The following is a 72,089-nucleotide window of genomic DNA, read 5'->3' as shown; positions in this document are numbered from 1 at the left end:
GATATTGAGCCCGAGGGACTGTAACTGTTTTGATATTGAGCCCGAGGGGCTGGCACTGTTCTGATATTGAGCCCGAGGGGCTGGTTCTGTTGATATTATGCCCGAGGGGCAATTTGTTGTACATGTTTTGCTCGAGGGGCTGTTTATATTTCTATCATTTTTGTTACTCACTTGTAAACTACTTGCTTTACTTGTTGGAAAAAAGGGGTTTTCACTTGATTTCTCACTGCTTTACTGTTTAAAGTGATTTTTCTGCTTCAGTATGGAATACTTTGTGTTTTTGCGTGATTTCTTGCCTTCAGTCTTTATTTATTATTATTACTCACTGAGTCGGAGTACTCACATTACTCCCTGCACCTTGTGTGCAGATTCAGGTATGTTTTGGCTGATCGGAGGCAGAGTCATCAGGGTTTAGCAAGGTAGCTGCCGGCGTTCGCAGCACTGCTTTTCTCTCTCCTCATTTCATTAGTCTGTATTTGTACACTCCAGGCTTTCAGTTGTATTTATACCCTAGTAGATGCTCGTGACTTGTGACACCCCGGTTAGGGCTGTGTCGGGTTGTGCTTCCGTTAATTATATCATTAAATCATATTTAAACTGTTTATTAATGTTTAACTATTTTTGAAAAGGCGATATGGGTTTGTTGGCTGGCCTTGTCTTCACGAGAGGCGCCATCACGACCGGAGCGGGGTTTGGGTCGTGACAGCAGGATTGACAAAGATTATCATGCACAAATGCACAATACTGAACAAGTTGAAACATAAGAGGTCCAAATTATGCTAAGTATACATTCTAGTGTCATAAGACAGACATGTTAACCCTCATCAGGAAACAAGACAACATTTAGACATGATAGGGAACACACATTGTGACAAGCCAAGTGATCACTGAAGGAACATGGAATCAAGTGAGCCAAAGACATACTGAGGGACATATTAGCAGAGAAGCAAGATCATAGTCGATAGAAAAGGTCTTAACACAGATTAGAACACATTACATATGCAAGACCATCATTACAGAGATTCAGAACAGAGTGGGAAAGTAAACTTATATCAAATAGCAAAGGCGAAATACATAAACTGGACCTTTAAGTTGTCCACAACGATCACATGAACACCTCAACTGACCCCATTATCAATTAGACACCTCTTCTCCTATTGAAGTGCGACCTCGTAGACACTCGAGTCCAAAAGATCACAAGCGTGAAATACAATCGCGCTGACGTGGAAAAAAAAGGCCCAAGTTATACCAAGGATTCATCCTAATATCATGAAACAAAACAATTCAAACATGGTAGGAAAAACAAGTTGAGATAACTGTTCTAAAATCTCAAGCAATCACTAAAGGGGTATAGGATCAAGTGAGTATGTTGAATGATACAATAGCAGAGAAACAAGTCATAGTTAACAATGAAAATCCTAACTCAGGTTATGACAGATGTGAGGCATTCATTACAAAGTGTGATCATCACTTGTTTCTAAATTGAATTCTGCACTCCGAGGCCTTAAAACCTCTTTTAGCATCACCTCGATTTGCGTGCGTAGTCCTGGCGCATAGCCGAAAAGTTTATATGTGAAAATTTGTGGAAAATAATAAATTTTGACTACAAATGAGTTAATTTGACTTCGGTCAATGTTTTGGGTAAATGGACCCGGACCCATAATTTAAGGCTATATTGTGGGACGGGCCCGGGGCCTAAACGGGCCCAACGGGCTGGGCCAAACGGGCCCGGGTCAAACATTCCCAATGGGTGGAACCGGCCCACTGTGGTCCTAAGCCCACATGGTACCGGGCTAAATGGGCCGGGCCTAACGGGCTTTTTTATTCCGGGCTATTTTTTTTTAATTTTTTTTATCTAAGGCAATTTCTTGTAAACTATATATGTATATACTAATATAAATTGCTTATATATAGCTATATAAATATATATAGTATATATAGTATGTATAGTATGTATATATAAGGGTGTATTGTGTGTATATATATATATATATAGTGCCTTATATGTATTAGATATAAATATGTATTATATATATATATATATATATATATATATATATATATATATATATATATAATTATAGTTTATATGTATTAGAGATATATATAGTGCCGTATATATTAGTATATATAGTATGTATTGCCTTATATATATATATATATATATATATATAGTTTATATGTATAAGATATATAATATATATACTATATCAAATTTAAACACAAAATAAATTGCAAAGAAATATTCAAGGGAATATCTTATAATTTTTATTATTACGACATTAACAAAGAATGACAATATCTTTCTTAGTCTTCCTCCCCCCAATGGAATGAGCACAACAAGGTACTAATACCACCATTAAAAGGAAAAAAACTAAGGAAGATGTGCCAAAATACAAGTTACATATTAGTCTATGTATTATCTCTAACAAATCTCATAAATCGTTCAAGGTCCGGAGGAATTTCCGTTGGTGGTGGTGGAAAAGAAGCTTGTTCATCACCGCCTCCGGACGAAGCAGCATCCTGCGCAAGTTCCGCTAGCATTTCTTCATAAGCTTCATCTATCTCCGGTTGTGATTCTGCAAGTCCAAAATTTCTTCTTTCCGAACGGATCAAATATCTGAAGAGTACTGATTTTTCCAAGCTCTCCCTCATAGACGCTCTATGATTACTGATTTGAAGTCTCGCTTGACTGAAAGCGCTCTCCGATGCCACTGTTGAAGCATGAACACTTAAAATATCTCGAGTCATCCTTGAAAGAATCATATAGTGTTTTTGTTTGTCCTTCCACCATTCCAAAACATCGAAGGAGCCGTCGGGATTCTCTGATTCAAGTCCCTGCGACAAATAAACTTGAAGCTCATTTAGTTGTGAACTATCATCAAAATTATCACCTTGAAAACCCCTAAACTCCGTCCAAGAACTAAGGGCTTTTAGGCCCGCAGTACTTTTAGATGATTGCGAACTAGACGAAGTAGGAGTTGGAACATTTGGTCTAGCATGATCTAAGGCAAGTTGATAAGCATTATAAATTGTTTGATCATTTATTTTAACTGAGGCTTTTGCATCTCCAAGTGTAGCAAATTCCTCAGCTGAAAATGATAAAGCGTTATAAATTTTTGAATACCAAAAGTGATGACCGCCTAATTTCATTGTAGGATTTAACAATGCACCAACACCAAAAATAAGGGGGGATAGGGAAAAAATATTTTTTAAACTTAGCTTTCATAGAATTAATAGCTTCTTGATAAATTACTCCACCCTCTGAAAATTGAGTAAATAAATCTACAAGTGCTGCAATATAAACTAAACAGTTAGAAATAGCAGGATAATATTGGCCAGATAATTCATTTGTAGCAACATGAAATTGTTCTAAAAAGTTTACAAGCATTTTAACATTACTCCAATCTTGATTTGTAAGGTGCTCATCATCATCATCATCATCATTACCATCACCATCACCTACACGAGCATCATACGTTGCGCTTGTTGGGTTCCTATATTCATATGCAACAACTAAACTTTCATACATGTAATTCCATCTAGTCGGACAAGGTTTAGGAACCTTTCTTTCTCTGAGGCCAAATTCATCACATTTTTTAAAATAGTCTCTAAGTCTACTTCTACGGTTTGAATAAAAAAGCAAATTAAGAGCCATTTTAACCTTTTTAGTTTCTGCATTTAAAACATTCATACCAGCACCGACGATTAAATGGTAAATATGACAAATACATCTAACATGAAAAATATTACTAAATGCAGGATTTAGTGTAGTTGTAAGCAAGCCTATAGCGTTAGTGTTACTAGAAGCATTATCCATTGAAACCGACATAATTTTATCTCTAATGCAAAAATATCTACAAATATCTGCAACTGTGTTAGCAATAAACTTACCTGTGTGGCGTGAATTAATTATTCTATAAGCAATAATGCGCTTTTGCATTATCCACTCCTCATCTATCCAATGACTTGTAACAGTTAGATAATCACAGTCATTACCACTTCTACCAATATCAGTAGTAATAGCAATGCGACAATCTATATGAGTAAATAAATAGCGCAAATATTGTTCATATTCATGTTTATATTTATAAATATCGCTCTTTACGGTTGCGCGAGGCCATCCTTTATAAGTAGGATTAAAAACTCTTCTAATATAATGCACAAAATGAGGGTTAGAAGGAAAACTATAGGGTAAGCACATAACAGTAACCATTTTTGCCAATTCTTCACGATCTTTATTTGGATCATAATATAAAATGCCACCAGTAACGGTGTTAATTCCCGATTGAACTAGATTTGAACATGTACTAGGGTTAACCGTAGTATCTACACTTGTCCCCTCTTGCGCAGCTTTCATTTGAAAATATCTAGCCTTATCTCTAGGGTGTATCTTTATGTGTCTAGTCAAACTACCAGTACGGCTACGGTCTCCAGTAAATTTATAAACCAACAAAGACCCACAAGTTTTACACTTAGCCTTATTTTGTTCTCTTAGTTGAGTAAAAAAGTGCCAAACAAGAGATATTTCGGGCCGTTTAGAAGTGTGTCTATTAAAAGTAGGGGTTACTACAGGAGGGTCTGGCGGGGCATCATGGGTTATTAACAGGACTAGTAGGTGTATCATCTAAATCCGGTTGCGTTTTATCTAAATCATCATTTTCCTCATCATTTTCAAAGATAGTTTGATTAGGATAAAGAACATTCATAACTTCTTCATTTAATTGTTGACCTGGTGCAACATCATGGCAAAATTGACTATCGAAATATTGAAAACAAGGGTTATCACTATCAAGAATAATATATGGAGGAGGATGGGTAACAGGTTTGGGTCGGGGAGCCGGGGGAAGGGTAGTAGTTTGGCGACTAGATTCACCAATTTTAGATTTTCCCTTACCCTTACCACCAAAAATTTTTTTCAAAGAAAAGTTCATATTAATTATAATTATACTAAATAAAACAAACAAAACTATAATATTAAAACTTAAGAGTTGGAACGACTTTACCAAATTGACGAACAACTTGTTGAAAATTGAATATCGTTGAAGACTTGAATACTTCAATTCACCAACTTCACAATTTTTCATGAAATTGCAATAATAAAGTAAGCAATTATAGAAGAAAATTAGAGAGAGATTGATGAATTTGTGAGTAAAAATGAAAGAACGAGGGGTTATTTATAGTTGAGAATTGGGAAAAGTGTAATTATAAAACGTTTGGGGTTAAAACAAAGTTTGGGGGCCAAATGACTATTTTTTAAACTCCCAAACGGTTGGAAATTGAAGACCAACGGCTAGATTTTAAAAATCTGACCGTTGGTCATTTTTTTAATTTTTTTTTTAAAAATAGTCGTTGGGGCCCGTTAGGCCCGGTTGAACCGGCCCAGCCCCGCCTGCCGGTCCCGGGCTTAACGGTCCTGGGTTCACGGGCTATTTGGGTTGGACCGGCCCGCTACGGGCTTATGCACCATTAGAGACCGGCCTGTTTGGCCCGCGGTCCCGGGCTGGTCCTGGGCTATGCCCGGCCCACAATACACCCTTACCGTGATTTGACGGTCTCGGAGGGTCCGTAGGAAAATATGGGACTTGGGCGTATGCCCGGAATCGAATTCCGAGGTCCCAAGCCCGAGAAATAAATTTTTAAAGGAAATTATTTTCTGAAATTGTTTAAAGGAATTTGAAATAAATTTTGATTAGAACATGTTGGTATCGGACCCGTATTTTAGTTCCGATGCCCGGTACTGGTCTTATATGTGATATAAGATAACTCTGTGAAGTTTGGTAAGAAACGGAAACCTTTTGACGTGATTCGAACCGTAAATGCAAAGTTTGATGCTTTAAGAAGTTTTGAAATATTTCATCGATTTTGAGGTTTAATTCGTTGTTATTGAGGTTATTTTGGCAATTTGATCGCACGGATAAGTTCGTATGATGTTATTGAGTTAGTACGTATGTTTGGTTTTGAGCCCCGAGGGCTCGAGTGTGTTTCAGATGTGTTTCAGAAGGTTTTTGGAACTCAAAAAGTTGCAGGTTTTTGTTGCTCAGTGCCCAGGGATTTTACTCTTCCCGTTCGCGTGGTCCCTCTCGCGAACGCGTAATGCAAATCTCCCAAGTGCCAGATTTCTTCTTCGCGAATGCGAAGCTTGAGACGTGAACGCGAGGCTGAGGGGGGAATACCCTTCACGAACGTGTCCATGCACTCGCGAACGCGTAAGGTTAAAGGCCTGGGGAGGGGTCACCATTTTGTGCATCGCGAACGTGGACACTGGCCCGCGAAGGCGAGCCATCTTCCGCGAACACGATGGGCTTCTCGCGAACGCGATGACCAATTTCGCCCAGTTATTTTAAAAGTCCAGAAATAGTAGCCATTACAGGATTTCTTCCAAACTTCATAACTTCTTCATCTAAACTCCAAATTGGGCGATATTTTAAAGGGGATTCCACCACCAATTCATAGGTATGTAATCTTAGACTCATTTTCTTCAATTTTCATTAACACCCATTAGATTTCTAGGCTTAAAACATGTTCTTAAGGGTAGAAAATTCGGGATTTGGGTAGAGTTAGGGCTTTTTGATTATTTGTGAGGTCTTTGGGGTCGAATTTTGGAACTAATTATATATTCGGGCTCATGGGTGAATGGGTGATCGGGTTTTGGTCCGAACCTCGTGTTTTGACCAAGCGGCCCCGAGGTCAATTTTTGACTTTTTGGGAAGAATGATTAGAAAGCTATAATTAAGCGTGGGAATTGGATTGTTTAGCGTTTATTGATGTTATTAAGTCGATTATGTCTAGATACAATTGATTTAGAGCCGAATTCGAAAGGAAAACAGTGTTTGAGGCTTGAGTTGGCCATGGAAGTTCGAGGTAAGTGTCTGGTCTAACCTTAGCTTGAGGGATTAGGAATTATGTCTATGTGCTATGTGTTAATTGTGGAGTACGACGTATAGGCATGGTGACGAGTATCTATACATCAGTGTCAAGCATGCCCATGGGTCTTGTATTATAAATTGTTACGACTCTGTCGTGGTTTATTGTGCCTCACATGTTATTCTCATCATTGTTCCTTATCGGGATGCTTGTCTGATATTATTGTTCCCTTGCCGGGATATTTTTGAGATGTTATTGTTCCCTTGTCGGGATATTGTTGAGATATTATTGTTCCCTTGCCGGGATAGTGTTGAGATATCATTGTTCCCTTGCTAGGATGTTTGTTTGATATTATTGTTCTCTTGCCGGGATTCCTTGCGATTATTGTTGGCTTGTAAATGGGAGCGTGTGGTATTCCTACCACAAGATATAATGAAATGGGAGTGGGTGGTATGCCTACCATAAGGTATAATGAAATGGGAGCGGGTAGTACGCCTACCACATGATATAATGAAATAGGAACATGATATAATGAAATCGGAGCGAGTGGTACGCCTACCATAAGATATAATGAAATGGGAACAGGTGGTACGCCTACCACAAGATATAATGTAATGGGAGCGGGTGGTACGCCTACCATAAGATACATGAAATGGGAGCAGGTGGCACGCCTGCCACGAGATACAGGAAATGGGATCGGGTTGCACGCCTGCAACAAGATGTGAAAATAAAGTGAAATCTGCCTTTGCATTCCTTATTCTTGTTAGTGGTTAGATTTTGAATCCTTTATAATCCTCTTGATATTTTTTTTACCTGTTATTCCCCAATGCATGTTTCCCCCTCCCATCTTTACTTGTTTATTGCTGTATTTTCTTTCCCGCTATATATATTTGAACTGCACAGGTTTATCTGGAGTCTGGTCCTAGCCTCGTCACTACCTCGCCGGGGTTAGGCCAGGCACTTACCAGCACATGTGGTCGGTTGTGCTGATGCTACACTCTGCACTCTGTGCAGATACCGGAGCAACATTGGGACAGTAGCACTTGGGGAGCCAGCCTTCCGTCCATCCAGGGATCCCGAGGTAGTTCTGCAGGCGTCTGTGGACCCGACATTCTCTTCTATCCAATTATATGTTCTGGTTTCACTTGTTTCCGAGACAGACTGTATTTCCTTTTTTTAGACATTTGTATGTAGTACTCATAGACAGTCCATGAATATTGTGACACCAAATTCCGGGTAGAGGAGTATATTGGCATTGTAGTGCTGATTTTGATCACTTGTAGCTGTTTAAGTCTTCCGCTTATTCTATTATCGTTATTCTTTAAATTTTTGATTACTTGTTAATTCAAGTTGATAAAAGGATTAAAATGATAGAGTTAGAATTTCTATGTTTCGTGGCTTGCCTAGCTTCTACGAGTAGGCGCCATCATGACTCCCGAGGGTGGGAAATCCGGATCGTGACAAGTTGGTATCAGAGCTCTTGGTTACATAGGTCTCACAATTCACGGACAAGCTTAGTAAAGTCTGAGGGATCTGTACAGAGACGTTTGTATTTATCCCCCAGAAGCTACAGAGTTAGGAAAACATCACATTTGTTCTTTCTTGTCGTGCGATTTTGTTTCTCAATACTAATTGAATTTCTACTCTGTTCTTTGGCAGATGGCGAGAACACGCGTTTCCTTATCCACCACTTAGCAGCCCGAGCCCCCAGCAGCAGCTCCCATGAGGGGCAGAGGGCGAGGCCGAGGCCGTGCTAGAGGGGTCAAGGTAGGGGCAGAGCTCAGCCCCAAGTAGCAGCACCAGTGGCGGAGCCTCAGGTTGACTTTGATGATGAGGTTTCGGCCCCAGTAGTTCTGGTAGGCCCAGATCAGGTCCCAGAGGGGTTTATTTCCACCTTAGTTCTTCATGATGCTCTGGTCCGTCTAGTGGGCCTTATGGAGAGTGTCACCCGGGAAGGCTTGCTTCTTGTCGCACCAGCTGTCTCTCAGGCTAGAGGAGGAGCCCAAACTCCTGCTACTCGCACTCCGGAGCAGGTAGTTCCCCAGATTCAGACTCTAGCGGTTCAACCAGTTTGAGTAGTACAGTCGGGTGTGGTAGATCAGACCGGTGATGGAGCAACTGTCTGTCGATGCTTTGTGGAGGCTGGATAGGTCCACCAAGTTCTTCACTACCACTTTCAGCGGTGCATCTACCGAGGATCCCTAGGACTATCTAGACAGGTTCCATGAGGTTCTCAGGAACATGGGGATCGTTGAGACCAATGGGGTTAATTTTGCTACATTTTGCTTGTCTGGATCCGCCCAGACTTGGTGGAGAGATTATTGTGTGGCTAGACCAGCCGGATCGCCAGCCTTGACTTGGGAGCAGTTTACACAACTATTTCTGGAGAAGTTTCTCCCCATTACTCATATAGAGGCCTATCGGAGGCAGTTTGAGCGTCTCCGGCAGGGTTCTATAACTGTTACCCAGTATGAGACCAGATTCATCGACTTGGCTCGTCATGCTCTTGTCATACTTCCCACCAAGAGAGAGAGGGTGATGAGGTTTATTGATGGTCTTATTCAGCCGATTCGTCTTCAAATGGCTAGGGAAACTGGGAGTGAGATATCTTTCCAGGAGGCGGAGAATGTGGCCAGGAGAGTGGAGATGGTTCTGTCACAGGGAGGTGGTCATGGGTCGGACAAGATTCCCCATCATTCAGGCAGATTTAGTGGTACCTCGTCTGGAGGTAGGGATTGGTATGGTAGAGGCCCTCCTCCTAGGCCTTTTCAGTCAGCACTTCAGGTTTCTCACAGTGCTTCAGGTGGTCGTGGTCCTCAGATGCAGTATTCTGATCATCAGTCCTACAGTGCACCCCCTTTTCAGAGTTTCCAGGGTCGTCAACACCAGCAGCCGAGGGCTTGTTTTACTTGTGGTGACACAAGGAACATTGCTAGGTATTGCCCTCGAACTTCAAGCAGTTCTCCACATCAGGGTTCCCGTGCTATGGTTCAGGCACCAGGTGTTCCACAGGCCGCCCAGCCAGCCAGAGGTGGGGGTAGAGGTGCTAGAGGTAGAGGTAGAGGTACTAGAGGTAGAGCTCAGACCTCTAAAGGTGGAGGCCAGCCAACAGCAGGCCGTTCCAGAGATGTAGTTCAGGGTGGTGGGGCCCAGCTCCGATGTTATGCTCTCCCAGCCAGGCCTGAGGCTGAGGCTTCAAATGCAATTATTATAGGTACGGTTCTGGTTTGTGATCGAGATGCTTCAGTGTTATTTGATTCAGGGTCTATGTACTCGTATGTGTCATCCTATTTTACACCGTATCTGGTTATGCCTAGTGATTCCTTGAGTGATCCTGTTTATGTGTCTACACTGATGGGTGATTTTATTATGGTAGATCGAGTCCATCATTCATGTATAGTTGTGATTGGGGGTCTTGAGACTCGTGTAGATTTGTTGCTTCTGGACATGGTTGATTTCGATGTTATATTGGGAATGTACTGGTTATCACCTTACCACGCTATCTTGGACTATCATGCAAAGACTGTGACCTTAGCTTTACCAGGTTTGCCTCGTTTAGAGTGGAGAGGGACTCCTGGTCATTCCACCCGTAGTGTTATCTCTTATGTGAAGGCTCGGCGCATGGTCGAGAAAGGGTGTTTGGCCTATTTGGCATATGTTCGTGATTCTAGTGTTGTGGTTCCTTCTATTGATTCTGTGCCCGTTGTTCATGAGTTTCCTGAGGTATTCCCTTCAGACCTGCTGAGTATGCCACCTGATAGGGATATTGATTTTTGCATTGATTTGGCTCCGGGCACTCAGCCCATTTCTACCCCGCCGTATCGTATGGCCCCGCCTGTGTTGAAAGGTTTGAAGGAGCAATTGCAAGGCTTGCTTGAGAAGGGTTTCATTAGGCCGAGTGTTTCGCCTTAGGGTGCGCCGGTGTTGTTTGTTAAGAAGAAGGACAGATCGATGATAATGTGTATTGATTACCGGCAATTGAACAAGGTTACAATCAAGAATAAGTACCCATTGCCGAGGATTGATGATTTGTTCGATCAGCTTCAGGGTGCCAATGTATTTTCGAAGATCGACTTGAGATCTGGCTACCATCAGTCGAGGATTAGGGCATCTGATGTCCCTAAGATAGCTTTCCGCACTCGGTACGGGCACTATGAGTTCTTAGTGATGTTATTCGGGTTGACAAATGCCCCAGCAGCTTTTATGGATTTGATAAACCGAGTGTTCAGGCCTTATTTGGACTCATTCATGATAGTCTTCATTGATTATATTTTGATTTATTCCCGCAACTGGGAGGAGCACGAGCAGCATCTTAGAGTGGTTCTTCAGACCTTGAGGGATAATTAGGTATATGCTAAATTCTCGAAGTGCGAGTTCTGGTTGAGTTCAGTTGCATTTCTGGGTCATGTGGTATCAACAGAGGGTATTCAGCTTGATCCGGAGAAGATTGAGGCAGTCAAGAACTGGCCTAGACCAGCACCAGCTACAGAAATTCAGAGTTTCTTAGGATTGGCAGGCTACTATCATCGGTTCGTGGAGGGGTTTTCATCTATCGCAGCCCCAATGACCAGGTTGACCTAGAACGGTTCCCAGTTCAGATGGTCGAGCGAGTGTGAGGCGAGCTTTCAGAAGCTCAAGACAGCTCTAACTACGGCACCGATGTTGGTTTTGCCCATAGGTTTAGGGCCTTATACAGTTTATCGTGATACATCTCGTATTGGACTTGGTGCACTATTGTTGCAGGGTGACAAGGTCATTGCCTATGCTTCACGGCAGTTGAAGATTCATGAGAAGAACTATCCGGTTCATGATTTGGAGTTGGCAACCATTGTTCATGCGTTGAAGATTTGGAGGCATTATCTGTATGGCGTGGCATGTGTGGTGTTCACAAATCACAAGAGTCAGCAAAAGGAGTTGAATTTGAGGCAGATGAGGTGGTTGGAGTTGTTGAAAGATTATGATATCACTATCTTATATCATCCGGGAAAGACTAATGTAGTGGCTGATGCTTTGAGTAGGAAGTCGGCCAGTATGGGCAGTCTTGCTTATATTCCGGTCGGTGAGAGATCGCTTGCTTTGGATGTTCATGCTTTGGCTAATCAGTTCGTGAGGTTGGATGTTTCTAAGCCCAGCCGTGTGTTAGCTTGCACAGTCGCTCGTTCTTCATTATTGGAGCGTATCCGAGATTGGCAGTATGATGATCCCCATTTGTGTGTCCTTAGAGACACGGTGCAGCGCGGAGGTGCCAAGTAGGTTACCTTAGATGATGTTGATGGAGTTTTGAGATTGCAGGGTCGAGTTTGTGTACCTAATGTGGATGGGCTCCGAGAGTTAATTTTAGAGGAGGCCCATAGCTCCCGGTACTCTATTCATCCGGGCGTCGCGAAGATGTATCAGGATTTGCGGCAGCATTATTGGGGGCAGAGAATGAAGAAGGATATCGTTGCATATGTGGCTCGGTGTTTGAATTGTCAGCAGGTTAAGTATGAGCATCAGAGGCCTGGTGGTTTGTTTCAGAGGATTGAGCTTCCCGAGTGGAAGTGGGATCAGGTCACTATGGATTTCGTTGTTGGACTCCCACAGACTCAGAGGAAGTTCGATGCATCGTGGGTCATTGTTGATAGGCTGACCAAGTCAGGACATTTCATTCCTGTGGTAGTCTTCTATTAAACCGTGAGGTTAGCTGAGATCTACATCCGGGAGATTGTTCGTCTTCATGGTGTTCCCGTGTCTATCATTTCGGACCTAGGTACGCAGTTTACCTCACGTTTCTGGAGAGCAGTTCAGCAAGAGTTGGGCACGCAGGTTGAGTTGACCATAACATTTCATCCCCAGACGGACAGGCAGTCCGAGCGGACTATTCAGATTTTGGAGGATATGCTCTGAGCTTGTTTCACTGACTTTGGAGGCTCGTGGGATCGATTTTTGCCTTTAGCAGAGTTTGCCTACAACAGCAGTTACCAGTCGAGTATCCAGATAGCTCCTTATGAGGCTTTGTATGGTAGGCGGTGTTGGTTTCTGGTTGGATAGTTTGAGCTGGGAGAGGCTCGGTTGTTGGGTACGGATCTGGTTCGGGAGGCCTTGGAGAAGGTCAGGATTATTCAGGATAGGCTTCGTACAACTCAGTCCAAGCAAAAGAGTTATGCCGACTGCAAGGTTTGAGATTTGGCTTTCATGGTCGGTGAGCGTGTATTGCTTCACGTGTCACCTCTGAAGGGCGTGATGAGATTTGGGAAGAAGGGCAAGCTTAGACCTAGGTTCATTGGACCGTTTGAGATTCTTGATCGAGAGAGGGAGGTGGCTTATAGACCTGCATTGCTGCCGAGCTTATTAGTCGTGCATCCAGTGTTTCATGTATCCATGCTTCGGAAGTATCACGACGATCCATCCCACGTGTTAGATTTCAGCATTGTCCAGTTGGACAAGAACTTGTCTTATGAGGATGAGCCGGTAGCTATCCAAGACCGATAGGTTCGTCAGTTGAGATCGAAGAGTTTTTCTTCTGTTCGTGTTCAGTGGAGAGGTCAGACTGCTGAGGCATCGACCTGGGAGTCCGAGTCCGATATGCGGAGCTGTTATCCCCATCTTTTCCCTGACTCAGGTACTTCCTTCTTATGTCCATTCGAGGACGAACGATTGTTTCTAAATTGAATTCTGCACTCCGAGGCCTTAAAAACCTCTTTTAGCATCACCTCAATTAGCATGCGTAGTTCGGGCGCGTAGCCGGAAAGCTTATATGTGAAAATCTGTGGAAAATGATAAATTTTGACTATAAAATGAGTTAATTTGACTTTGGTTAATGTTTTGGGTAAACGGACCCAGACCCGTAATTTGAGGTCCCAAAGGGTCCGTAGAAAAATATGGGACTTGGGCGTATGCCCGGAATCAAATTCCGAGGTCCCAAGCCCGAGAAATGAATTTTTAAAGGAAATTATTTTCTGAAATTGTTTAAAGAAATTTGAAATGAATTTTGATTAGAACATGTTGGTATCGGGCCCGTATTTTAGTTCCGGTGCCCTGTGTCTTATATGTGATTTAAGATAACTCTGTGAAGTTTGGTAAGAAACGGAATCCGTTTGACGTGATTCGGACTGTAAATGCAAAGGTTGATGCTTTAAGAAGTTTTGAAATATTTCATCAATTTTGTGGTTTAATTCATTGTTATTTAGGTTATTTTGGCGATTTGATCGCACGGATAAGTTTGTATGATGTTATTGAGTTAGTACGTATGTTTGTCTTTGAGCCTCGAGGGCTCGGATGTGTTTCAGAAGCTTTTTGGAACTCAAAAAGTTGCAGGTTTTTGTTGTTCAGTACCCAGGGATTTTACTCTTCGCGTTCATGTGGTCCTTCTCGCGAACGCGTAAGGCAAATCTCCCAGGTGCCAGATTTCTTTTTCGCGAACGCAAAGTTTGAGACGCGAACGCGAGGCGGATGGGGGGAATACCCTTCGCGAACGCGCCCATGCACTCGCAAACGTGTAAGGTTAAAGGCCTGGGGAAGGGTCACCATTTTATGCATCGCGAACGCGGCCACTGGCCCGCGAACGCGTTGGCTTGAGGAGCCAAAGCTCCACGAATGCGAGCCATCTTCCACGAATGCAAAGGTCTGTCAGACCTAACTCATCGCGAACGCGATGACCAATTTCGCCCAGTTATTTTAAAAGTCCAGAAACAATAGTCATTACGGGATTTCTTCTAAAACTCATAACTTCTTCATCTAAACTCCAAATTGGGCGATTTTTGAAAAGGGGATTCCACCACCAATTCATAGGTATGTAATCTTAGACACATTTTCTTCAATTTCCATTAACACCGATTAGATTTCTAGGCTTAAACCATGTTCGTAAGGGTAGAAAATTAGGGATTTGGGTAAGTTATGGCTTTTTAATTATTTGTGATTTGGACCTCATTTTGGGGTCAAATTTTGGAACTAATTATATATTCGGGCTCGTGGGTGAATGGGTGATCGGATTTTGGTCTGAACCTCGTGTTTTGACCAAGCGTGCCTGGGGTCAATTTTTGACTTTTTGGAAAGAATGATTAGAAAGCTATAATTAAGCGTTGGAATTGGATTGTTTAGCGTTTATTGATATTATTAAGTCAATTATGTCTAGATACAATTGATTTGGAGCCGAATTCGATAGGAAAAGCGGTGTTTGAGGCTTGAGTTGGCCGTGGAAGTTCGAGGTAAGTGTTTGGTCTAACCTTAGCTTGAGAGATTAGGAGTTGTGTCTATTTGTTACGTGTTAATTATGGAGTACGACGTATATGCATGGTGACGAGTATCTATACGTCGGTGTCAAGCATGCCCGTGGGTCTTGTATTATAAATTGTTATGACTCCGTCGTGGTTTATTGTGCCTCACATGTTATTATCATCATTGTTCCCTTGCCGGGATGTTTGTCTGATATTATTGTTCCCTTGCCGGGATATTGTTGAGATATTATTGTTCCTTTGCCGGGATATTGTTGAGATATCATTGTTTATTGTGCCTCACATGTTATTATCATCATTGTTCCCTTGCCGGGATGTTTGTTTGATATTATTATTCCCTTGCCGGGATTTCTTGCGATTATTGTTGGTTTGTAAATGGGAGCGGGTGGTACGCCTACCAAAATATATAATGAAATGGGAGCGGGTGGTACGCCTACCATAAGGTATAATGAAATGGGAGCGGGTGGTACGCCTACCACAAGGTATAATAAAATGGGAGCGGGTGGTACACCTACCACAAGATATAATAAAATGGGAGTGGGTCGTACGCCTACCACAAGATATAATGAAATGGGAGCGGGTGGCACGCCTACCACAAGATACATGAAATGGGAGCGGGTGGCATGCCTGCCACAAGATACAGGAAATGGGATCAGGTTGCATGCCTTCAACAAGATGTGAAAATAAAGTGAAATGTGCCTTTGCATTCCTTATTCTTGTTAGTGGTTGGGTTTTGAATCCTTTATAATCCTCTTGATATTCTGTTTTACCTGCTATTCCTCAACGTATGTTTCCCCCTCCCATCTTTACTTGTTTATTTCTGTATTTTCTTTCCCACTGTATATATTTGAATTGCACAGGTTTATCTGGAGTCTGGTCCTAGCCTCGTCACTACCTCGCCGGGGTTAGGCCAGACACTTACCAACACATGGGGTCGGTTGTGTTGATGCTACACTCTGCATTCTGTGCAGATACCGGAGTAGCATTGGGACAATAGCACTTGGGGAGCCAGCCTTCAGTCCATCCAGGGATCCCGAGGTAGTCCTATAGGCGTCTGCGGGCCCGACATTCTCTTCTATCCAATTATATGTTCTGTTTTTACTTGTTTCCGAGACAAACTGTATCTCCTTTTTCAGACATTTGTATGTAGTACTCATAGACAGTCCGTGAATATTGTGACACCAGATTCCGGGTAGAGAGGTATATTGGCATTGTAGTACTGATTTTGATCACTTGTAGCTGTTTAAGTCTTCCGTTTATTCTGTTATCGTTAATCTTTAAATTGTTGATTACTTGTTAATTCAAGTTGATAAAAGGATTAAAATGATAGAGTTAGAATTTCTATATTTCGTGGCTTGCCTAGCTTCTACGAGTAGGCGCCATCACGACTCCCGAGGGTGGGAAATCTGGGTCGTGACACAAAGATTCAAAACAAAGTAGGTAAGTATATTCATGAATATTCAGGCACCAATACATTTAGCTAAACGAGCTTATGAGGGTTGAGATTATCCTAGTTAGCAGCATTAGGGGGAGTTAAATGCTAAGAGACTTAGAATAAGCGTAAAGCTAACAGAATGTGCATAAAAACAACCCCAGGAACGTATTAAGCCATAGATTTTAGAAGTGAGAACACATGCAAATTAGAGACACATAAAAATGAAATTACAAAAGGTCAAGCGACTTACCAGTTAAACAGACAACAACAAAGAACAAAAATTCCACAAGAAACTGGGATCTCAATGCGTAAAAGTTCCCAAGAGCTTCAACAGAACTCCGGGCCATGCTCGCACCAAGAGAAAGTTCGAATAATAGGATCTCAGAGGCCTTGCCTTTCAGCCGGCCAATAACGAAGTATAGAACAAGAGAATGAGGGAATCACAGAACAAAGCTCCAATTTTTAGTGAAAGTATATCGATTAATGTCCCTCTCAAAGGGAAATGTGGAGGGGTTTATATAGCAGTAAAATTGGATGAATAAACAAGGAAATAAAGTAAATTAAACTAAAATAAGGAAAGAAAGCATGCAAAATCGATTTAGAATCAATTTAGAAGAGAAACGGGTAAACCCTAGTTCAAGAGGGAGAACATAAATCGACAGAGATCTCACTAAAATTAGACTCACATAGCATGGTATTGAGTGTATATAGACGAGATAATGCTCAAAGTCAAAAGGTTCAAACCACTTTAATTCAATATCAGAAGATCTCGCTTGCCAAACTTAGGCAAGCACCTAAGTAACAGCACAAACGGGCAATCAACAGCGAAGGGAGACCAATAAGGTAAGTGAATCAATGATTGATTCCATTTTAGAGCCGGATTTGGAGAGGTCAAGAGATACAACGTCTAGGGTTCATGAAAGAGAAGATAGTGGAGAGTGTTTGAGGGCGGCTGGCGAAAAGAAATGGAGATTAGGGTTTGGGTGAGAGGATATAAGAAGAGTGGGGGGGGAATGTTATGAGCCGTTGATCAATGATTCTATCAAGCTGGGTCATTTTATTTTCGGACAGGGTTGGGGAATTGGTTCATTTGAATTGGGATTATGGGTTATTGGGCTGATTTTGGTCCGAAAATTGGCTCAAAGTTTGGGCCAGCCTTTTAAATTATTTATCAAAAATAATTTATAAAAATGATTAATAAGTAAATAAAAATATTTGTATGCACTAAAATGATTTAAAATAATAATATAGCATTATAAAAATGTAAAAATACTTTTTGACATAAATAATATAAATAAAGAGCATTTGTGTATGAATATAGGCTATTTTTTGTAAAATTGTGCAACTAGCTTTAAAAATGCTAATGTAATTATATAAAATGAAGTAAAACATTTGAAATATATATTATAGGTGAAAATAATAATTTTAGGTAACAAAGTCATCACAAAAATAATTTGAAGGAGTAATTAATAATGATTCAAATAATTTAAATGCAGGAAAATCAATTTAAAAACTCTAAAATTTATGAAAAATTATAAGAAATGCTTGTTTAGATTTGTAAACTAAATATGATGCAAAATTGATGTTTTGAAAGTATATATATATATATATATATATATATATTGAGAAAATATGAGGGCAAAATTGGGTATCAACAGTTGCCCCTCTTTACCTTGGGAATGATGAAAGAATCATCGGGTAAAGAAAATGATGACCAATTTTAGCCGAATGGAGCGAGGAATGATGTGATCTAAAAAATGGGGGTCGAACCCTGGTTCCTGAGTTGCCTACATATCCCTGGTGTTACGAAAATCAGGCAATGTGTAGTTATAGATCCAACGGCGAACAAAACCTATGGATTTCTTATAAGAATTATCGTATGTTTTGGAAAAGGTTCTTTTGGGTAGGATAGTATCGGATGAATTTATGTGAAGTCATGAATGTGAGTTTAAAATGTTATGGATGTATCACGGAGCAAATATCTGAACGGTCATAGAGTAAAAGGCAGGTAATTGATGATGGTCAGTTATGTTTGAAACAATTGCGAGATGTGAACGTTGCGAACGAAAATCGGAGCAAAGATTGCTCCTGCTTGAAGAACGGTTACCTCCTGGATTACCTGCAAAATTTAAAACACGGTGCATGGGAATATATATATGGTTTATTAAAAATTGATGCAAATTCCTTTTGGACCATGAAGGTTGTCTTTGGACGATGAGGATAATGTCCTTATACCATGACGTCCTGGGCCATGAATCGTGTGATAAAGGATTCACAGGCCATGAAATGTGTCCTTATGCCATGAGGATGGTGCCTCTGGACTATGACGCCTTTGAATAATGATGTGCAATTTGAAAGATCCTCAAGCCATGGAATGGTGTCTCCTGGCTATGAGGATGATGCCTACGGACTATGACGCCTTTGGGCAAAACGACAACGTTTCAGCCCATAAAATGCAAATATATGATGCTTAGTCGTATGCGAGATGAGACAAGACAAGGCTTAGTCCTGTGTAAGATGAGGGCAGTGCTTAGCCCTAGGTGAACAAAGGATAGTACTAGGTCTTAGACAGTGTAGTGGAGATATTAATCAATATTATGCAAGGAGAAGACAGTTCTTAGCCTTATGCAATCATGGAGGTGATGCTTAGACTCATGCAAGAAGAGGAGACAATGGTTAGTCTCGATGCAAGGAAAGACAGTGCTTAGCCTTATGCAATTAGGGAGGCAGTGCTTAGCCTTATGCAAAGAATAAGAGACAATGTTTAGTCTCATGTAGAGAAAGGCAGTGTTTAGCCTTATGCAATTAGGGAGGCAATGCTTAGCCTCATGCAAAGAGGAGACAATGCTTAGTCTAATGCAGAGAAAGCAGTGCTTAGCCTTATGTAATTAGGGAGGCAATGCTTAACCTCATGCAAAGAGGAGACAATGCTTAGTCTCATGCAGGGAAAGGCGATGCTTAGCCTTATGCAATTAGGGAGGCAATGCTTAGCCTCATGCAAAGAGGAGACAATGCTTAGTCTCATGCAGAGAAAGGTAGTGCTTAGCCTTATGTAATCATGGAAGCGGTGCTTAGACTCATGCAAGAAGAGGAGACAATGCTTAGTCTCGATGCAAGGAAAGGCAGTGCTTAGCCTTATGCAATTAGGGAGGCAGTTCTTAGCCTTATGCAAAGAATATGAGACAATGCTTAGTCTCATGTAGAGAAAGGCAATGCTTAGACTTATGCAATTAGGGAGGCAATGGAGATAATTCTTAGTCTCATGCAGAGAAAGGTAGTGCTTAGCCTTATGCGATTAGGAAGACAATGCTTAGCCTCATACAAGAAAACGATGAGTGATAGTGAGAAAGTAAAGTATTTCTTAGATGGAGATGTTTGCGCTTGATAATTTGTTGTCTTAAAGGAAGTGACTTGATGTGTCAGCGGATATCGTTGTCTTATTATGCCTGCATCTAAAGAAAAATTATGAGTTCTGTAGGGAAGGTTGGTACGCGCTTTTGTTTTCTTGCTCTATCTTTGCTCCTGCCTTGAGACCCTGTTTGAGTTATCTTGGGTAATATCTGGCTGTCATAAAGTTTTCGAAAAATATGCAAGCATTTGATAAATATAGATATTTGAATAGTAGTATGCGATATCAAGTAATTTAGATGAACCGATGACTGTGACATATTTTAGACACATTGCGACTTCCTTGCTCTAGAATTTTGAGGGGGAGGTCCCCCTCAAAATTCTGCCCCAGTTTAAATGCAATACTTCTGACAATACTTTGGCTATTTCGCATATGACGAAGTTGGCTGAACTTGCTTCCCTCAAAATTCTACCCTAATTTTCTGATCATGCAAAAATAAAGATTTTATTAAGATGTGACCGAACTCATAGTGTTGCCTACGTATCCCCTCTTAAACGGGAAACATGTCAAGCGTAGTTCAGTTACATCAAATGAAGAAATATAAACAATCCTAAACAGAGTATATCTTGACTGCATCTGAGTTGATAGGTTTTGGACAAATTTCTCTGTCTATTTCTACAAGTATGAGTGTTCCTCCTATTAGTACTCGATGAACTATGTAAGGACCCTGCCAATTGGGTGAAAATTTCCCTTTAGCTTCATCTTGATGCAGGAAAATTCGCTTTAGCACCAACTGCCCCGGTGTGAATTGCCTTGGTCTAACCTTTTTGTTGAAAGCTCTTGTCGTTCTGTTCTGGTAGAGTTAACCGTGACATACTGCATTCATTCTCTTTCTATTAATGAGGGCCAATTGTTCATAGCGGCTTTGTACCCAGTCTGTATCGTTGAGCTCAACTTCTTGTATGATTCTTATAGAAGGAATTTCTACTTTGGTAGGGATAACCGCTTCAGTACCGTAGACCAATAAATAAGGAGTTGCACTAAATTATCTACCATTTTCCTCAATATCTTCATGATGTTTTTGTTGGTGGCTTCTACAACTCCATTTATTTGTGACCTGTATGTTGTGGAATTCTTATGCTTGATCTTAAAAGTCTCACACACAGCCTTCATCAGATCACTGTTAAGGTTGGCAACATTGTCGGTGATGATTGACTCCGGTACTCCAAATCGATAGACAATGCGATCCCGAACAAAATTTGCAATGATTATCTTAGCTACAACTTTGTAAGATGCGGCTTCAACCCATTTTGTGAAATAGTCTATGGCCACTACAATAAATCTATGCCCATTTGAAGCAGCGATTTCGATTGGACCGATGACATCCATGCCCCAAGCGGAGAAAGGCCAGGGTGCACTTGTCGTATTGAGTTTATTGGGTGGCACTCGTTTCATATCAGCATGTATCTAGCATTGGTGACACTTATGGGCGTACTTGATGCAGTCTATTTCCATAGTCATCCAGAAATGCCTTGCTCTTAGTATTTTCTTGGCTAAGACAAAACCATTGTGCGACTCGCATGTTTCGACATGCATTTCCTCGAGCAATCTGGATGCTTCCTTGGCATCGACACACCATTGTAGCCCTAGATCAGGAGTCTTTCTGTACAGAATACCTCCACTTTGAAAGAAGTGGTTGACTAACCTTTGGAGTGTGCATTTCTGAGTATGAGTTGCGTGCTCCGGGTACTTCCCCTTTGCCAAGTATTCTTTGATGTCGTGGAACCATGGATTTCCATCACTTTCTTCTTCAACATGAGCACAATAAGCTGGATGCTTATGAATTCCTATTGGGATAGGATCTATGAAGTTCTTGTCTGGGTGTTCTATCATGGATGATAAAGTGGCAATACATCTACGAACTCATTCTGAACCCTCGGAACATGTTTGAATTCTATCTTGGTGAACCTCTTGATCAACTCTTGCACACAGTACAAATATGGTAATATCTTGGTGTTCTTTGTAGCCCATTCTCCTAAAACCTGATGCACCAAAAGGTCAGTATCTCCAATCACCAGCAATTCCTAAACATTCATGTCAATGGCCATCTTGAGTCCCAAGATACAAGCCTCATATTCTGCCTTATTGTTCGTGCATGGAAACCTTTGTCATAGTATGTTCTTAGATGCATTTTTGGATCACCAATTCCGTCGAACATTTCAAACTTGGGAGGTTTGTAACCCTCTGGCAGTTCTACATCTGGTTGAATGCATAAGTCCTCATAATTCAAACCCTCAATTCCCTTTCCACCCTCGACACTCTGAACTCTGCCAGTGAGCTTCTTGAGTTCTTCCGCCATATTCTGATGAGCAGGTACTTCTTGGTAGATTTAGGTATATATAGGGTTTGTTGTGGGGTGTGGGGTAAAGTTTCCACATATATGGGATTGCTTTGGTGGAATTCGGGAATTTGGGCATAATAGTGGTCATTAGTTGAGTTTTGGGGATCAGGAGCAGGTTGTGATGCATTCTGAGGGGTATGGTAAGTGGTGGTTTATGGGTATTAAGTTGGATGGTGATGGTGTTGTTGAGGAGTAGGTACCGATTGAAGGTTATAGTTCTGAGGAGGTGTGGTGTATTGATCGGGTGCGGGAGGGTTTGGCGGTGGATTTTGATTTTATGTGTTTTGGGGAGGTGCTAGGTTTTAGGCGTTTGTGTTTTGTTGGGATATCAGGGACATTTAGGGTGAGGAAAAGATTTGCTAAGTTCCGGACCTACTCGAGTTCTCCTTGTAGCTCCAGTATTTTCTGTTCGAGGCATAGGACCAATTCATTTTGTGCTGGAGTACTTCGACCATCCGAAGTTTCAATGTTTTCTGCATTGTCCTTTCTAATACCACTTAAATCGTCCATCTTTCCTTTCCCTTTGCTTCTGCCTTTAGGATCACTCGGTGGAGGGGAGGTGGAGGACCTCTAGATCTAGTCTGATATACGGATGATACCAGTATGCACGAACCAACCTTGGGGAATGGGAATAATCAAAAGAAAGAAAAATAAATAACCAAGTCAGTAAAGGATATTAAAAGAATGCTTTCAATATTGAACATGCTTTACAAAATAAATTCGCGTCCTAATTTGGGGGACCTCGTTGTGCCCGAGGTATGCCTAAGAGACACATAGACTTGGAGAAAATTGATGCCAATAATTGCGTCATTTCATTAATGTGGAAATAAATCAAATCCTAACTAAAACGACAATAATAAGAAAGTTACTAATGACATTTTCCTTATTACAATCAAAATCTAAAACTAAGCTAGAAAGTAGTAAAACATCATTTCCTAATCTACTAGGTCCGAGAAGGACCTTCCCCGTGCTTGGCTCTTTTGACTCCATCAATCAGGTTCCCTAGGTTGCGCATATCCAACAGTAGGTAAGCCTTTGCTAGGTGCCCTCCTTCACTGCCATCCGTGTTTTGACAGTTTGAAATCCTCTTTCTCATTTTTCTCTCAAGCTCCATCAACCCGTGCTCCAGATATTCCAATCTCTATGTTGACTTGGTGGCAATTTCCCTCTATTCGTTGATTGCTTCCATATCCACTTTGTGTTGTTCCAGATGCCTTGCTTTAGACTGGAAGACCCTTTTGCGTAACCTCATATACTTGACATGTGCTTCAGCAACGTCATCTATGATCCTTTTTTTAGATTAATTCTCGGCTTGACGTCTCTTGCTATATCTTCCACTAACCATGATGGGTAGAAGTACACATGGTCGGCATGATACCTATCTGGCTCAATAGTATCCTTTTCCACAATGACCATCCGATTCCATATATTCTTTGCCTCAAACTTGAATAGAATAACATCCCATTTAAAATCTGCTTTGTACTGGACCATGTTGAAAACCTGAGGTATAACCTGTTTTCTTCCTGCTTGTCTTATTACCCTTATAGGAGCATAAAGATAGATTCCCCTCAACCTGATCAGTACTAGATGAGTAGTATCTCTTGACCTGATGATGAACTTACTGCTAGGAAACCATTCGAACATCCAATGTACCTGCTCGTCCGTCAGATTGCTGAGAAATGCACCCAACTCACAACATTTCCAGGCTGTGCAAACCTGTCTAGGATAAATGTCATTCTTTTTGGGTGATGGTAAGATATGCAGTCATTCAATGGTCGACGCAGAATCTCTTGGCGATATTCTCCCCTCCGAAAATGTTGTAACAACTAGACTTGTAGTAATAGATTACAACCTTCGAAGTGCCCCAATCCTTGTTTGCATCGATCTAGAGTGCGGTACATTTCAGCTAAGATCATGGGGATAATAGTATGGTTTTGTCCCTATATGCCTTCCATCAGGGTCCTGGCGATCATGGCTAGACGAGTGTGGATCCTTCCCCCTTTTATTGGAAATATCAATAACCCCAAGAAGCAGATGATGAACATATAAACCCGACTGTGCGTCCAACCCAAATAAGTGATGGCGAGCTCCTCATGATAAAGACGATATGACTTACTGTGCTCGTAATGCTCATAAAGGAATTGAAATGGGATGTATGACTTCTTCAAACAAACCAACTCATTATTTTTCTTGAAACCTAACATTTTCAGAAAATCGCGAGGGGTGCGATTCTCTGGCACTAATAACCCTGGACTATCCCATGGCAGCTTAGCGAAACCTCTTATTTCCTCTAAGGAGTCATTTCTATGTCACCAAATTGGAAGACGACCCTTTTCTCATCCCAAAACTTAGTAGCAACCTCAATCAATGCTCTATTCAGTCGGATGTCTATCAAGGACAGCAAATTACCAAGGACCCTCACATGATTCTTGTATCTAGGCGCGAGATTTTCCACTAATCAAGTAGCAGAGGTGGCATGTTTTGGACCATGCCGAACTTGGGGACTTCGGGCTTCATTTTCTACAAACAATAAGGTTATCCCTCTCCCCCTCCAGTTTCGACTATTTACACACTAATGATCAACATATTGGCATATTCTCTCCAAGTAATGCACATAACATGATGGTGTCCATTGGGATTTGTGAAAATCCCGTTGGACTTTGGACAAGGCTTATCTTAGCGGGCTATTACGTTAATAGCATTCTAACCCGTATTAGGTTTAACATGATGCACATACATTTGATATTGGATTAAGGTTTCTAAAATAGCCTAGACCGGTACTCTCAAGTGGACAACTTGAGAGGGAAAGGCACGGGACCGTGGACTACACCGTTGATCGACTAGTCTACCGCAAGTAAGCCTTTCCGATTTAAAAGGGTGATTTTGGAAGAGCACGGACACTCATCAAGCGCCGCTATGTTGATAATACGCACGAATGGAGTATGATGTGGAGCATGATTTATGCAGATATAAATAACACGTTGCCAAGTATTTGCATGATAAATATGTAAAAAGTGGTAAATATAGTATTAAGGTAAAACGTGAAAAAACATAGAAAAGAAAGACAAAAGAAAGAAGTTAGTTCGGGGATATGTGCGAGAATGTAATAAAGCAAGTAAAGGAGTAGGGATGGGAGAGGCATGATATGATAGTCTTAGACAAAATGAAGAGCAATGAGGAGCAGTCATAGTAAATAGAGGTGGACGGGGAAGGGATGTGCATGTTATAACAGATTTAAACGAATAAGGGTGAATAGGGAAAAGGGTGTGCATGTAATAGCAAATTTAAACAAATAAAGGTGGAGAAGGGAAGGGATGTACATGTCATAACAAAGAAAATAATCCACATAAGTCAAGTTCATTATGATAAGACCCTAAGTGTAAATCCCCAGCGGAGTCGACATGCTGTCGCGCCCCATTTTCTTGCGAAAGTAGGTTTCGACGTCATGAAAACTCCTTTTAGAATGAGAGATAGAGTGCTAAAAGAAGAAGAGTCTCCACCTAAAGATTTTTAAGGTGCGTTAGGGCACCTATTATGCAGATAACTCTATTTGACTAGTCAACGCCACCAAAGATCGGGTAAGGGCTCAAATTAACTCAAAGAGAAGGTGTTAGGCACTCTTCGAGGTCCACAACTGTAGGTCCTGGCCGAACTTAAGATTATGTGGATTAAAATTAAGCTAAGTGATAAAATAAACAAAGGGAATATGAAGGTCAAATAATTTTATTACAACACGATTAGTACAGATCTTAGTACGAATATAGGGACACAACTATTTAGATCTAATAACAAACATATAAAGGAAGGGGGGTCCTAAGTTTTTAGCCTAAAGGATCATCCCGCACAACATAAATAATACTTCGCAACTCCCTTGGGGTAGGGAGTTACTCATATTATTCAGTGGGCACAGACTATCATCTCCTGCTACCCGATTACTATGTTAAAGTTATTTACTTATAGTGCGCTAATTTAATTATAAGTCGTGCTCTATGCGTGCACTACCTGTCCCATACCTATGGTAAATGAGGTATTGGACCTCTACTTGGTGGTTTTAGACCTTACTTAGTCTGCTCAAAAATGTCAAAACTAGGTGACATGCAAAACACTTATAGGACTTCAAATATGGGTAGTTAAGGGCTCAAGTTTGCCTCCACACTTAAGCAACAAATGCACGCAAGACAAGTCTTCATGTTGGGCAATTTAGAATTAAGAACCTTAAGCCCTATAGACATGATTTCTATGTGACAATGCATTAAAGCATACAAGCAATTTCAGAGGCTAGGCGCTGTTTATATCCAAATAATTACACGATTGTTACATGCTGATTTGAGGTTGCAGATTTCTAGTTACTTATCCTACAGATGTTGCGTCTAAGTGATTTACGCAGTAAAGACAGTGAAATCTATTGGGAGAAGCCCAGAATTACTCATGCTTTTTGACAATGACATAAATGAGCAATAACAGAGTTGAGAGGTGCAGTATTGACAATTACTAAGGCGGATAGTGGTATCATATAGACAGGATCTCTAACGATTAGCACTTGGAATTGATTTTATTGTTTAGCCCTATAGTCATGTTTTCTGAGCAAACAAGATGATACAAATTAAATCCTATAGGCATGATTTCTAGTGGATACACTGCAGTGATGCAAATTAAAAGAAACTTTAGTGATATTTATTTCCAATAGGCAGGTTTTCTAGTAACACGTAGCAGTAGGAATAACTGAAGCATTTAAATTCATGGCATATATACGAAATAAATCACTGAATCCTATAGGCTTGTTTTCTACCCTTGCATGCAAACATCAGGATTTACCCATTCCCCATTTTGACTAATACCCCAATTGTTTATTATAAAGTTATTACAGGCCTAATAATAAATTTGATTACAAGTATTATACAAATAATGACAATAGGCCCGCAGCAGGCCCAAAAAAAATACCAAGCATTGTCTGGGCCTTTAATAGTTCATTCATAGCATACCCAGATTTCCAACAAGGAGCTATATTCATCAAGCACAACCCAGAATCTCTAGAAGAGCTCAAACAACCATAAATTGACCACATTACCCAGCTATCACATCACTTGTGCCAACTAGCTTACATGTTCATTAGACAATAGGAAGAAGGAATTGGGATAATTCAGGTTTCAGTAGTAAGGGGTGACTAAAGACCCAAATCCTAGTGTGTCAGAGTTCACAAGGGTCTCATATGGAACACGAGCAGTGCTCACACAAGGGATGTCAATAGCAAGAACCTTGGTAGCCTTGTCTTTCAGCCGGCTAAGAATGAGAGATTTAGAATAGCATAGGTAACAAATGAGGGAGAGTGAACAATGGTCGAGGGACAGAAATTGAGGGGATACACTTATATCTTAAAGTAGACATAGCGAGGTTGAGAACACAAAACAACTAATCAAATAGGTCACAAAACTTAAAGCAGGTTCAGCAGGGACTTAGAAGTAGGTTCACACTTAGTAAAATAACACATAGATAGCCACATATTGAAAGAGTTGGGGGAACAAGTTTGCAGGATGGACAAAGATTATCATGCACAAATGCACAATACTGAGCAAGTTGAAACCTAAGAGGTCCAAATTATGCTAATATACATCCTAGTGTCATAAAACAGACATCTTAACCCTTATCAAGAAACAAGACAATATTTAGACATGATGGGGAACACACATTGTGACAAGCCAAGTGATCACTGAAGGAACATGGAATCAAGTGAGCCAAAGACATACTAAGGGACATATTAGCAGAGAAGCAAGATCATAGTCGATAGAAAAGGTCTTAACACAGATTAGAACACATTACATATGCAAGACTATCATTACAGAGATTCAGAACAGAGTGGGAAAGTAAACTCATATCAAATAGCAAATATAGGCATTCAGGCATTGACACAGTAGACTAATCAACTAAAGAAGGCACAAGTTATATCAAGGATTCATCCTAATATCATGAAACAAAACAATTCAAACAAGGTAGGGAAAACAAGTTGATATAACTGTTCTAAAATCTCAAGCAATCACTAAAGGGGTATAAGATCAAGTGAGCATGCTGAGTGACACAATAGCAGAGAAACAAGTCATAGTTAACAATGAAAATCTTAACTCAAGTTATGATAGATGTGAGGCATTCATTACAAAAGATTCAAGACAAAGTAGGTAAGTATATTCATGAACATTCAGGCACCAATACATTTAGCTAAACGAGCTTAGGAGGGCTTAGATTATCCCAATTAGCAGCATTAGGGGGAGTTAAATGCTAAGAGACTTAGAATGAGCGTAAAGCTAACAGAATTGTGCATAAAAACAACCCTAGGAACACATTAAGCCATAGATTTCAAAAGTGAGAACACATGCAAATTAGAGACACATAAAAATGAAATTGCAAAAGGTCAAGTGAGTTACTAGTTAAACGGATAACAACAAAGAACAAAAATTCTACAAGAAACCAGAATCTCAATGCGTCTAAGTTCCCAAGAGCTTCAACAGAACTCCGGGCCATGCTCGCACCAAGAGAAAGTTTGAATAATAGGATCTCATTGGCCTTGGATTTTAGCTGGCCAAAAACGAAGTACAGAACAAGAGAATGAGGGAATCACAGAACAAAGCTCCAATTTTTAGTGAAAGTATATCGATTAAGGTCCCTCTCAAAGGAGAACGGGGATGGGTTTATATAGCAGTAACATTGGATGAATAAACAAGGAAACAAATTAAATCAAACCTAAAATAAGGAAAGAAAGTATGCAAAATCGATTCAGAATCAATTTAAGAGAGAAACGAGTAAACCTTAGTTCAAGAGGGAGAACACAAATCGATAGAGATCTCACTGAAATCGGACCCACATAGCATGGTATTGAGTGTATATAGACGAGATAATGCTCAAAATCAAAAGGTTGAAACCACTTTAATTCGATCTTAGAAGATCTCGTTGCCAAACTTAGGCAAGCACCTAAGTAACACCACAAATGGGCAACTAGCAGCGAAAGGAGACCAATAAGGTAAGTGAATCAATGATTGATTCCATTTTAGAGCTGGATTTGAAGAGGTCGAGAGATACAACGACTAGGATTCGTGAAAAAGAAGATAGTGGAGAGTGTTTGAGGGTGGCTGGCGAAAAGAAATGGGGATTAGGGTTTGGGTGAGGGGATATAAGGAAAGTGGGGGGAAATGTTATGAGCCGTTGATCAACGGCTGGGATTTTATCAGGGTGGGGTCATTTTGTTTTCGGACTGGGTTAGGGAATTGGGTCATTTGAAGTGGGATTAGGGGTTATTGGGCTGATTTTGGTCCGAAAATTGGCTCAAAGTATGGGTCAACCTTTTAAATACACATATTTTATCAAAAATAATTTATAAAAATGATTAGTAAGTAAATAAAAATATTTTATGCACTAAAATAATTATTTAGCATTATAAAAATATAAAAATTCTATTTTGACACAAATAATATAAATAAAGAGCATTTGTGTATGAATATAGGCTATTTTTTGCAAAATTGTGCGAATAGCTTTAAAATGCTAATGTAGTTATATGAAATGAAGTAAATTGTTTGAAACATATATTATAGGTGCAAATAATAATTTTAGGTAACTATGTCATTACAAAAATAATTCGAAGGAGTAATTATTAACTATTTAAGTAATTTAAATGTAGAAAAATCAATTTAAAAGCTCTAAAATTATGAAAAATTAGAGAAAATGCTTATATAGATTTTTAAACTAAATAATGATGCAAAACTGATGTTTTGAAAGTATATATATTTTGAGAAAATATGAGGGCAAAATTGGGTATCAACATGATCGATTTTTCCGAATAAAGACTTTGGACCTGATCCCTGCTGAAGACATGCATTTCCTGAGAAATAGAACATGAATCGTAAGTAGTACTTCGCCTTGAATTTTCAATCTCACCATTTTACCTCTTATCTTTTTCCTTATCTATCTTTTTGGTATTGTAGTTGTGGCCCAAGTGCCGGACATAGTTCTTGAACTCAAGGAATGGGTCGAGGGCATGGTATCATAAAGACCATATCCTGAGCGTGCTTGGATGGAGTTATTGAAGGGTCGATGGGAGGCACACAACCATTGTAAGTTTTCTCCTCCGATTCAATACTGTTTGATTTTCCCCTTATACTGTTGTATTCTTATCGGCTCTGTTTTCTTTAGTAGGTCTCCCCAAAGACGTTGCCATGAGGCCTCTATCCTGTGATGAGGATGTGTCTCTCAGGTCCCTTGCTCCAAAGCAGGGTGATAAAAAAGAGAGGAAAAAGGCCTCGAGTTCCCCAAACTCGAAAAAGAAGAAACCGAAGAAGAGGTTGCACAAGCCCATGAGAAGCACCAATGTTCTATCCTCGAGTTCAATCTGCCGATTAAAGGACGAGTCCGAAGAGGAAGAAGAAGAAGAAGAAGAAGAAGAAGAAGAAGAAGAGAAATCCTAGTTGGTGGCCCATGTGCGGGCAGGTGTCGTGATGCAGGAGTCCCCTGAACCGGCGGATGCCAAAATCGGATTGTCCCGACATGAGAAGGTCGATGAGGGAGTCTTAGTCGAAGCTCCCGAATGAGAAGGGGTTGAGGCCACTTCACCCTAAGCTAAGGGGGTCAGAGAGAGACTAGGGACGACCCTTCTCGAGCAGAGGAAGGTATCCCGAGAGACGAGCTTGGGGCGATCGATATTACTGGGTCTCCTCATTTTTCAGACGCCATGATTCGTGAGGCCAGTATGTTAGAAAACCGTTCTTAGAAGGGGCCTCATGGGGCGACTGATATCCACCACTTCTTAGATGGATTCGAGCCTACTGCCTTCGAGGATGTCACTGGGCTCGGAGACTTGCTGGTTCCCAAGAAAGTACCATCGTCGAGAGCGAGTTGGTCTTTCTCGAGCCCAAAATTGGTGAACTGGTTCCCAGCCCCGAGTATCGATCATGACCGAAGACGGTCAATATCTTTCTCTATCTCGGAGGATGCCTGGGTTTCCTCTGCCCCTGTGGGGGTCGCTAGTTACCTTCGGTGCTTGGTGACCGAAGAAAATCAGGTAGTGATGGACAAGGTAGAAACCCCTGCCTATTCAATAAATCCTAACAAGCATTAAATCGGGTAACTTCATGTATCTTTCTTCTCATATATTCTAAATTTAAATTTGTAAATAACCATAACACTTTCCCTTATGCTTGCAGGCTTCGGTGCTGCATCATGAGACTTTCCTCCGATACCGGGAAGAGTTAACTCACCACGAGGCCGAGGTTCGGGACCTCACTAAAAAAAATAACACCTACAGGATTCTCAGTGAGAAGCTTCAGGCCGATTTAGTAACGGCTCGGAATGAGCAAGTCGAGATGGTTGAGCAGGTATTTTGAGTGCTCATAATAGTGAAGATGAACTAGAAATAGTGACTAACGATCTGATCCTGCAGGTCCGAAAAAAGCTTGAACATATCGGGGAGCTTCAGGCACAAGTAGATACAATAAAGGTTGAGGCTGAGGAGTTCAAGAAAAATATGGACATCTTAGTCTCGAAAAGGGAAGCTGCCCAAGCACAACTAGAGTCAGCCAAGACCCAGCTCCGAGCTGCAAAAGAGAAGGCCTCGGTACAGGTCAAGAAAATCAAGAAGCTTCAATCCCAATTGGATTTGGCCATTTATGATAAGGCAAACTTGGCCAATGAACTCGAGGCGGCCAGATTTGAGGTGGTCGTGGCCAATAGCAAAGCCAATGCTAAATTGGCCCAATTCAAGGTCGACGTCGAGGCCATCCAGGCATATGCCAAAAGCATGGTGGATCATGCAAGGTGGCAAGCTAGAAGGGAAGCCCTCGAGGGAGTCCATGTTTAGGACTTTGATAGCCTGGCTGAACTTGAGAATGTCAAAGCAGAAGAACCCGGGCCCGAAAGCTAGCCTTTCCCGAGGAGGATTCTGAGAGTTAAAGCGAGTCTGAAGGCAGGAAAGATCCCAAGGGCGGAGATGCTGCCTCCGATGAAGACTAGGACGCTTAGGCCTTTATATTTTTTGCTTGCTTTTGCATTATTTTAGGCCGTTTTGGCCATTGTAAATTTTTGAATTAAGCCATTTTGGCCTCTATAAAAGATTATTGGGTAAATATATACAAGGATTTCATTTCCCTTTTGGCTTTCGAATTTTTCCTTTGCTTTATTACTTGTATTCATAAAGTTCGAGATGTCTTAGAATAAAATAGCTTGGGTTGTGTAAGTTCGAACAAACCTTGCCTTTACATTATTTTTATTTTTGAATCATCTTGGAGGTTCGGTGTTACCGGGAACCTTTTACCAAAGTAAGTAACTCAGATTATTGTTTGCCGAGGGTAGAATTTAAAATCGGTTAAGAAAATTTCGAAGGCCTATTTTTTGTTACGGTTCCCGGACGTCTTCAAGCCGTGTTAATACGGCCTTAGCCTTTTAATTCAGGTGTAGCCCAGTGAGTTTGCTTTCTCGAGTTATCCAGGCTTGCCTAAGATAATAGTCCTCGAGTGGGTATGGCTGTGGCCTTTAAAATTCGAGGGTTTCTTGAGAGGTTTTATGCCCCCGATGATTAATAATTCGATCTGTTTGAGTTTGTTTTTCGGACGGCAGTCCCCTAGTAAGGGAGTGATCATCCAAACTCTGGTTATAGTCGGCCCTTGATCTCGTTTCCTTAAGAGATCTAATGTACGAAATTGTTAAAGTGAAAATTTTTCTAAGACATAAGATAATTGCAAGGGAAGTACTTCTCTTTATTCTTGTGAAAAATAGTTATACATGTGTACATGTTTTATGTCAGGGATCGAACAACCTATGCGGGCACGGTTCATTTGACCGTTTGACCCTTACAACAAATCTTACCTATCGAGACCCTGCTATTACAAAGTAATTTCCTCGCAAAAAGTTGATATCCAAGGGTAATGTCCCCACTATTCGAGGTGGATTATAGAGGAACCTCAGATACTGTTAATGCTGTCTTCGACACCGATTCGTGATCGACCTTTGATTCTAAGTTAGCACGATCACCTGTTGACTCATTAAAAACCTTGCCGAAAAAACCAATTGGGACAAAAACGGTTTAAGGGAAAAAGAATGTAACGCGTGCTTTCAGACCTAAAGACTTTGTGTTGCTCTTTGTCGACCATCTACAAGTGTTAGTCCAAAAATAAAAAGAAAATGAAATGAGGCCATACCTTAGCAGTAATATCGTTTTAGGTAAGTTACGTTCCAATTGTTTGGTAGTTGTTCTACATTTGTCATTCCGAGCTTATATGATCCTTTCCTTGTGTCCTAGAATATAGTATGGTCCTTCCCAGTTTGGACCCAATTTCCCTTTGTTCGAATTCCGGGTGCTTAGTGTGGTCTTCCTTAGTCCCCGACATTGAAGTATCGAAGGTTGTCCCTTCAATTGTAATACCTTTCGATCTGTTGCTTTTGGGTGGCCATTCGAACAAGGTGGCTTCACGCCTTTCATCCAATAACTCCAAGCTTGTATTCATGGCCTCATCATTTGATTCATTTGTTGCATATCAAAATCTGATACTCGGCTCCTCGACTTCAACCGATATTAAAACTTCAGTGACATAAACAAATGGAATGGGGTAGCCCCGGTACTAGGCATCGAAGTTGTGCGATATGCCCAGAAAACTTCGGGTAGGATCTTTTTCCATTTCCCTTAGCGTCAGTCAACCTTTTCTTAAGGTTTTGGATTATGGTTTTGTTGGTCGATTCGGCTTGTTAGTTCCCACTAAGGTGATAAGGCATCGATAAGATCCTTTTGATCTTATGGTGTTCGAGAAATTTGGTCACTTTACTGCCGATAAACTATTTTCCGTTGTCACATACAATTTCGGATGGTATCCCTAACCGACATATGATGTGCTCCTAAATGAAGCCGATGACTTCCTTCTCCCTGAACTTCTCGTATGCCTATGCTTCAACCCACTTAGAAAAATAGTCAGTCATAAATAAGACAAATTGAGCCTTACCTGGTGCCGTTGGAAGAGGACCGGTGATGTCCATCCTCCATTTCATGAATGGCCATGGTGATAAGACTAAATGGAATAGCTCCCCGGCTTGGTGAATCATCGAAGCATACCTTTGGCACTTGTCACATTTTCGTACGAACTCTTTCGCATACTTTTCCATGTCGATCTAGTAATAACCGGCTCTGATCACATTTTGAACCAATGATTCGGTGCCTGAATGATTACCGCAAGTGCCCTCATGAACTTTCCTCAGAACATATGCGGTATCTCCCAGTCCTAGACATATTTCTAGTGGACCATCAAACATTCTCCTGAACAAGGTTCTGTCCTCGGACAAGCTGAATCGGGCTACCTTTGTGTGCAGGGCCCTCGATTCCTTGGGATCTGAAGGAAGTTTCCCGGTTTTCAAATACTTTACATATTTATTTCCCCAATCCCATATTAAACTTGTGGAGTTATTTCTGCGTGACCTTCCTCTACTACCGACCTTATGAGTTATACGACCGCCCCCGAGTTGAGCTCGTCATCTTTGACCGACGACCCTAAGTTTGCAACGGCTGCCCACTATTTTGATCGTGGGGCACATGCTGCAAAGTCCACTCTTTGAACCGATGTAATGTTACTTGTAACCTGTCTAGGTATCTTTGCATTCGTTCTTCTCTAACTACGAACGTTCCGTTTACTTGGTTTACTACAAGGAGGGAGTCACACTTAGCTTCGATCACCTCCGTCCCCAAGCCTTTGGCTAGTTCAAGACCTGCAATCATGGCCTTATATGCGATCGATGTTAAGCAAAGGAAGGAATCTTTAGGGCATGCCTTATTTAAATCTTTATAATCCACACACATTCTTAGTTTGTTTCCTTTTTAGGAACCACTACTACATTACTAACCATTTCGAGTATTTGACCTCCCAAATGAATCCTATTTTAAGGAGTTTAGTTACCTCATCATTTATGAAGGCATGCTTGATCTCGGACTGGGTTCTCCTTTTCTGCTTTACTGGATAGAACTTCGGGTCCAAGCTCAGCTTGTAAGTAGTGATCTCCGGTGGGATCCCTATCATATCGAGATGGGAACAAGCAAAACAATCCATATTAGTTATAAGAAATTGAATGAGTTTTTTCCTGAGCTTGGGAGTTAAATTCGTGCCCAGGTATACCTTTTGATCAGGTTGATTTGGTAGCATCAGAATTATCGGGAGCTATAAAGGATCGAGGAACCCTGTAATCGTCGTCTTTGTCAATCCCTTGTTTGTCTGATTGGATCAAGGCTAACATCGATGATTGCTATTTGGCTTCCTGTTTCACTTTCGACCCTGAGCCATTTGTCAATGAGAGTGTTGATATTGGAATTACTTTATCGACGACAAACATCTCCTTTGCGGCAGGTTGCTCCCTGTAAACCGTCTTTATCCCTTCTGGTGTTGGAAATTGTAATACTCGATGAAGAGTCGAGGGCATGACCCTCATATTGTGGATCCATGGTCTCCCGAACAGGGCATTGTACCTCATGTCCCCTTCGATTACATAAAAATTGGTCTCCTAGGTGGTACTGACTATGTTTACCGACAATGTTATTTCTCCCTTAGTAGTTTCGCAAGCCATGTTGAATCCATTTAGCAATCGGGCCGCAGGTACGTTCTGGTCCTGTAGACCGAGTTGCTCTATAACCCTCGATCGAATGATGTTGGCCGAGCTACCTGGATCAATTAGCACACATTTAACTCGAGTTTTATTCAAGAGTACAAAAATTACCAGTGCATCATTATGGGGTTGCATGAATCCTTCTGCATCCTCGTCGTTGAAAGATAGAGTTCCCTCTGCTATGTAATCTCAAGTTTGTTTTTCCCTTGTAGTTGTACTTTGGTGCACTTTATCATCAGACCTTGAGGAACATCGACCCCTCTGATGATCATATGGATGACATGCTGGGGCTAGTCTTGTTCATGTTCTTTATTGGAATCCTTATTTCTAAAATGATTCTTAGGTCGATCACTCAGAAATTCTCGAAGGTGACCATTGTTCAATAACTGGGTTGCCTCTTCCTACAATTGTCGGCAGTCCTCCATTATGTGGCCATGTGTGCCATGATATTTGCATATTTGGTTAGTATCCCTTTGTGTTGGGTCGATTTGTAAAGGTCGAGGCCACTTGGTATCTTTGATGCGTCCAATGGCCGATACGATGGCAGTTGCGTCCACATTAAAGTTGTACTCTGATAATCGTGGTGCCACTTTGGGTCCGATAGATCTATCGAAGCCGTTATTTCTCATGAGTCCCCGAGAGCTTTGACCTCAATCATTTCTTCTTTCATTTCGTGCAGAATTTCGCCCAAATCCACTGCTCCTACAATCTCCATTATACAGCTGATATCAATCTCTGTTCGACCTCGATTCTCGGTCAATATCCATCTTGATTTTATCGATGGGTCTAATAGGATAAACAGACCGAGAAGGAGGCCCAGGTTGATCGTCCTCGACCCTGATCTTTGATTGATACCGATTATGCACATTGGCCTAAGTAACAGCCGGGTATTCTATCAAATTCTGCTTCAACTATTGTGAAGCCTCTGAGATTCGAACATTGAGTCCTTAAGTGAAAGCTTGAACATCCCAATTATCAGCGACCAGTGGCAAGTCCATACATTCCATTTGGAATCGAGACACAAATTCTCTGAGCATTTCGTTGTCCTTTTGCCTTAGCTTGAAAAGGTTTGACTTCCTGGTTTCGACTTTGATGGCCTCAGCGTGTGCCTTTATGAAAGAATCTGCAAGCATAGCAAATAGAATTAGGTGGTAAATTATGGTACCATATCATACTCCCTTTGATAGGGTCTCCCCGAATTTCTTTAGCAAGACATATTCGATCTTGTCATCCTCTAGATCATTCCCTTTGACAGCACACGTGTAAGAGGTGACGTGCTCGTTCGGATAAGTCATTCCATTATACTTAGGAATCTCGGGCATGCGGAACTTCTTGGGGATTGGCTTTGGAGCAGCGCTCCGGGGGAAAGGTTTTTGTACGAACTTTTTGGAAACAGTCCCTTCAATATTGGCGGTGCCCCCAGGATTTGATCGACCCTGGAGTTGTAAGTTTTTGCCTTTTTGTCGTTTGCCTCAATCTTCCTTTCCCCCGACTCAATTCGCTTTATCAGTTCTTTGAGCATTTTCATGATTGCAGGATTGGTCTCCGACTCCTTCTCGTTCGATTTTCTTGAAACCGATTCGACCCTGTGTACAACTTCCTGGGACGGCTCGAGCTTGGCCCTGCTCGGTGGGTGATTTTGATTTTGGAGCGGGGCTATCACTGCCTGCTGAGCCTGCAACATTTCGAAAATCACCCATAGGCTGATCCCGCCATCTTCATCGCCTTGTGCGCTTTGAGCGGATGATCGAACATCCCCATGGACGCTGCCCTCGGGAATCGACAACCAAATTTCCGTTGATGGCCACATGTGAGCTGACGTCAATTGGATCTACAGCTGGAACTCCATCGAGGCCAATCGGAGATACATCGTTCCTTGGTGTTATGTTATCATTTTCGTTGTGATGGTCGAAATTATTGTCAACATATAGAGGCGTTGAGATTTGACATTTTAGTCCTGTAATCAAACATACTTCAATGAACAAGTGTAAAATAGAGTGTGCTACGAAAGTTTGTACGAGGTAATCACTATTATCCTTAGCCCAACGGTGGGCGCCAAACTGTTTACCATTAAAAACAGATAACAATTGAATTTATACGCAGTTTTAAGGATACGTGATATAACTTGGTACAAATTTAAGAGAATAGATTAATATTAAAATTGACGATAAAACAATAAAAGCAAACTACACAAGTTGAATTGCCTTGGCCCTTGAGTTCAGTCACCCTTGAACCAAAAGATGTTTCAACCGACTTATAAACAGAGTAACAACATAATGACAGCTAGAAAATGACGATATATTGCTTTGTATTGCGTGAATATGATGTGTCTTACAAATGATCAGACCCCCTTTATATAGTAGGGGAGTCCTACTCTTGATACAACTCTATATGAGGTAAGAAATCTCATGATTAGCTAATTAATCGGTCTCTTCTTGATATATGTCGTGATTTCTGCCGTGATATTAGATCGGTTGCAGATATTTCGACTTTTCGTTATTTGGCTCGGTAATTTTCCCTCGATCTTGCTTGGTCTCGATCTCGATCTCGATCGGTCTCTGGGTCATGAGCTCGACGATCTAATTTTGCACCATGGTTCGATATAATACGAGGTCGAACCTTAACCTATCATATTCTATTCTCGATAGTCATGCAAGGGGCGAGCCCGATTTTGACCATATACACACATAACTTTAATCCTAACGTTAAATATTCATTTGTACACTATAATTGTATGCACCATCTTCCAATCCTAATCTCATCTAATACCTACAAATGCTCAAAGCAAACTAAAATTCCGTTAGGTTTCTTGATGTAAAAAAAAGAAAGACAAAATCTCTTGATAAAATTAGATAATTAACCCAAAATGATATATCAAATAAGATTAAATTTATATTGCACTATTCAAAATATAGTTGTATTAAATATAAGCAACTGAAATATTATAAAGTCATAACGTAGTACAATTCTTTAAGTTATAAAAGGAATTCAATAAAATCTCATACTTTCACTCTTCGCTATAACCGGTGTTCTTATGTTTCACACTTTGGTTCTTAACTATATATGGTCAATATAATCATTTATTAACAAATTAAGCATGATATATTTACATATATGTCCCATTCTACAATGCAAATAAGTCTTTACATTTTGCATTAAATTTTAAGTTGAGATGTACATTTTCTTTAACTGTAATACGCCCTTTGTTAAAGAAAAGATTGTAAGGGCTACTTTGATAATTTGGATTCTCTTTGAACTTCTTCCATCAAGGGCTATCATTGGCATTGCAAAAGGTTACAAACTATTTGAACCAAAACAAAACAAAAATTATACAAACTAACGTTTCCTTATGAAGTATTTTTCAACGAGGACAACAACTTTACCCAATTCCACAAAAGTAATTGTCTCCCATATTCCCATACATAAATAAAAAAAAATCAATTGAGGGTGTGTTTGGTGTGGAGGCAGAGGCGCACAAGTTAAGTTGAGGAGTCATCCGCACCTAGAAATTTTGGCAAACACTCCATATATACTTACAAATGTCTTCAAAAAATAGTTGGATATTAGCATAGACCCTCATATTTATTGAGTGCCATGGTGCCCCACGACTGCCAAATCTTGGGTCCGCCTCTGTGTGGAGGAATACGTTTTCCACAAAATATCTTTTTATTTTCCTATGTATTGTTAGCTAAGATATTTGAAAAAATATCTTCGTATGAACTCATTTTTTTTCTATCATTTTTTTCTCGATTCGAGAAAAATAATTTTTCTATCGTTTAATTCAGGAGGGGGAAAACAACACTTCCAACCCATACTATAATCCACGTCGGCTCCGACTCAGCCCCACTCCCCGCGACTTGGCCCCCTCCCTATATCCACCAACTCCCTCATCCTCGCCGCACCTCCCCCCTCTCAACCCACCAATTCCTTCCATCACTCCCCTGCCCACCCTATGCCCCAAGACCGACCTCGACCTCCGAACCCCACCACCCACCCACCTATCCTTTTTTCCCTAGTATTTCTCTAAATTCTATATAAATATTTTTGGGATAATATTTTTTGCTTACTAACAAAATATCAAAAACTAAGGAAGATAATTATCTATTATTCATGAAAATATACCACACGTTAAGTGTGTATTTGCTGGTTATTTCTTAATTTATGAATTTAATTTTCGATCAAAAATATGATTTGACCGGGTCACTCAATATCTTTAATATTCTCAAATAACAATTCCTCGCTAAACACAATCCATTAATGCTTTTGATCTCCGTTAATCGAAACAATAAATATAGATTTAAAAGAATTAAGAGATGAATTCTATTATGTTGAACAAATTAAGTTTTACCTAAACGATTAGGTTGTAATTTGTAAAGGTAAGAAAAAAGAATACTTAAATTACACCAGAATAATTTTTCAGAAACAACCTCTTTATTTCATAAGGTAAAAGTAAGATCTGCATACATATTATCCTCTCAGACCTCACTTGTGAATTTCACCGGATTATTGTTATTGTAAATTACACAAGAATTATTTTTCTTAAAAGAAACAAATAAAGGTTGAAAAGGGGCTAAATGAGTTTAATTGAACCTAGAGGACTACCAATACAATTTCCACCACAAAAAAGCAAAAAACCAAAAAAAAGAGAGGCAAGTTCTCTTCAATCTAAAACCCTACGTCCTCCTCCATTCTTCTTCAAACCCTACCATTCCATTCACCCCGCCGTATCTTTCCACAGCAAAAAAGTTCTAAGGCACACACACAGAAGCAAAAAAACAAAATAATATCGAGTAATGGCAAGCAGTGCAGAGCCTAAATTGGAGAAGAAAGAAGTAGAAGAGGAAGTAGTAGAAGAAAACCCAAGCGCTGCTGCAGATGATGAAGACACTGGTGCTCAAGTTGCTCCAATTGTGAAGCTGCAAGAAGTTGCTGTCTCCACTGGTGAAGAAAATGAAGACGTTCTTCTTGATCTGTTAGTATCCCCTAATCTTTTATTTCACTCATTTCCCCACTTAAAGAGTATAGATTTGTTTATTATTTTTTTCCAAAAAAAAAAAACTCTAAGCTCTTCGAGATTGCATAAAATACTACTGTGTCTGAATACCAATCTAGTTGGGGTCGGCTATATGAATGGTCGCTAGTCATGTTGCTCCATTTAGACTCTTTCATTTGATTGTGATTTCAAATATTTTTTAAAATTGTTTTAAGTATAAAAAAAAGCTTTTTTGTAGAGTTATCTCGTACCTATGTTGCTGAGTGTTAGCAAATATCGGGTGGAATAGTTAAAGCATGTCACCCATTGGCGAAGCCAGAAATGTTTCCAAGGGTATTCAAATTTGAAAGAAGTAGAAAAAAAATTCCGACAAAGAGTGTTCAATATAGGTTTTATATATCTAAAATCAATATTTTACTTGTATACACATTGTAATTTTTCGGCGAAGCCATTTGCTCAAGGTGGCTTCGCCCATGATGCCACCACATGACTAAAAAATTATTTTAAGTATAATGCATAATTATATTACTACCTTTTATGCCATTTTTATGTATGTAATCTTATTCGAGAAGTTCAAGGAAAGTGAATTGAGTTTATTCTTGCCAAACCCCATTCTTAGGGAGGGATGGAGTTATACATAAAAATATGGGGACTATCCCTTTTGCGAAGCAAAAAGAGAGAATGATGGTTGTGGATGTTTGTGATTGTAATTGTGACAAAAATTTGTTTGTGGGTATTGTAGGAAGTCAAAGTTATACAGATTTGACAAGGAAGGGAATGCATGGAAAGAGAGAGGTGCCGGGACTGTGAAGCTTCTCAAGCACAAGGAAACCGGAAAGGTTAGGCTTGTCATGAGACAATCCAAGACACTGAAAATCTGCGCCAACCACTTGGGTCAGAATCTTTCTTTCTCATTTTGTTTTGTTTTTCTATTATGTGTTTGTGATTGTATTTATACTGAAGTGCTGTTTGATAATCGTTTGTGTAGTCCTTCCTGCTATGACGATTCAAGAACATGCTGGGAATGAGAAGTCTTGCGTGTGGCATGCTGCTGATTTTGCTGATGGGGAGCTAAAAGAGGAGACTTTTTGCATTCGTTTTGCTTCAATTGAGAGTGAGTACTCTGTTTATGCATCTTCTGGATTTTATTGTTCATCTTTTAGCTAAAAGATGCTTTTCGAGTAATTTGTCTTCTTTGTATTTGATGTGTGCTTACCACATGAAAGCTATGTTGCTCGGACTCTCCGAAAATGTAGCGGGATACGTGTTGGATCCTTCAAAAGTAGTGCATTTTTGAAGGATCCGACACGGGTGCGGCTACATTTTGGAGAGTCCGCGCAACATAGCACGAAAGTCCTTTGGATACAATTGTCATACGCTATTTTACGTTTTCTACGTCAAAAGGTGATTTATCAAGTGCCAGATGAAAAGTGAAATAAGTTAACACATAGATTGGGTCACCAGTTAAATCACATGCAACCTCTTTTGTAGGTGTTGAGATTGGGGAACCTCTAGTTTAGAGTGCTCTAATTTGTATTTAAGGACATTAGTAGTAATGAATTAAAATGGTTCCGAATGAAATGGATATAGAGGATTCATATTGATGAGTCCAACTAGTTTGAGTTTGATGTGTAGTAGTAGTTGTTCTGTGCTACCTCTTTTTTGTTGCAACTTCATGGAGTACATCTAGAGTGAGATTACTTATAAAAGAGTGATAAAAGAGGAGTGAGCGTAAAACCATGATTTTCTACTTTCTAGTACGAACTGACATTTGCTTAGAATGTCCAAATGTTAGGGTGCGTTATATGATAGTACCAAGAGAATTATGTCTGGTAGAGACAAATAGTTTATATCTTCTGTTATTTGGAGGTAGACTGGGATATGGTTTGAAGAGTGAAATAGCGTAAATAATCTCCAATAAAAAGAGTGAGATAGCATAATTGTGTTGACCTAAGGGATGGTGTTTGGGAATTGGTACTTTACATGTTTAGGTACTGATTAGAGTTTGCCGGAATTATGGTAATTAACATATTTAATGTGGCACACACTCCATGCGGCACTGAATTGCGCTCTTGCTAGTGCATCTTCAGGAGTCGTCTAGCTAATTTTCCCCGATGGCAGCCTAAAATTTCTGGATAGTGGGTTATGTCATACAGCAATCTTTATTCACTAATTTGATTTTGAGGTTGATGAATCAAGTATGAGAAATGAATTTCCTGAGATATTCTTGACTTGTAAAGCACAATTTCTGAGTCCATGCCGTATTATAGTGATTGCTGATTAATGGCTCCAACCTCCTTGAGTTACAGTCATTAAACTTGTTAACATTCCTTGCATGGGCTGTAAAGCTGCAAGTCATCTTAAATCAACACTGGACAACTGTCTGATATTACTCAAGATTTGTAGAGTAGAGTTATATGGGATAATTGGAGCAATTCTTCACATTACATCTGGGTGCTTCAAAACCAGAGTATAACTTTGTTTTTATCTTGTCGTCAGACTGCAAATCTTTCAAAGAAAAAGTTGAAGAAATTGCTGAATCTCAACAGACGAAATCTGAAGAAAGTGAAGGAGCTGCTGCTGCTGCTACTGAACTTATTGAAAAACTTAGTGTTGAAAGCAAAGATAAAGAAGACAAGGCTGAGGACAAAGAAACCTCTGCAGAAACAGAGGAAAAGGAAGATAAGAAGGAAGAGAATGCTGTTGAGAAGAATTAAAATGTTTATTTGTCGGTCAGGGTTTTCTTTTTGAAAGGTTTATAGTATTCATTGTTTCTGTCTGATCCTATAGATATGATAGATATAAGCAATGTGTCTTGTGGGTCTTATTTGTTGGTCTTTGTGGTGGTTTGGATTTTAATTGGGGTCTGGAGTCGAGTGCAGTTTCTTGTTTTAATGGTCTTTGCCGTCATCTTGTACTTATTTATGGTTAGTTTGAAGTTTTGGTTCACAGGGTACACCACCCAGTATAAGAGAAACATGAGTCAAAACCTTAGGTTGTACTAAGGTTATTTCGTGGTATAGTTTATGTGGTTTCTTCTTTGTTTGGAAAATGGAGAAAGGATTAGGAACTTAACTTTCCTCATTTTGGTTTTTTCAAAAGGAGAAAGTTGAAAGGTGAATTAATCATTTTTGAATGGCCTCTCTTAAACTTTGTTTCAGGAGATGAATCTGCAGGAAATTTTAACGTGGAACCAAAGGAGCGGTTTGTTTCTCTTCGTCTTAAATATGAAAGAAAACTATTCTTTTACTTTACATGTAACGACCTGGCTGGTCGTTTTGAGAGTTATAGTCTCATTCCCTATTTCTTGCTTTTATTTTGTTGTGTTCTTTAGCTATATTATGATATACCGGGTTAATTGGTTCGGGTCCGGAGTGGTTTCGGAGTGAATTGAGACACGTAGACTCTTAATTAAAAGCTTAAGTTGAAAAAGTTGATTGGATATTGACTTATGTGTAAACGACCTTGGATTTTAATTTTGATGGTTCCGTTAGCTCTCTTAGGTGACTTTGGACTTAAGAGCGCGTTCCGGAATGTGATTTGGAGGTCCGTAGTAGAATTAAGCTTGAATTGGCGAAAGTTAGAATTTTAGTGATTATGGCCGGCAGTGAAATTTTTTATATCGGGGTCGGATTGAATTTCCGGAAGTTGGAGTAGGTTCGTGGTGTCATTTTTGGCTTGTGTGCAAAATTTGAGATCATTCAGACGTGGTTTGGTAGGTTTCGACATCGATTGTGGAATTTGGAAGTTTAGAAGTTATTTAGGCTTGAATCCGGGTGTAATTTGGTGTTTTGCTGTTGTTTTGAGTGATTCGGAGGTTCGACTAAGTTCGTATGATGTTATAGCACCTGTTGGTACGTTTGGTTATGGTCCCGAGGGCCTCGGGGTGATTTCAGATGGTTGACAGCTTGATTTGAGTTGAGGAAATGTAGCTGAAATGATGTTGCTACTGGTGTAACCGCACATGCGGAGTGGGAACCGCAGGTGCGAGCCCGCAGAAGTGACGAAAGGGTCGCAGATGCGGCTAAGGAAGATCTAGGCAGAGAACGCAGGTGCGATGGAATTCTCGCACCTGCTATGGTCGCAGAAGCGGACTTTAGGGCGCAGGTGCTAGCTTGGACCGCAGGTGCAATGTGACATCCGCACATGCGATGAGCGTAGATGCGGTCTCTAGATCGCAGAAGCGGAGGCAGTGTTTAAGTGATTCTCCGCAAAAGCGGAGCTTGGTCCACAGATGCGGCTCCATAGATGGGGAAAATGAGCCGCATGTGCGAAAAAACCTGAGCAGAGCATATAAAAACGGGACTTCGTGATTTTTCACCATTTTTAACATTTTGGACTCGGGCTTAGGCGATTTTGAAGAGGATTTTCGAGGGGAATTCTGAGGTAAGCTCTTGTGCTTGATTTTGATCATAAATCTAGTTTCTCCATTGATTTTTCCACCTAGATTGTGTGGTGTTGAGGTGAAATTTGGAAGATTATGGCTTGAGAATTGGACAGTGGATTTTGGGGATTTGGGTGACCAAATGATATCGGATTTTGATGAATTTAGTATGTTTAGACTCGCGAGTGAATGGGTTTTCGGGTTTTGTGACTTTTGTCGAATTTCAAGACTTGTGTCTGGAGGTCGGGTTTGAGTTGATTTTGGATTTTGACTCTATTTTTGGTAGTTTTTCTTGTGGAATCGATCCCTTTAGCCTATATTGATTGTGTTGTATTACTTGTGGCTAGATTCGGGACGTTTGGAGGCCGATTTGAGAGGCAAAGGCATTGCGGAGTAAGATTTTTCTTAGTTTGAGGTACGTAACGCTTTCAAACTTGGTTCTGAGGGTACGAAACCCAAAACTATGTGTTATGTGATTAATATTGAGGTGACACACATGCCAAGTAACGAGCGTGCGAGCATACACCGTGAGAATTATGACCTGGGTGATTCCATGGCATCGTTTAGTGACTCTATCCTATTGATATCCATGTTTTCATCATGTGATAAAGTAATTGAGCTGTAAATCATGCTAGCTATCATGTTTAGGCTTTATGCCGGTATTGTTGGGACCTTTAGTTGTCGTTTCTTGCTGTCATCTAACTATTCTTTTTAATATTCCGTACTCAGTCATGTTCATGAATTTTTATATCATATCTCAGTCTCAGTTATTTATTGATTCATCATATCATTATTCCGAGTTTGTTTTCATGACATTGTGAGCTCGTGAGTGAGACTGGAGAGGTTGTTGACTGAGTGAGGCCGAGAGCCTGGTTATGAGTGATAGTTATGGGACCGGGCTGCATGGCGCAGTGGTTATATTGATGATAATGATAGCGCTTGGCTGTAGGGGCCCCTCTCGAGTCTGTAACACACCCCCAGTAAGCGCGGATGATATTATTGAGGGGTGGATTTCCCGGGACATGGATTTGTCCGAAGTACTTGATACCTGGAGATGGATTTCTCCACAGGGTTGGATTGCCCTTTTCCTCGGTACTGGGTGACTTATAGTCAGTGTTGTATATGTTCCAGGATGGATTTCCCTGGGCCGGATGGCCATATACAGTACCGAGTAGTTGAGCACTTGAGAGTGAGAGCACATGGGCATTTCATACAGTCTATGCATTGGCATGTAGAGATAGCTGAGTTGTATACCTTACACTGTTCAGATCTGTATTTACTTTATTTTCTTGAGCTGTCTATTTAACTTGAAAGCATGCCTACGTTTCTGTACATTTGTTCATGTTATATCTGTTGCGGTTGAGTTCGTCACTACCTTTCAGTCCAATGTTTGGACTTGTTACTTAATGAGTTAGTGTACTCACGTTACTCCCTGCACCTCGTGTGCAGATCCAGGCGACTCTGTTTACGGCGGTGGTTGCTGATTGAGGATCCCAGAGTTCGGAGACTATCAAGGTAGCTGCACTGCGTTGGCGGGCCTTGACACTCCTTCTTTATCATTTGATGTATTTTCAGTTGTTTTCTTTAGACCTTGTAGTGGATGGTATTCCGAATAGACGCTCATGTACTAAGTGACACACCGGTTTTGGGCTGGATTGTATCACGCTTTGGGATTTATTATGTTTTCAAAATAGTTTCTTTAATGTTGACTGCTTCCGTCAATATTTTTAAAGTTATTTTTACTATATTGGGTTGTTGAGTTGAGGCTAGCCTAGTTCCACAATAGGCGTCATCACGATAGTTGGTTTTGGGTCGTGACAAGTTGGTATCAGAGCTTAGGTTACATAGGTCTCACGAGTCATGAGCAAGTTTAGTAGAGTCTTGCGGATCGGTACGAAGACATCTGTAGTTATCTTCAAGAGGCTGAAGAACTCTTAGGAAACTTCACATTCTTAAATTCTTATCGTGCGATTCTGTTGATACTGGTAATTAAACTTCTGTTATTCTATTCTCTCACAGATGGTGAGGACACGTGCTACTGGGCAGGACAGACAACCACCAGTGCCACCAGTCGGGGCCGTGAGAGGCCGAGGTCGCGGTAGAGGCCGTGGTAGGGGCAGAAGTGTAGCCCACACAATAGCTAGGGCAGTACCTGCAGATCCACCAATTGCCCCAGTTCAGGATCAGGTCCTAGTTGTGGATGCACCTGTAAGCACGTGATTTTTGCCCTATGAAAGAATTACTCCCAAAAAATTCAAAATAAAATGATTTTCCTTGGTGTGCAATTTTGAGAATTTTTGTGACATTTTTTGGATAATTATTTGTACTTGTCTATGCATGTTTATTTGTTAAATTAATAAAAAATACAAAAATATGTCGCATTTTGCATATAGGATTTAATTCTACAATTGTTAGTAATTAAGTTTGTTTTACAAAAATTGAAAATTACAAAAATAGGCATCTTTTGTATTTTTAGCATTTAATGTCCAATTGTACAATTTTATGCTTAATTCTTAATTGTGCGTTAATTGTTATTGAGAGTTAATTTGCGCTTTTATAACTTAATTTAGTTCTTAATAATAATTTAAGGATTTTTAGAATTTAGTTTTAGAAAAATAAAAGAAGAAAAGAGAGCAAAAAATACAAAAAAATCGGAATTGGGCTCTTCTTCTAATTCAAGCTACAAGCCCAAGAATACCCAACCTTCCCCATGACCCGGTCCATCTCCACACGGGTCGACCCGGTCCGCCCCATAACCCCAATACCTAACCCCTCTTCATTTTTTATTTTTTCCCAAAACAAAACAAAACAAAAAAAAAAAAAAACCAAACCCTAAACTAAACTATCCGCCCCCACCCTCTTTTTTTCTTCTCCAACTCCCCGAGCTCCCCAACCATGGCAACTACCCTTTCCCCTCTGCCTCACCTTCGCACACACGCACAGCCCCTCCGGCGACCAACCACAACACCCATCGACGACCTCACATACAAAATAACCAACGTCCATGGCTGCCATGGCTAGCGCTGCCACTGCTGCGTCTTCGTCTTCTCCATGGCGAGCTCAGGCTCGTCCATGGACTGCCCTCCACTGCCATCTTCGAGTTTCTGCTAAGTTGTCGCTGCCTTAGCCCCGTCCAAACGACAACCAGTCCAAGCACCACCATCTTTTGCTTCGTCTTCAACATACCAACTGACCACATTCTCGTCGAAACCAAACGACCACGTCGCCAAACCCGGCAACATGAACGACCCTGCTCGTTCACCACTGCACCCGCTGCATGCTGCTGCCTTAGCTCCGACCAACATCCATCGTTGTTGCGTCTTCTTCGAAACCCAGTCGCTGCTGCTTAATCGTCTTCATGGCCAAGCTGCTCCTGTTTTTGCTTCTTGCTGCTTCTACTACGATCCAGCCATGACGAGCAGCTGCTCCCAACCAAACGCCCTCCTGTGTCGTCGCGACTACTCCCAAAACCAAGATCCTTCAGCTGCTTCACTGCTGCGTGGCTGCACGTTCTTCTCCATTGATGATGCGTCTTCCAGCTTCATCGAGGCTCGTCGCCGCTGCTTCTCTTCCTTCTACCATGGCTACTGACGCTGCTGCATCTGCTGCTTCCGCGATGTCCAACCATCTCCTTCACGCCTAAACCCAAACCCCATCGCTTCTGCTGTGTTGCTGCTGCTTTGTCAGGCATTTGATTCGAAACAAACCCCGTTCCTGCTCGCCAAGATATTTGCCGGGCAAATTCGAGTTATGTTGGTTTCAAGGTTTTCGGGCAGATTTGTTTTCATCCAAGTTCTTCGTGGTTTCGATCCGGTTAGTGGGTTTTGAGTTTCACTTTTGTCCGTATTTTGCTTTTGATATTCTCGAATCTAAAATCGGTAAATGTTTGATTTTTATTTTGTTCATGTTCATTGTTTTGTTAATTTTTTAGTTTGTTCATGTGAAATTGTTAGTTTAATGTTTGTTAGATTCAAATTGAAGTTTAATTAATTATTTCTTCAGTTTGTTTCATGTGTTATGTATTTTTCAGAAATTGTTAATGTTGGTTAAATTATTTGAATCCGTCATGTGTGTTGTTTAAAATAGATTTAATTCATGTTCATCTTTGTTTGAAGTTCGTTTTTAATCCAGTGATGTAATGTGAGTTTATGTTTTGGGTTTTGATTTGTTGATTTAGTTTGAATCATGTATCTTTGTTGTTAATATTGTTGTCTCTTTTGCTTATTCATTTTTTGGTCTAAGTTAACCAGGATTGGTTCCCAATATGGTTAATTTATTTCCATTAATTTGAAGTTGTATGATTCATCTGTGTTCATATGATTTGTTGTTGAATCTGTTTAGAAATTGGTCATATTGGCTATATTTTGGTTGAGATTGATTAGGTGAATTGGTTATAGCTGATGGGGGTAGTTTGGTAATTTGCAGCACGTTCAGGGGTAAATTGGTAATTTCAGTAAGGTCGGAGGAGTATTTTTGGAATTAAACATTTGAACAATTGTTTAATATAATGGGAGACAAAACATAAATTAGTGGGGGAATAATGTAACTTTTTATGTTAAGCATGGGGGACAAGATGTAATGGGGTGGGGTTGATATATTTGTTTAATGTAGTGGGGGGCAAAACATTAGGTAGTGGGATTAAAAGGGGATGAGTGGGAAGATAGTGGGTTTGGTAGGAGAAAGTGTTTGTTTTATTAATTGATTAAAGGGTTTGGGATGGAATATAAATAAGAGACTTGATCAGATTTTTAGGGAGGACAGAAAAAAGAGAAGAGAAAAAAGGGAACAGAGAAGAAAGACAGGAAAACAGAAAAAAAAGGGGGAGATAAAAAAGAGGGAGCTGGATATTAAAGAGAGAAAAAAAATTTCGAAAATACTAAGACTCCAAAAATACACAACTGACACGCTGGTTATTGTAAACTGAAACATGTAGCATGAATACGAAAATGAAGAGTTGAAGTTTCAGATTTATTTTAATTATATTCTAAATTTTATTTGTATATATAAATTGTTTAGCTTACTCTAATCAGAATCATGTAGCTGTTTAATATATATAGTGAAACATCGGACGATAGCTTAACAGACGAACTATCCATATATTGCCTAAAAATAGATAAATGGTGTAGTAACTTCGTCTAGTTAAATCGTTATTGTTAGATGATTACCATGTCTCAAAAAGCACGATAGTTCATCAAGCGAATAGACCATTTTGGAACTTGGAGGAATGTTGTTTAGTTAAATACTATTGGTTAATTTCAGCATGTAAATAAATTAAGACATTTTCTCTTTCATTTTGTAGAGACAAATTTAATAGAGAAAAATGTAGGCATTTTAGGATTGTCCTTTAAAAAATAAATGAGATGAGCCTCGCCCAAAAAAAATGCAAATTGCGAGGCCCTCAATAATTGGTCATAATAAATACTTAGAATTTGGGATGGACTGTTTAGTGAATTTCACTGCCTTCCCCAAAGACAATAACGTGTTAGACTCTTTAGGCACGATTTTAATAATAATACATTCCTAAACTCGGGTGCGCATTTATGCGACCCAAATCCAAATCCCAAAACATTGAATAAAAATACGGTTCGGATCGCGGGTGCATTTCATGTCACGCAATCCAAAGACATGTTTTTAAACGATGTTCACATTCTTTTAAAAATATAATAATAAAAGCGGTAAAGAGTTAAAAATTTGCACATGAGCTCATAATTGTATAAAAATCAGATATTTAAGCCAAATATGACAGTTGAGCGACCGTGCTAGAACCACGGAACTCGGGAATGCCTAACACCTTCTCCCGGGTTAACAGAATTCCTTATCCGGATTTCTGGTTCGCAGACTGTAATATAGAGTCATTCTTTTCCTCGATTCGGGATTAAATTGGTGACTTGGGACACCCTAAATCTCCCAAGTGGCGACTCTGAAATAAATAAACAAATCCCGTTTCGATTGTCCTTTAATTGGAAAAAACTCCTTCACCCCTCGCGGGGACGGAAAAAGAAGGTGTGACAGCTCTGGCGACTCTGCTGGAGATTTTTTGATCCAGAACCACTGGTTCAGGGTTAGAAATTCGAGCTTAGATAAATTGTTATATCTGGTTTTATCTGATTTTGTTACATGTTTGGGCTCAATGTACTAATTGGTTGCCTTTTACCACTTTGATATTACATGAACTGTATATAAACTGTGCCGAAACCCATCTCCTCTCTGAGTCTTCTGAATCATGAAGAAGGGTGTACTTCGTACGACTTCTTTTCTGTATAGTGTCAAATCCCAATTTAGAACGAGGTTCGGACAAGTTGCTAAGCCGGTGAAGCTTCTGTATTCCCGGTACGCTACCCCCCTCGGCTCGAGCTGTCCGCTCGGGTAAGCCAGGTCTAGAACAAACACCCAGGTTCTGAACCTAGTATAACAAAGCCACATGCCGGATCCCTAGTAGGAACGTTTGTTTGCATCACGTGCATCTGACTTTGGAGGCTCAACACAGGGGTTGGGTCTGTCTAGGACAGGTGCACCAAAAATGAAAATGACCATCCTGATGCATCTTACTTGCTGCTACTTGCGTATTTATTTGATTCGGACTTGTGTGTTGACCGATTTTTGAATATCAGGAATATTGTGAAATTGAAAAAAAAAAGAAAAAAAATAGCGGTTAGGGAATTGATTGTTTATTTTTGAAAAAAAAATGCCCAAATACTGTCGAAATTCTGCCGAAAATCTTGAAAAAATGAAGAAAAGAAAAATGTTTTATTTTATTTCACTCAAAAAATAATAAATAAAAAAAAGAGTCTTTTATTTTAAGTTTGGAAGAATAGGTCGGTCATTTTGGTGAAACGAAAAAGAAAAAAAAATCTTCACTTTGTCTTATTTTCTAAATAAAGAAAAAAAATAGTTTGTCTTGCCATGAAAAATGAAAATGAAAAGAGTCTTGTTTTTAAAATGGTTTTTTATTATTTATTTATTTGTTTATGAAAATGCCAAAAATGAAAATAAAAAGAGTCGTGCGTTGAACATGTTTTTATTATTTGTTGCAATATATATATAAATCCAAAAAATTATTTTTCTTTATTTCCTTTCTAGAAAAGTTTTTTTTTTACCCCCAATTTTCAAAAAAAAAATCCAAAATATTTTCCATTATTGATTTCTTTAGAAAGTATTTTTAATTGTTCTTTTTTAAGAAAAAAAAATAAAAATAAAAATAAAAATATTTTCTTATAATTTCTTCCAAAAAAAAAATCCGAAAATATTTTCATTCTTCTTTCAAAATTGAAAAGAGAATTCAAAATTCAAAAATATGTTTTAGAAGCGTCTTTCATTGGAAGTAAAATTCGAAAAATATTTTCTTTCTTCTTTAGAAGTTTTTCTTTCGAAATTCAAAAAATTTCAAAATCTTTTTCTTTAGAAATCTTTCTTTGCAAAAATGCTCCCTATCTTCTTTATAAGTCTTTTCTTCAGAAAATAAAATAAAATAAAATAAAATAAAAAGTTAGTTTATTTACTTTATTCATGATCTCCCGAACTACGCGGGTTTGATTCTCACCAGATGTGAGATACGTAGGCAACCCTCATCGGGTCCAACCTCCCTTTTTGCTAAAATAGCCAAAACAAACAAATAAATAAAAAACATGTCAAAATTTTAATTTTGTCATAAAGAAGTCGGGTGACGCTGTTTTGTCAAAACATAGCCGAATGTTCCCGAAAGGGACGCCGGAAGGCTGACTTTGCATAAACAGCCATCTTTGGGTCATTTTTTAGGTTTGGTCCAGTTGACCCACATAGCCTTAAAAATCTTCATCCCCGAGGCGTTGAAAGGTCGTGTTTGCAATATTGAGTTTTCTATTTTGAAAAACGATAAAAAGAGTCATAAATAAGTCGGGTGATGGTGTTTTTGTCAAAAATAGCCGAACGTCCCCGAAAGGGACGCCGGAGGGCTGACTTTGCATAAACAGCCACCTTTTGGTCATTTTTTAGATTTGGTCTAGTTGACCAACACATCCTTAAAAATCTTCGTCCCTGAGGCGTTGAAGGGCCGTGGTTGCAACACCAGATTTTATTATAATTTGAGAAAAAACAAAGAGTCAGCGGTCAGGTGAATACCGTTTGGGCTTTTGGTCAAAATAAGCCGAGCCAGCTTCGGCAGTGTCTTAAACCGTTCTTGCCGAAATAGCCTTAGAGTATCTTTCAGTTGTCGAAAGGTTATTTTCGTAAAAGAATGGACAAGTTTGTAGAGTGTCATAAAATAATCCTCCCGGCCTCAAAATTTATGTGAAATTTGGAAGGGGCCACATTTGCAAAAATAACCGTTTGGTTGCATTTTTCAAACGGGGAAAGGAACTGGCCGTTTGTTTTTGAGTTTGTAATTCTTTGATTAGAGTATGCGAGTTATTTGATTTTCGAGGCCATTTGTTGTCTTTTGTCAAAGTCTGTTAGTATGGTCAGTTTTTTTAAACTTTTGTAATCAAGTTTGTTTTAATATGAAAATTGAAAATTCCAGAAAAAAAAATGTTTTATTACTATTTATCTTTTATTGGTCCGAACTACGCAAAGTCTGATTCATGCGGGGTCATGATACGTAGGCAATCTCCATAAGATTCGACAACCATTGAAAAAAAAAAGAAAAAAAAATAAAGGAAAGTGTGGGAGATTTTCAAAGGGGAACAATTACAAGAAGTCGGAACGACGCACGTAACTGAAGTGAATGCGTGATAGAATGGTCTAACTGCTTAAGGGCATTGTATCTCTGATATATGATTATCTGTCAAATGCCCTAACACTAACGTGATGGCTTCACTTTGCTGTTGTTCATATATAGAAAAGTGGTTGGTTGTGGTAACTCCTCCCTGCAAAGCAAAGTCAAAGGACAATGACTTAGAACCTCATAACCAAGTGGGTCGGTACTGATGACCGACAACAACTGGTCGAACGGAACAACGGGTTGGTAGAAGAAGTGAAAATGCTGAGACAGCATATGACAGACATGTATCAGGCATGGATGACTGGGAAAGCACCACCCCTCCACCGCCAAGCTTCTTGAACTCTATAATTACCCAAGCACCCAACACCATAACGGAAGATCCTCCATACTCTTTATCCCAACCCACTTATGGCAGCTTTCCCAGCTACCCGAGTAGCTCCATCACTCGTCAACGCTACTCCCCTCCCCAACACTACTTCTCTCCACGAGACTCCCAAAGACATGCTTCACTTTCCAAATACCCAGCTCCACAAAAGGCCTATCCACCCTCACAAGCCTACCGGAAGCCCCCTGGATCAGGTTTCTGGCCCAATCAAGCATTTAGGAACGAGAGGTTGCTAAAACGAGAAAAGGCTCTCACCCCTATCGGAGTATCTTATGCAAGTCTATTTGAAAGGCTAAGGCATGCTGGCCTGATTGAGCCACTCCCCGCATATACTCCAGATCCACGTGCAAGAAACTTTGATCCGGCAGCACGATGCGCATACCACTCCAATGTCAGAGGGCACAACATTGAGAGCTGTCGTAATCTGAAAAGGGAAGTAGAAAAAATGATCCAAAAGGGCGGATTGTGATCAATAACAGTGACATGGAGCACTCGAACCCTATCGAGAACTTGTTGACGAAGGTTGATGATGTCGAAGCTGGTAATGGTCTTGGCAGTATTGATGCAAAGCTCAGTGGCTAAGATGCCAGGTTTGATAATTGGGAGGACGCTCCGTTCCTTGGTTAGCAAGATAGAATCTTGTGGTGGCTTATTTTGTTGTCATTTCTGTTGACCGGATTATTCTTAGGGTTGTAGTCCGGATAGTGTCTTGTGTCAAACTTTCTTATCTTTCCATTTGTCATAGCGGTTTGTTTAAGTTTTGTCCAGTTTGTTTTAGGATTTTATTCCGGTTTGTTTTGTTTGTCTTGTTATTCAAACCATTCCACCGGTAGTCTAAAGCAAATTCGGTCTTTTATTATTTCCAGTCATCTTTTTGTTTAGTCCTTTTATCATTTTTATTCAACACCGATTTTAGTGACATGACATGCGCACACAGTTTGGGCCTAATCTTAAAAGTTAATCGTAAAACCCCGGAAAGGTGATCAGAACATTGAAAGGAAATAAGGACGGTTGAGATTATTCGGAGCTCGAGTCATGTGGAACTAGGGCAAGTAAAATACAAAGAAAACCGTTTAAAAGCAAGATTCGCCAAATTGGCATGAGGGTCGTTCATGATAATGAGAGTGAGAGTGTCGCCCAACGGTGCTTTAGAAATGACAAATGAAAAGCAAATGTTGAAAATAATTGTCAAGTCCAGCACCATCAGAAGAGACTATAAATCTATGTTCAATTGTGTTGTTTTCACTTGGCATGTTTTAAAGACTGGAATGACGAAGGCGTTTCGTTCTGCTACCTAAACACTTTATCTTTCGTTACCCCTTTTGAGCCTTGTTTATTTTCTTCTTTCATACCCCTCTTTCAGAATCAGTAGCAAAGAGTAGAAACACAAACATAAAAGATAAGAAAAGAAAAGGAAAAAGAAAAAACTTCAAAAAAAAAAAGAAAAAGAAAAAAATCAACAAAACGACAAAAGAAAAATGAAAAAAAAAGAGAAAAGAAAAGAAAAATGATAACAAAAAAAAACAAAGGAAAGTCAAATGAAAAAAGAGGAATTGGGAACTACGTTCGACCTGATTCCTCAAAGAGGATACGTAGGCACCTCACGGCTCGGTCATGGTGTAATAAAAATTAAAAAAAAATTAAATAATCCCCAAGCAAGAAATTGGGGCAAGGGTTGCGCTTGTTGTAAACAAATATGGTTCCGAAAGTTGTAATTTTGAACCTCAAATTGATTTGTTTTTGAGCCTTTAATACCTTTTCTTTCTAGCCTGTCCAAAAACCCACATTACGGTCCAAAGAAAGACCTTCTGACTAGTCTGCAAAAGACGCCAAGTCAGACAAATGAGAGTCTTACCGGTGAACAGAACACTCTGTTCCACAGCAGAAAGGACTCTAATCCCCAGCCGAAAGAGTCATGTCGGCAACACTCCAAATCCCCAGCTGTAAAGTGATACAACTAAGAGAGTCTTATCGGTGAAAATCTTCACGGACACCATAAGGCGATGAAAGCTGAGAAAAAAAAAACCAAAATGAGAGAGGCTTGATAGTGAAAACCTTTTGGGCACTACAAGTCGAATAAGATTGAGAATCAGATGGGGAATCACCAAATGAAGATCTTGAAAGATGATTGACGGTAGAGGATAGGCCACATGCGCATGTCATGACCATTAGAGTCGGTATCTGCATTTGATAGGTTTTTATTTATAGTTTCTCTTGTTAAAGAGTCATCTTTTTCCTTTGTCTTTTATTCGGTTCCCTTTTTGTTTATCTTTCTCCTTTCATAGAAAATTCCCCAGTAGAGTCTGTTTGGTCAGAACAAGTGAGAAATAACTTCAAAATCTGCCATTAGCTTTCCAATTATGCAAGATGAGATCTGACTAGTACATCCAAGTGGTATAGTCAGTAAGGAACAAGCACAAGGCCAGTGTCAAGAAAGATATCCCCATCAAAAGGGAATTGACAAAAGGATTGACGAGTGTCAAGAGGGATACCCTTGCCGAAATCAAAGGTTATAAACCTCAAGGCCAAGGCCTGTGGACAAATCAAGAAGAGCAATGGGCATGATTTGGGAAATTCATACGAGACTAAAAGGTCGGTAAAATGACAGTTTCCGAACTATGCCACAAAAGAAGAGGGATATCCCCAGCAGAAAGGGATCATTCCCAGCAAATAATATCATCCCGCAAGTTTTTTGGAATGCAGAGCAGGGAAGGAGAAAGGGAAAAGCCATCCCAGTGGAGTATCACAACCAACCACCGTGCTTTAAACTAACAAATTTTGTTTGATTTGAAACAGGTAAAGGAAATGGCATTAATGACGGAAATGCATGCCACAAGGGAGATTATCAAACTGGGGCAGAAAATTTTCCTTCCATTTAGAAAATTTTCTGGAAGTCAGGTACCCATTTGGGGAAGAATAAAGATAGCACCAGTCTCAAGGAAAGTGGTCTTTGAACCAGTTTTACCCCCATCATAACAAGTTTTAATAAAGGAAGTTGTTCCCCAGCGGACAGAACAAAAGGATGAAACTTGTGCTCGGAAAAAGCAAAAGGCCAGTATCATTCTCAGCAGCCTTCAGAAGAGTGAAACACTAGTTTTGAAGGAATCAAAATCCCCCAGCAGTGTTATCCTCGACAGCGTTATCCCCAGCTGATAACATTTTATCCCCCAATAGATAAGTAAATAATTCCCCAACAGTGTTATCTCCAGCAGTTTCGAGGAGTCCAACACAAGTTTGGTGAAAATCGGTATCCTCAGCGGTTCCTTTCGGGGAAAGGCAAAACGAGTCTTAAGGGAGATAGTCTTCGAAGGAAGAAACTAGCAAAAAAAAAAAAAAAAAAAGGAAGTAGTTTGCAGAGGAATGAAACATCCTACTTAAAAGGAAGTAGTTTTGGAAGGAGTAAGATAACATATTTACTCAGCAGAATTATCCTCAGCAGTGTTATCCCCAGCAGGGTTACTCAGCAGTTCGCAGTGTTATCTCCAGCGGATCATCGAGATGTAGAAGCATCCTCGACAGAGTTTCGACCAAGTTTCAAGAGGGTCGGACAACCCATAGTGGGTAAGGAAGAAAAGGAAAATTCATCCCCAGCAAAATAATCTCCAGCAGTTTCGAGGGAAGACAACACAGGTAAGTAAATAATTCAGGAAGAAGGAAATGGTTCACGCATAGGAGACACACTTCCTAAGTTAAGATTTCATTAATAGGAGACGCACTTCCTAGTTTAAAATCATTAAAGTTTTACCCATATGAGACACACTTCCTAAGTTTAGTTTTACCCCTAGGAGACACACTTCCTAAGTTTAGTTTTACCAATAGGAGACGCACTTCCTAAGTTATTTTGCCCATAGAAGATGCATTTCCTCCTAAGTTTGTTTTACCCATAGGAGAGGCATTTCCTCCTAAGTTTGTTTTACCCATAGGAGATGCATTTCCTCCTAAGTTATTTTACCCATAGGAGACGCACTTCCTAAGTTTAGTTTTACCAATAGGAGAGGCATTTCCTCCTAAGTTATTTTACCCATAGGAGATGCATTTCCTCCTAAGTTTGTTTTTACCCATAGGAGATGCATTTCCTCCTAAGTTTGTTTTACCCATAGGAGATGCATTTCCTCCTAAGTTATTTCACCCATAGGAGAGGCATTTCCTCCTAAGTTATTTTACCCATAGGAGATGCATTTCCTCCTAAGTTTATTTTTACCCATAGGAGAGGCATTTCCTCCTAAGTTATTTTACCCATAGGAGATGCATTTCCTCCTAAGTTTGTTTTTACCCATAGGAGATGCATTTCCTCCTAATTTTGTTTTACCCATAGGAGATGCATTTCCTCCTAAGTTATTTTACCCATAGGAGAGGCATTTCCTCCTAAGTTTGTTTTTACCCATAGGAGATGCATTTCCTCCTAAGTTTGTTTTTACCCATAGGAGATGCGTTTCCTCCTAAAGTTTATTTTCACCCATAGGAGAGGCATTTCCTCCTAAGTTTAGTTTTACCCATAGGAGAGACATTTCCTCCTAAGTTTGTTTTACCCATAGGAATGGCATTTTATTTTTAAAGTTGTTGTTGAAGTCAGGAGCCCGCCTGAAGAGAGGAATGACGTTTTTATTTTCAAAGTTGTTTGTTGAAGTCAGGAGCCCGCCTGAAGAGAGGAAAGACGTTTTATTTTTCAAAGTTGTTGTTGAAGTTAGGAGCCCGCCTGAAGAGAGGAATGGCGTTTTATTTTTAAAACTTGTCGAAATCTCGCCAACCTAAAGAAAGGAATGACATTTTATTTTTAAAGTTGTTATTGAAGTCAGGAGCCCGCTCGAAGAGAGGAATGACGTTTATTTTAAAAGTTGTTTGTTTGAAGTCAGGAGCCCGCCTGAAGAGAGAAAAGGCATTTTATTTTTCAAAGTTGTTTGTTGAAGTCAGGCGCCCACCTGTATAGCGAGTGGAATACTTTTCAGTCTTATACTACAGATTTTGAAATCAGTAACCCCACCGGAAGGCAGAAGGTTACAACAGGAATTCCCAGCAGGAAACAATAAAAATCCCAGCACCGGAAAGCAGAAGGTGGCAACAAGAGGTCCCAGCACAAATTCAAGCGCATGAGTCAAAAGAAAGAAAAGACGCGTCTTGAAAGAAGCGGCCTGTGAACATTAAATTATGCCCATCATAACAAATTTGATGAAGAAAGTCGTATCCCCAGAGGAACCGCCGAAAAGCTTAATGAAGGAAGCCATATCCCCAGTGGACCGAACAAAATGATGAAAACTGGTATTCAGAAAGGCAAAAGGCCAGTGTCATCCCCAAATTCACGGAAGAAAAGCACCAGGGGAAACACAAGCCGACAAGAAAGCAAGGCAACAAGAACAAGTTGCAGATAGATGAGATCTTATGATCCGTAGTCTAGCCTAGCTTCTTGTTTTCTTTTAAGCATGGTGTAATAAGGAGGTCAGCAAACAAGTAAAAGTAGCATACAACAACAGTAACATTGCAGTCCCAGGGTAGTCCCAACTACCAAAACTTCCCGAACTACATTAACCTGATTCCCCTTTAGCCAGGGATATGTAGGAAACCTTTGAAGCAAAGGTTCGGTTAAATCTTTTTCAAAAAAATGCTTCACACGGAGTACTCGGATGGGCAAAAATCGCTCACTTTATCTTTGCACGAAAACCCTTCGTGTCTTCGGGCAAAGAGGGGCAGCTGTAAGCACGTGATTTTTGCCCTATGAAAGAATTACTCCCAAAAAATTCAAAATAAAATGATTTTCCTTGGTGTGCAATTTTGAGAATTTTTGTGACATTTTTGGATAATTATTTGTATTTGTCTGTGCATGTTTATTTGTTAAATTAATAAAAAATACAAAAATATGTCGCATTTTGCATGTAGGATTTAATTCTACAATTGTTAGTAATTAAGTTTGTTTTACAAAAATTAAAAATTACAAAAATAGGCATCTTTTGCATTTTTAGCATTTAATGTCCAATTGTACAATTTTATGCTTAATTATTACTTAATTGTGCGTTAATTGTTATTGAGAGTTAATTTGCGCTTTTATAACCTAATTTAGTTCTTAATAATAATTTAAGGATTTTTAGAATTTAGTTTTAGAAAAATAAAAGAAGAAAAGAGAGCAAAAAATACAAAAAAATCCGAATTGGCCTCTTCTTCTAATTCAAGCTACAAGCCCAAGAATACCCAACCTTCCCCATGACCCGGTCCATCTCCACACGGGTCGACCCGGTCCGCCCTATAACCCCAATACCTAACCCCTCTTCATTTTTCATTTTTTCCCAAAACAAAAAAAAAAAAAACCCTAAACTAAACTATCCGCCCCCACCCTCTCTTCTTCTTCTCCAACTCCCCGAGCTCCCCAACCATGGCAGCTACCCTTTCCCCTCTGCCTCACCTTCGCACACACGCACAGCCCTTCCGGCGACCAACCACAGCACCCATCGACGACCTCACATCCAAAATAACCAACGTCCATGGCTGCCATGGCTAGCGCTGCCACTGCTGCGTCTTCGTCTTCTCCATGGCGAGCTCAGGCTCGTCCATGGACTGCCCTCCACTGCCATCTCCGAGCTTCTGCTAAGTTGTCGCTGCCTTAGCCCCGTCCAAACGACAACCAGTCCAAGCACCACCATCTTTTGCTTCGTCTTCAACATACCAACTGACCACATTCTCGTCGAAACCAAACGACCACGTCGCCAAACCCGACAACATGAACGACCCCGCTCGTTCACCACTGCACCCGCTGCGTTGCTGCTGCCTTAGCTCCGACCAACATCCATCGCTGCTGCGTCTTCTTCGAAACCCAGTCGCTACTGCTTCATCGTCTTCATGGCCAAGCTGCTCCTGTTTCTGCTTCTTGCTGCTTCTACTACGATCCAGCCATGACGAGCAGCTGCTCCCAACCAAACGCCCTCCTGTGTCGTCGCGACTACTCCCAAAACCAAGATCCTTCAGCTGCTTCACTGCTGAGTGGCTGCACGTTCTTCTCCATTGATGCTTCATCTTCCAGCTTCATCGAGGCTCGTCGCCGCTGCTTCTCTTCCTTCTACCATGGCTACTGACGCTGATGCATCTGCTGCTTCCGCGATGTCCAACCATCTCTTTCACGCCTAAACCCAAACCCCATCGCTTCTGCTGTGTTGTTGCTGCTTCGTCAGACATTTGATTCGAAACAAACCTCGTTCCTGCTCGCCAAGATATTTGCCGGGCAAATTCGAGTTATGTTGGTTTCAAGGTTTTCGGGCAGATTTGTTTTCATCCAAGTTCTTCGTGGTTTCGATCCGGTTAGTGGGTTTTGAGTTTCACTTTTGTCCGTGTTTTGCTTTTGATATTCTCGAATCTAAAATCGGTAAATGTTTGATTTTTGTTTTGTTCATGTTCATTGATTTGTTAATTTTTTAGTTTGTTCATGTGAAATTGTTAGTTTAATGTTTGTTAGATTCAAATTGAAGTTTAATTAATTATTTCTTCAGTTTGTTTCATGTGTTATGTATTTTTCAGAAATTGTTAATGTTGGTTAAATCATTTGAATCCGTCATGTGTGTTGTTTAAAATAGATTTAATTCATGTTCATCTTTGTTTGAAGTTCGTTTTTAATCCAGTGATGTAATGTGAGTTTATGTTTTGGGTTTTGATTTATTGATTTAGTTTGAATCATGTATCTTTGTTGTTAATATTGTTGTCTCTTTTGCTCATTCATTTTTTGGTCTAAGTTAACCAGGATTGGTTCCCAATATGGTTAATTTATTTCCATTAATTTGAAGTTGTATGATTCATCTGTGTTCATATGATTTGTTGTTGAATCTGTTTAGAAATTGGTCATATTGGCTATATTTTGGTTGAGATTGATTAGGTGAATTGGTTATAGCTGATGGGGGTAGTTTGGTAATTTGCAGCACGTTCAGGGGTAAATTGGTAATTTCAGTAAGGTCGGAGGGGTATTTTTGGAATTAAACATTTGAACAATTGTTTAATATAATGGGGGACAAGACATAAATTAGTGGAGGAATAATGTAATTTTTTATGTTAAGCATGGGGGACAAGATGTAATGGGGTGGGGTTGATATATTTGTTTAATGTAGTGGGGGTCAAAACATTAGGTAGTGGGACTAAAAGGGGGATGAGTGGGAATATAGTGGGTTTGGTAGGAGAAAGTGTTTGTTTTATTAATTGATTAAAGGGTTTGAGATGAGATATAAATAAGAGACTTGATCAGATTTTTAGGGAGGACAGAAAAAAGAGAAGAGAAAAAAGGGGACAGAGAAGAAAGACAGGAAAACAGAAAAAAAGGGGAGATAAAAAAGAGGGAGCTGGATATTAAAGAGAGAGAAAAAATTCCGAAAATACTAAGACTCCAAAAATAAAAAGAAAAACATTCTGGAAATTCAAAAGAAGAATAGTATACACCTGATATACAATTTAAATATTCTGATATACGGATTCAGAAATTAAGGGTTGAACATTAATTAGTCTTTCAAATCTGAAAAGATTCCCTTGGCTTCTGTCCGTTGATTGTTGTTGGTGTTTTCTGGATTTTTATCTTGAGTTTTAAAATCCGTCACTGGTTTCTCATTGCTGGTTGCTGGGTGTTGTTGTTGTTGTATGCTACTGAGTTTCTGCTGATCTCACTTTTCTTTTGCTTCCAATATCAGGTACACAACTGACACGTTGATTATTGTAAACTGAAACATGTAGCATGAATACGAAAATGAAGAGTTGAAGTTCCAGATTTATTTTAATTATATTCTAAATTTTATTTGTATATATAAATTGTTTAGCTTACTCTAATCAGAATCATGTAGCTGTTTAATATATATAGTGAAACATCGGACGATAGCTTAACGGACAAACTATCCATATATTGCCTAAAAATAGATAAATGGTGTAGTAACTTCGTCTAGTTAATTCGTTATTGTTAGATGATTACCATGTCTCAAAAAGCACGATAGTTCATTAAGCGAATAGACCATTTTGGAACTTGGAGGAATGTTGTTTAGTTAAATACTATTGGTTAATTTCAGCATGTAAATAAATTAAGACATTTTCTCTTTCATTTTGTAGAGACAAATTTAATAGAGAAAAATGTAGGCATTTTAGGATTGTCCTTTAAAAAATAAATGAGATGAGCCTCGCCCAAAAAAAATGCAAATTGCGGGGCCCTCAATAATTGGTCATAATAAATACTTAGAAATTGGGATGGACTGTTTAGTGAATTTCACTGCCCTCCCTAAAGACAATAACGTGTTAGACTCTTTAAGCACGATTTTAATAATAATACATTCCTAAACTCGGGTGCGCATTTATGCGACCCAAATCCAAATCCCAAAACATTGAATAAAAATACGTTCCGGATCGCGGGTGCATTTCATGTGACGCAATCCAAAGACATGTTCTTAAACGATGTTCACATTCTTTTAAAAATATAATAATAAAAGCGGTAAAGAGTTAAAAATTTGCACATGAGCTCATAATTGTATAAAAATCAGATATTTAAGCCAAATATGACAGTTGAGCGACCGTGTTAGAACCACGGAACTCGGGAATGCCTAACACCTTCTCCCAGGTTAACAGAATTCCTTATCCGGATTTCTGGTTCGCAGACTGTAATACAGAGTCATTCTTTTCCTCGATTCGAGATTAAATTGGTGACTTGGGACACCCTAAATCTCCCAAGTGGCGACTTTGAAATAAATAAACAAATCCCGTTTCGATTATCCTTTAATTGGAAAAAACTCCTTCACCCCTCGCGGGGACGGAAAAAGGAGGTGTGACAGCACCAGCGGGACCAGCTCAGGCACCAGTTGTACCCATCGTGATCCCAGGCCTTCAAGAGGCCTTAGCTCAGATTCTGTCTGTGTGCACCAGTCTTGCTCAGGCAGTCTTTGTTTCTACTACATCATCCACTTCCCAGGCCGGGGAAGGTATTTAGACTCCCGCCGCCCATACACCAGAGCAGGTGGTACAGGGACTCCAGACACCGGGGGCACCACCAGCCCAGTCGGTTGCAGCTTCTCAGGATTATATGGTTTCCACCATGCCTGATGATGAGCAGTGTAGATTGGAGAGGTTTGGGAGGCTCCAGCCTCCAACTTTCAGCGGTGCAGAGGGCGAGGATGCCAGAGGGTATTCTGGAGACCAGTAGGGTCTCGTTCACTACTTTTCAGTTCACTGGAGCTGCCTTCACTTGGTGGGAGGCTTATGAGAGGCGCATGCCGGTTGGTGCAGCGCCACTTACATGGCAGTAGTCCTCCATTTTCTTCTTGGAGAAGTATGTGCCGTAGTCTTGCAGAGAGGAGCTACACAGGCAGTTCGAGAGGTTGCTTCAGGATGACATGACTGTGACTCAGTACGAGATGAGAATTTTTTGAGTTAGCCTGTCATGCTGTTTGGTTGGTTCCCACAGACAGGGAGAGGATCAGGAGGTTCATTGATGGCCTCACATTTCAATTGCGGGTGCTTATGACCAAAGAGAGGGTGTTTGGTGCTACTTTGGATGAGGTTGTTGACATTGCTCAGGAGATAGATTCAGTCCGTAGCCAGGAGTGGGTGAGAGGGAGGCCAAGAGGACTTGTGATTCAGGTAGCTTTGGTGGTGTTCCTTCTGGGGGTCAGTTTCACCACAACAGAGTTCGTCCTTACAGGCATGCTCAGACGGCCCGCCCAGTTCACCGTGGTACATCATCTGGCCATGGTTCTCACGGTTCTCAGCAGGGCCACTCATCTCTTAGTGCCTTCCAGCTCAGAGTTCGTCTCATGCACCATTAGCTCGGGGTTCATCTATGTCAGGGCCTTCTAGCGGGTATTCTGGTGCTCGGGGCTCCCTTCAGTCCCTACCGCCAGTGGCCGGTAGAGGTTGCTTTGAGTGTGGAGATTTGGGTCATATCAAGAGGTATTGTCCCCTCCTTAAGGGAGGTTCATCTCAGCAGAGGAGGCATCTTTCGACTTCAGCACCAGTTACTTCACCACCCGCCCAGCCAGCTCGGGGTGGAGGTCAGTCAGCTAGGGGTCGCCTTAGAGGGGGAGGCCGATCAGGTAGCGGTGAGGCCTATTTCTATGCACTCCCTGCCAGACCAGATGCCATTGCTTCAGACATAGAGATCACATGTATTATCTCCATATGTCATCGCGATGCTTTTGTATTATTTGACCCTGGTTCCACCTATTCATATGTGTCGACGTATTTTGCTCACTATCTGTACATGCCCCATGAATCTCTCATTTCATATGTTCGTGTATCTACACCAGTGGGCGATACTATTATTATGGATCGCGTATACCGTTCGTGTGTAGTGACTATAGGGGGAGGGGGGTTAGAGACTAGAGTTGATCTATTGCTACTTAGTATGGTTGACTTTGATGTGATATTGGACATGGATTGGTTGTCTCCGTGTCATGCTATTCTGGACTGTCACGCTAAGATGGTGACATTGGCTATGTCGGGGTTGCCACAGATTGAGTGGCGAGGTTTATTGGATTATGTTCCCAGCGGAGTGATTTCATTCTTGAAGGCCCAGTGGTGGTTGGGAAGTGTTGACTTTCTTATTTGGCCTTTGTGAGGGATGTCAATGCAGAGATGCCTACTATTGATTCAGTTCCAGTGGTGCGAGATTTTCTGGATATGTTTCCTGCAGACCTGCGGGGCATGCCGCCAGACAGGGATATTGACTTCGGTATTGATTTGGTGCCGGGCACTCAGCCCATTTCTATTCCACCATATCGTATGGCACCGGCGGAGTTAAAGGAATTGAAGGAGCAACTTCAGGAACTCCTTGGTAAGGGGTTTATTCGGCCTAGTGTATCACCTTGGGGTGCACCAGTTCTATTTGTGAAAACGAAGGATGGTACTATGAGAATGTGCATTGATTAAAGGCAGTTGAACAAGGTCACAATCAAGAACAAGTATCATTTGCCTCGTATTTATAATCTATTTTATCAGTTTTAGGGAGCGAGGGTGTTCTCCAAGATTGATCTGCGGTCGGGGTATCACCAGTTGAAGATTAGGGACTCGGACATTCTTAAAACATCTTTAAGGACTCGTTATGGTCATTATGATTTCCTAGTGATGTCTTTTGGGCTGACCAACGCCCCGGCATCGTTCATGCATTTGATGAACAGCGTGTTTCGGCCTTATCTCTACTCGTTTGTTATTGTGTTCATTGACGATATCCTGGTGTACTCTCGTAACCAGGAGGAGCACGCTGAGCATTTGAGGGTTGTATTGCAGCGACTGAGGGAGGAGAAGCTTTATGCCAAGTCCTCCAAGTGTGAGTTTTGGCTTAGTTCAGTGACATTCTTAGGACATGTGGTATCTAGTGAGGGTATTCAAGTAGATCCGAAGAAGATAGAGGTGGTTCATAGTTGGTCTAGACCGTCTTCAGCCACAGAGATTCAGAGCTTTCTTGGTTTTGCCGGTTAGTACCGTCGTTTAGTTCATGGTTTCTCGTCTATTGCATCTCCCTTGACCAAATTGACCTAAAAGGGTGCTCCCTTCAGGTGGTCGGATGAGTGTGAGGCGAGCTTTCAGAAGCTCAAGACTGCCTTGACCACAACTCCAGTATTAGTTCTGCCATCCGCTTCTGGTTCTTATACCGTATATTGTGATGCTTCTCATATCGACATTGGATGTGTTTTGATGCATGAGGGTAGAGTGATTGCTTATGCTTCGCGTCAGTTGAAGCCCCATGAGAAGAACTATCCTATTCATGATTTGGAGTTGGCTGCCATTGTTCATGCGTTGAAGATTTGGAGGCACTATCTCTATGATGTGTCTTGTGAGGTGCTTACTGATCATCATAGCCTCCAGCACGTGTTCAAGCAGAAGGATCTCAATTTGAGGCAGCGGAGATGGTTGGAGCTACTAAAGGACTATGATATTATCATTTTTTACCATCTGGGAAAGGCCAATGTTGTGACCGATGCCTTGAGTAGAAAGGCAGTGAGTATGGGTAATCTTGCATTCCTCCCTATTGGTGAGAGACCCCTTGCAGTTGATGTTCAGGCTTTGGCCAACCAGTTAGTGAGATTGGATATTTCGGAGCCCAGTCGGGTCCTAGCTTGTGTGGTTTCTCGGTCTTACTTATTCGATCGCATCAGAGAGCGCCAGTATGATGATCCTCATTTGCTTATCCTCAAGGACAGGGTTCAGCACGGTGATGCCAGAGATGTGACTATTGATGATGATGGGGTATTGGGGATGCAGGGTCGAATATGTTTTGTTATGCCCTGCAGTATTTTATTACAAAGATGTTACACCCCGCAGTATTTTATTACGATGATGTTACGCCTTGCAGTATTTTATTATGATGATGTTAGGCCTCGCAGAATTATATTACGATGATGTTACGCTCAACAGTATTAAATTACGGCGATGATACACCATGTAGTATTGTACGTTGGATTTGTCGTAAGATAATTGACATCATTTCAAGGACAAGATTATTTGGAAATTATACGCATTATGCTATTTCAAACAAGTGATGAGTAAATTTGTGAAAGTGAGAGGGTAAGCAAATCGAAGAAAATGAGTTTCGCCGAAGTTTGACATTTTGGGATAAAATATGGCCCGAGCTAAAATACCCGATATTTATGGACTAGTACAACACAAGGTACCACATGGCCATGATAGTAAGGTGTAAGGTGTGTTAAAAGTGAGTAGTATTTTAAATAATTTGAGACAATTCTTAATTATGTGGGTAATTGGTTAATTACCGGGTAACAAAATATTACCTAATTAACTATTGAGTTTGGGATAAGATTAAAACCCCACCCCACCCCCACGTGGCAGCCATATAAGAATTAATTAATATGAATCTTAGAGTCATTATATTATGTGGTAAGAAATGAAGATGTGTGGTTTGGCAAAGTCTTAAAATGTGAGCCATTCCATTTATTAAAGAATATCATATCATAGAATTGTTAAATGACCTATATACTAACGAGACTTTCAACCATGCACATTACTTATCAAATGTTTCTATTTCAAGTCATCAACTTGGAAAGTGCTCTCTTATTTTCCGATTCTTCTTCACGAGGAAACCTTGAGTTGAAGCAGTATATGGACTGCATATCGACATGAAAAAGTTAAGAGTTCATCCTAGTTGGGCTGGTTCATCATGTTTGTAGTTTGGCTCAGAAGCTCAGGTGCAATTTTTCTCAAGAATATCATACGGATTTTTCCCTACTCCGGGTATGTTAAGGTCATCCCTTCATTCTTTTTTGGCATGATCCAAATTATACAAAAGAAACGAGCAAATACACGGTTTCCATAAATTACTTTATTCATAGAAATACTAGGGGTATCTATATTCTTGATTTCCCATGTGAATTATTATTATTTTCTGTTCATGGGTCTCAGAAAAAGACGTATTTGATAAAGTTTATCCGAAAGGCATATTGAGTTTTATGGCATTACGAGAAAATCTTATTAACATATTTCTTATGCATTTCATGCATTTATACATGTACATTGACCCATGACTCAGACGGCGTTATATACATATGTATATATATATATATATATATACATATATAGATACATACATATATATATATATACATATATGGGATATGGGAAAAGGTTACGGCGTTATATACGCACCACCACCTGATCAGCTGATATACGTTGATGATTTTGCCCACAGTGGCCGAGATGATATGATGGGATGCCCTCAGAGGCTTGATGATGTTATGAACACATGTACTTATGCACGACAGGACATTCATATGCATATGCATGATACTATAATTATTTCATGATTTACAGAGTTATCCAGACTTACAGGTTGAGTCATTTACTCTATATTTCTTCCATGTTTGTTATGTACTTATTCATGTTCCTTACATACTCAGTATATTTTTTGTACTGACGTCCCTTTTGCCTGGGGACGCTGCGTTTCATGCCCGCAGGTCCCGATAGACAGGTCGAGAGCCCTCCAAGTAGGCTATTAGCTCAGAGGAAGATGTTGGTGCGCTCCATTTGCTTTAGAGTTGCTTGTTTGGTTAGTATGATTTAGACGTGTATTGTTTGGTATGACGGGACTCTATCCCGACCTTTATGATATTTATGTACTCTTAGAGGCTTGTAGACATATGTCGTGTATGTAAAAGATTGTACAGCCTTGTCGGCCTATCTTTTGAGTTTATAAATAATCATGTTGGCCTATTAGGCCCATATGTCATGTGTATATGATGATGTAGTAAGAAAGATACGTTACGTTGGTACTCGGTTGAGTAAGGTACCGGGTGCCCATCGCGGCCCATCGGTTTGGGTTGTGACATGTTTTCCCACTGTGGATGAGCTACGAGAGTTGATTCTTGAGGAGGCCCATAGTTCGCGGTATTCCATCCATCCGGGTGCCGTGAAGATGTATCAGGATTTGAGACAGCACTATTGGTGGAGAAGGATGAAGAAAGATATAGTTGGATTTGTAGCGCAGTGTCTCAACTATCAGCAGGTGAAATATGAGCATCAAAGATCGGGTGGCTTGCTTCAAAAGATAGAGATTCCAGAGTGAAAGTGGGAGCGGATCACCATGGATTTTGTAGTTGGGATCCCACAGACTTCAAGGAAGTTCGATACCATTTGGGTGATTGTGGATCGGCTGACCAAGTCCGCGCACTTCATTCCTGTGAGTACTACCTATTCTTCAGATCAGTTGGCTGAGATTTACATCAGAGAGATTGTTCGCCTTCATGGGGTGCCAGCTTCCATCATTTTAGACAGAGGCACACAGTTTACATCGCAGTTTTGAAGGGTCGTGTAGCGAGAGTTGGGTACTCATGTTGAGGTGAGTACATGATTTCACCCTCAGACTGACGGACAATCCGAGCGTACTATTAAGATATTGGAGGACATGCTACGTGCTTGTGTTATTGATTTTGGGGGATCATGGGACCAGTTTCTTCCACTCGCGGAGTTTGCTTACGACAACAGTTATCAGTCGAGTATTCAGATGGCTCCGTATGAGGCTTTATATGGGAGGCGGTGTAGTTCTCCAGTGGGTTGGTTTGAGCCGGGTGAGGCTAGACTTTTGTGTACAGACTTGGTTCAAGATGCTTTGGACAAGGTGAAATTGATTCAGGAGCGGCTTCGAACGGCACATTCGAGACAAAAGAGTTATGCTGACAGAAAGGTACGTGATGTGTCTTACATGGTTGGAAAGAAAGTCTTGCTGAAGGTTTCGCCCATGAAGGGTGTTATGAGATTTGGGAAGAAGGTCAAGTTGAGCCCTCAGTTTATTGGGCCGTTTGAGGTGCTTCGGAGGATTGAGGAGGTGGCCTATGAGCTCGTTTTGCCACCTAGCTTATCGAGTGTGCATCCAGTATTTCATATTTCTATGCTTCGGAAGTATATCAGCGATCCATTGCATATTTTGGATTTCAGCACAGTTTAGTTGGATGGTGATTTGACTTATAATGTGGAGCCAGTGGCTATTTTGGGGTGTTAGGTTCAAAAGTTGATGTCAAAGGATATAGCTTCAGTGAAGGTGCAGCGGAGAGGTCAGCCCCTGGAGGAGGCTACTTAGGAGACCGAGCGGGAGATGCGGAGCAGTTACCTATACCTATTTAAGGCTCCAGGTATGTTTCTAGACCCGTTCGAGGACGAACATTTGTTTAAGAGGGGGAGGATGTAACGACTTGGCCGGTCGTTTTGAGAGTTATAGCCTCATTCCCCCATTTCCTACTTCTTTTGTGTTCTTCAACTATATTATGATATACCGGGTTAATTAGTTCGGGTTCGGAGTGAATTGAGACACATAGTCTCTTAATTGAAAGCTTAAGTTGGACAAGTTGACCGGATGTTGGCTTATGTGTAAACGACCTCGGATTTGAATTTTGATGGTTCTGTTAGCTCTGTTAGGTGACTTTGAATTTAGGTGCGTCCGGAATGTGATTTGGACGTCCGTAGTAGAATTAGGCTTGAATTGACGAAAGTTAGAATTTTAGAAGCTCTTTAGGCTTGAATCCGGGTGTAATTTGGTATTTTGATATTGTTTTGAGTGATTTGAAGATTCGACTAAGTTCGTATGGTATTATAGGACCTGTTGGTACATTTGGTTGTGGTCCCGAGGGCTTCGGGGTGATTTTGGATGGTTGACCGCTTGATTTGAGTTGAGGAAATGTAGTTGAAGTGCTGCTGCTACTAGTGTAACCGCACCTGCGGAGTGGGAACTGCAGGTGCGAGCCCATAGAAGCGACGAAAAGGTCACAAATGCGGCTAAGAAAGATTTGGGCAGAGAACGTAGGTGCTGGAATTTCCGCACCTACGATGGTCACAGAAGTGAACTTCAGGGCGCAAGTGCGAGCTTGGACCGCAAGTGCAATGTGACATCCACACCTGTGATGAGCGCAAATGCGGTCTCTTGATCGCAGAAGCAGAGGTAGTGTTTAAGTGATTCTCCGCAAAAGTGGAGCTTGGTCCACAGATGCGGAAAATGAGCCGCAGGTGCAAAAAACCTAGGCAAAGCATATAAAAAGGGGAGTTTGTGATTTTTCACCATTTTTAACATTTTGGACTCGGGCTTAGGCAATTTTGAAGAGAATTTTCGAGGGTAATTCTAAGGTAAGCTTCTTGTGCTTGATTTTGATCATAAATCTAGTTTCCCCATTGATTTTTCCACCTAGATTGTGTGGTGTTGAGGTGAAACTTGGGAGATTAGGGCTTGAGAATTGGAGAGTGGATTTTGGGGATTTGGGTGACCAAATGATGTCGGATTTTGATGAATTTAGTATGGTTAGACTCGTGAGTGAATGAGCTTTTGG

The 72,089-nt window shown here is 40.4% G+C and overlaps 2 protein-coding genes across 2 annotated transcripts; one reads left to right on the top strand and one right to left on the bottom strand.

The window, feature by feature from the left end:
* Nucleotides 1–21,331: 21,331 nt before the first annotated feature.
* On the bottom strand, nt 21,332–21,757 carry LOC138876048 (uncharacterized). The gene has a single exon (XM_070154935.1). The coding sequence runs from the start codon at nt 21,755–21,757 to the stop codon at nt 21,332–21,334; it is 426 nt and encodes a 141-aa protein (XP_070011036.1).
* Nucleotides 21,758–40,468: 18,711 nt separating this feature from the next.
* Nucleotides 40,469–43,953, top strand: LOC104222713 (ran-binding protein 1 homolog c-like). Its single transcript, XM_009773986.2, has 4 exons — nt 40,469–40,848; nt 41,612–41,763; nt 41,858–41,983; nt 43,369–43,953. Exons 1-4 carry the CDS (start codon nt 40,670–40,672, stop codon nt 43,584–43,586), a joined length of 675 nt encoding a protein of 224 aa, XP_009772288.1. The 5' UTR covers nt 40,469–40,669; the 3' UTR covers nt 43,587–43,953.
* The last annotated feature ends 28,136 nt before the right edge of the window (nt 43,954–72,089 follow it).

Source organism: Nicotiana sylvestris, chromosome 8 (assembly GCF_000393655.2).
Source record: "Nicotiana sylvestris chromosome 8, ASM39365v2, whole genome shotgun sequence".
Taxonomy (NCBI): Eukaryota; Viridiplantae; Streptophyta; class Magnoliopsida; order Solanales; family Solanaceae; genus Nicotiana; species Nicotiana sylvestris.
Note: the sequence above shows the minus strand (reverse complement) of the source record. Positions and strands in the feature narration are given on the sequence as shown.

What these genes read in the sequence shown, in the direction of transcription:
- LOC138876048 (XM_070154935.1), bottom strand. Translation starts at nt 21,757, where the DNA reads ATGATAGAACACCCAGACAAGAACTTCATAGATCCTATCCCAATAGGA.
- LOC104222713 (XM_009773986.2), top strand. Translation starts at nt 40,670, where the DNA reads ATGGCAAGCAGTGCAGAGCCTAAATTGGAGAAGAAAGAAGTAGAAGAG. An exon ending in AATCTGCGCCAACCACTTGG is followed by an intron (nt 41,764 to 41,857) that starts GTCAGAATCTTT and finishes TCGTTTGTGTAG; the next exon opens with TCCTTCCTGCTATGACGATT. An exon ending in TCGTTTTGCTTCAATTGAGA is followed by an intron (nt 41,984 to 43,368) that starts GTGAGTACTCTG and finishes TCTTGTCGTCAG; the next exon opens with ACTGCAAATCTTTCAAAGAA.